This window comes from Somniosus microcephalus, unplaced genomic scaffold (assembly GCF_052327205.1).
Source record: "Somniosus microcephalus isolate GS21.2 unplaced genomic scaffold, FLI_Smic_1.0 unresolved_chr2, whole genome shotgun sequence".
Lineage (NCBI taxonomy): Eukaryota > Metazoa > Chordata > Chondrichthyes > Squaliformes > Somniosidae > Somniosus > Somniosus microcephalus.
In genome coordinates this window covers 35,581,367-35,653,455 of record NW_028225180.1, presented here as the reverse complement: position 1 = coordinate 35,653,455, position 72,089 = coordinate 35,581,367, and the positions used below count along the sequence as shown (strand labels likewise).

At 42.7% G+C, this 72,089-nt stretch overlaps 1 protein-coding gene and 1 long non-coding RNA gene across 2 annotated transcripts; one reads left to right on the top strand and one right to left on the bottom strand.

Annotated features, from left to right (window-relative positions):
• Positions 1-31,124: 31,124 nt before the first annotated feature.
• Positions 31,125-34,003, top strand: LOC147092460 (uncharacterized). The gene is made up of 2 exons (XR_015075016.1): positions 31,125-31,355; positions 31,603-34,003. It is a non-coding gene; the product is annotated as an uncharacterized LOC147092460 (long non-coding RNA).
• Positions 34,004-60,459: 26,456 nt separating this feature from the next.
• On the bottom strand, positions 60,460-63,717 carry LOC147092459 (putative G protein-coupled receptor 139). Its single transcript, XM_085975731.1, has 2 exons — positions 63,529-63,717; positions 60,460-61,447 (listed from the first exon to the last, which is right to left on the bottom strand). Exons 1-2 carry the CDS (start codon positions 63,677-63,679, stop codon positions 60,546-60,548), a joined length of 1,053 nt encoding a protein of 350 aa, XP_085831857.1. The 5' UTR covers positions 63,680-63,717; the 3' UTR covers positions 60,460-60,545.
• Positions 63,718-72,089: the final 8,372 nt, after the last annotated feature.

Here is a 72,089-nt window from a genome sequence, read left to right as displayed (position 1 = left end):
TCCTCCAAACAACTTGCTTTCCCGCCTATATTTGTATCTCAGCAAAATTGGCTACAGTACATTCGGTCCCTTCATCCAAGTCATTAATATAGTTTATTAATAGTTGAGGCCTCAGCACCAATCACTGCAACACCCCACTAGTTACAGTTTTCCAACCTGAAAATGACACAATTATCCCGACTCTCTGTTATCTGTTAGCCAATCCTGTATCCATTCTAATATAATACCCCCAACCCCGTGAGCTCTTATCTTGTGCAGTAACCTTTTACATGGCACCTTATCGAATGCCTTTTGGAAATTCAAATACACTACTCTACTGCTTTCCCTTGACCCACCCTGTTTGTTACATCCTCAAAGAACTTAGTAAATTTATCAAACATGATTTCCCTTTAATAAAACCATTTTGACTCTGTTTGATGGTATTATGATTCTCTAAATGCCCTACTACTCCTCCCTTAATAATGGATTCCAGCATTTTCCCAATGACCAATGTTCGGCTAACCGGCCTTTGTTTCCTGTTTTATGTTTCCCTCCTTTCTTGAATAGGTGCATTACATTTTATGATGAACCCTTATAAAACATTGGTTTGGACTCAACTGAAGCATTGTGTCCAATTCTGGCACCACAATTTACGAAGGATGTGAAGGCTTGAGACAGTGTGCAGAAGAGATTTAAAAGAATGGTTCCAGGAATGAGGGACTCCAGTTACATGGACAGACTGGAGAAGCCGTGGTTGTTCTCGCTAGAGCAGAGAATTTTGAGAGGAGACTTGATAGAAGTGTTCAAAATTATGACGGGTATAGACAGAGTAGATAGAGATAAATAGTTCCCATTGGTGTTAGGATCGAGAACCAGAGGACACAGATTTATGGTGATTGGCAAAAGAAACAAAAGCGACATGAGGAAAAACTTTTTTTTTCTGCAGTGAGTGATCTGGAGTGCACTGCCTGAAAGAGTGGTGGAGGCAGACGTAATCATGGCTTTCAAGCGGGAATGTGATAAGTACCTGAAGGAAAAAAATATAGAGTTGCAGGGAAAGGGCGGCGGAGTGGGACTAGCTGAAGTGCTCTAGCATAGGCTCAACGGGCCGAATTGCCTCCTTCTGTGCTGTAACCATGCCATGATTCTGTGATTTTATGATCTTATTATTTACCGCTAGGCCGCTAGGAATGGCCTGCTCAGTGAGTAAAATCTGGCCAATAGGATGGCACACTCGCAGCAGAACACTCCTTGATTTACATATACATTAATGGAAGACAAAGCGGGGATGCATTCACGCAAAACTCAAATTCGTTATATTGGCTGAGGTCCAGAAAATACTCGAACGTCTAGCTTTGTTTTTGGGTGAGCAATCGGGCAGTCTGATTTGGTTTATGTAATGATAAGGCATGATGGAGAAAGGAACATCACATAAAATGGTTGTTGTTAATTAATTTCAACACTGATCCGAATCCAAGGTTCTGAAAGCTACAATGGGGCTCTCTACTTTTGACCTTTGCAAGGGAAATACTTAGTGGGTGTAATTTTGACTGTGCGATAGTGTAAGACACGCGGAAGCAAAATAACAGCACGCTATACATCTCTTCCAAAGATGTAAATGTAAACAAAAAATCCGGAGAGATGTAAAGCGGGTCGTTGACTTGTCTTACCATCTCGCACAAAATGAAAATGCTCCCTCGATATTCCTTCAATGAATGCTGATCTAGTCCCCTTGCTGGAAAAAGCACCTCTATGAATGCTGTGCTCAACTCTGATGCCCACCACGGTCGAATGCCCGCAGATGTTTACAGAACTGGACTCACAAGGCAACAGCGTCCAGCGTGGTGACATGGTGTGGATTTGTGCTATCTAAAGGGGCGCACATTGGAGCGGCTGAGAAAATAATGCCTTTTCGATGCCTTAGCAGAATGCTTCATTTAGCTTAATTGAAACTGTTAGACAAGATCATGAAACTGAATGTCAGGTGACCAATGCACAGCTGATTTTAATCGAGAACTGCTAAAGGATCTGCTTTTGATAATGTTAAAAAAACACGATGACTGCATTATAAGCAGCTCGGAAATATATGAAAAGCTTATTGCATACACGGTAAAGGATTGGAATGCAATTTCTGAAAAATAATTCAGTGCCAATAATTAGTAAAATTGTATTGTGGCAAATATGATTCATCATAGAATCTTACAGCAGAGAAGGTGGCCATCCTGCCAATTCAGCTCTTTGAAAGAGCTATTCAATAGTCCCAATCCCCTGTCCTTTCCCCATAGCCCTGCAATTTGCTCACTTCAAGTACATATCCAATTCTCTTTTGAATGTTACTATTGAAACTGCTTCCACCACCCATTCTGGAAGTATTGATCACCTGTATGGGGAAATAAACAAACGAGTCCGTGGTCAGAGTAAGGCATTAATGGGCTAATAATTGATTTCCATTATCTAACGTCTTTTCCAGTCATATGCAGGTGACCTTTGATCAAGGTGTGTCTGAAGCTAATCTTAGACATGGTCAGGTGCGGACTTGAAACAGTGGAACAACAATGAAGAAGGCAGAGCAAGGTAAGGGATAACAAAGACAAATAGGAACAATTTTTAAACTGACAGGTTTGAAGCCAGTCAAACTCGAAAATGATTTACATAAAAATGAATGACGTTGATTCTGGCTTCTAGTCTCTTTGCTTGGTAGCAGTGAGATACAGAAAGTCTCGTAATGCTCGCTGCCTGATCGGTAAGGATATGTTCTTTGTGCAGCTGTAATCTCCAGAGATTTTGTATCAGAGTTGTTCCCCACTGTTCAGCTTTTGACTGGCCTGAACCAGGGACGAGCGGTATTTATAGAATCAATAGGCCATTTGAGCCGGTTGCTCGTTTTAACATGCCATCATCTTATTGGAACAGGACTAAGCTGCAGCTGTCAGTCATGTTGTGGCATATGTCGCTGCTCGGCCCAGAGATTTAGAGAATACTTAAGCAAGTCGAGTAGGCATAATATCTAGTGAACGACTCTTTAAGGTACATACATGAGGTAAAACAAACCATTTCTGTGCTCCTGGAATCGGGGAGAAATGATGCATTTTTGCAATTATCCACCTCTGGTGACCGCTGAGACCGCAGTAACGCAAATTGCACGGTGCCTATTTCCTTCTTCTGTAGTCCATTTCGTTAATCTCGTAACACTTGCCGAGTGTGGTATTTGATGTCTCAGCAAATATATCTTCCTCAAGTGGTTAGGTATTAAACGTGAAGGTAGGCAACCAGAGTAAAAAGGCAATTGGACCGTGGGGGGAATGGGGCATTGCAGCAGAGTCTGCTCTGTTCGAACCTTAGAATTTCCATGTACATTTTAACAGGAAATAGTTTCAAGGCCGAAGTATCAAATTAACTCAGATGTTATAACGTTTACTAAGCTTTAGAGGTAGATGTTGTAATTTTTCAAAACAAGGTGAACTGGGTATGCAGTGCAGCACAGTTTCAGCTTAACGATTACGGGGCGAAAAGGGTTACATTTTGAGAAAAGTATGCATAGACCAGGTTTGTATTCTCTCTCTTATGGAAGTTTAAAGAGATGATCTAATTGAGATCTTTAAGATGATTAAGGAGTTGATAGCGTAGAATCATAGAATAATACAGCACAGAAGGAACGCTGATACAGCACAGAAGGAGGCGATTCGGCCCATCTCGCCCGTGCCTACTCTCCGGTAGAATAATCCAATTAATTTGACTGCCCTTCTCTTTCCCCATTGCCCTAAGATTTTTTTTCGCTGCAAATAAATATGAATCCAATTCTTTTTTGAATGTAACGATTGAACCTGCTTCCAGCACCCTTTCAGGCAGCGCATTCCAGATCACAACGCGCTCTGTAAAAAATATGTATCCTGAAGTCACCCCTGGGTCTTTTGCTAATCACCAAAAATCTGTGTCCTTTTCTTCGCTGACTCTGCTGCCACTGGAAACAGTTTCTCCATAATAATTCTATCAAAATCATTCATGATTTTGAACACCTCCATCAAACCTAGTAACCTTCTTTGCTCTATGGAAAACAACCACAGCTCCTCCAGTCTCTCCAAATCATTAAAGTCCCTCAACCTGATAACACTTTAGCAAGCCTCTTCTGCACAATCTCCAAGGCCTTGACATCCTTCCTAAAATGTGCTGCCCTGAATTGAACATAATAATGCATCTGAGGCCGAAGCAGCATTTTCTAACTGTTTAGCATAACTTTCGTGTAAGTGTACTCTATTCCTCCATTAATAAAGCCAAGGTTCCCGACGGGTTTTTAATAGCCGGATATAGACAGGCCAAGTGTGCGGGCAATAAGGTGTCAGAAGGAGCATAATGTGGGGAAATGCGAGGTTATTCACATTGGTAGGAAGAATAGAAAAACAGAACATTTTTAGATGGTGAGAAACTATTAAATGTCACTGAGTCATAGCGGCACAGAAGGAGGCCATTCGGCCAATCGAATCCGTGCCAGCTCTCTATAGAGCATTCCAGTCAGCCCCATTCCCCTGCTCTATCAATGTAGCCCTGCAAGCTTATTTCCCTCAAGTGCCTATCCAGTCTCCCCTTGAAAACATTGAATGTCTCTGCTTCCACCACGTCTGTCGGCTTGGAGATCCAGGTCCTCACCACTCGCTATGTAAAAATGATGTTTCCTCACATCCCCCCTGTATCTCTTGCCGAAAACCTTAAATCTGTGAGCCCTAGTCCTTGTACCATCAATGAGAGGGAACAGCCTTTCCCTGTCTAGCCTTTCCAAAGCCGTCATAATCTTGTACACCTCTATCAAATCACCCCTAAACCTCCTTTGCTCTAATAAAAACAAACTCAGCTTCTCCAACCTGCCCTTGTAGCTACGAACCCCAGAATCATTCTGGTAAATCTCCTCTGCACCTTCTCAAGTTCCTTCACATCCTTCCGAAAGCGTGTTGACCCGAACTGGACGCAATGCTCCTGTTGTGACCTAAGCAGCACTTTATAAGTTCAGCATAACTTCTCTATTTTTGAACTCAATACCTCTATTTATGAAGCCCAAGATCCTAAATGCTTTGCTAATCACTCCCTTCAACATGTTCTGCCACCTTCGGGGCCTATGCATGTTAACTCCCAGGTCCCTCTCTCCCTGCACACTATATAAAACTGGCCCATCAAATGTATATTGCCTTTCCCTGTTCCTTCTGCCAAAATGCATCACCTCACAGTTCTCTGTATTAAATTCCATCTGACACGTGTCTACCTATTCTGCTAGTCTTTCTATGTTCTGTTGCAGTCCATTGCTATCATCATCACTGTTTGCCACACCCAAGTTTGGTGTCATTGGCAAATTTAGAATTTCTGCTCTGCATTCCAATATCCAGGTCATTTATATGTAGCAAAAAAGCAGTGGCCCCAGCACTGACCCTTCGGGAACACCACTGCCTACCATCCTCCAGTCTGAAAAATAGCCATTTACCACAACTCGCTGTTTTCTGTCCTTAAGCCAATTCCTTATCCAAGCTACCACTGACCCATGTATTCCATGAGCCACAGTATTGTTAAACAACCTTCTATGTGATACTTTGTCAAACGCCTTCCTAAAATCCATGTAGGCAACATCCATTGCTTTCCCTTCATCAATCACCCCTGTTACTTCATCCAAAAATTCAATATGATTAGTCAAAAACGATCTGCCTTTTACGAATCAGTATTGGCTCTCCTTAATTAGCAGAAACCTCTCCAAGTATCGGTTAGTTTTTTCCTTGATTATTGTTTCAAAACTTTACCCACCACTGATGTTAAAATGACTTATCTGCAGTTACCAGGATTGTTCTTGAACAATGGCGTCACATTTGCCACTTTTCAATCCTCAGGACGATTGGAAAATTATGGCTAGCCCGTCTGCTATTTCCTCCCCAATTCTCTTAGCAAACTGGGATGCAAGTCATCTGGGCCAGGCGACCTATGCACACTTAACTTACCAAATCTTTCTAGTAGATGATGTCTGTCAATTATCACCCCTTCCATTGCTTCTAACTTTTCCATTACTAATGATATTTTGTCAGCATCAACCTCCTTAGTAAACACCGATACAAAGTACCCATTGAGTATTCTAGCCCTGCCCTGTGCCTCTAAGCACGTATTACCTTCTTTGTCCCAAATAGACCCACCCCGCCTCTTACTACCCACTCACTGTTTACATGCCGGTAAAAGCTTTTTGGGTTCCCTTTTCTGTTAAACGCCATTCTACTCTCATATTCTATCTTTGCCAATCTAATTTTCATCTTCACTTCCCCTCTCCACTTATTCTATTTGTTCTGGTTGTCCCCTGAAGTAATCACCCTCTTTTTTTGTTTCATCATCTTCTCAATCTCCCTCGTCATCGAAGGAGCCCTTGCTTTGGATCCCTTACCCTTCCCTCTTGTTGGAAAATACCTCGCCTGCAGTTGGAACATCTCCTCCATAAAGATAACCATTTTTTCGTTAATGTATTTCCTGTTAATTTTTGGTTCCCTTTAACCCTGGCTAGCTCCTTTCGCATCCCATTGAAGTCAGCCCTATTACAGTTGGTGTTGATGTTCAAGATATTTAGGTGAACCCATACCGGAAACATAGAGAGCTAGCAGGCAGGTACAGCAAGAATTTAAGAAGGCAAATGGGATGTTGCCCTTCAATGCAAGGGGTTTGGAGTATAAGATTATGGAAGTTTTGCTCCAATTGTACAAGGCTTTCATGAGACCACACCTGGAGTAGTGTGCACATTTTGGATCTCCTTATCTGAGGAAGGAGATGCTTGCCTTAGAGGCGGCACAACGAAGGTTAAGTAGGTTGAATCTTGGGATGAGAGGGTTTTCCTATGAGGCGTGATTGACTAGATTGGGCCTGTACTCTCTGGAGTTTAGAAGAATGAGGGGATCTCACTAAAACATTTAAGATTCTGAGGGGGATTGAAAGGGTAGATGCTGAGAGGTTGCTTCCACTGGATGGAGAGCATAGAACTAGGGGGCATATTCACAGACTATGGGGTCGGCCACTTAAGACTGAGATGAGAAGTAATTTTTCACACAGTGGGTTCTGAATCTTTTGAATTCTCTGCCCCAGAGGGAGTTGGATGCTGAATCGTATATTCAAAGCTGATAGAGATAGATTTTTGGAATCTAGGGGAATCAACAGATATGGAGCTCGGGCGGGAAGTTGGAGTTGATTTTGATGATCAGCCATTGTCTTATAGAATAGGGGGGCAAGCTCGAGGGGCCGTATGGCCTACTTCTGCTCCTACTTCTTACGTTTTTATGAATAATGCAGTAGGTGCTCGCCTTTACTGCTGGCGCCTTAAACATCACTTTGATGGAATGCTTAGAGAAAATATCTTGGGGAAGATTCTGGTGCCCCTTGTAGAACAAGCCCGAATTTCCTTCCAATAATTTAAGTGAAAGAGAGCTCAGTTGGATTCTTTTATCGCCAAATGATCCTGCCCACAAAATGTTCCTCTCTGCACTCCGCCAAAGGGATGCTTCATAAGCTTAATCATACTGCTGATCTGCAAGGTTCGGTATATTTACATTGAGTATGCACTGTTACTGTGTTTTATTTACTCTCCCACATGTTGAATGTTTATATAGCAAGTGCACAATGAAATATATTTGTGGCCTGAAGAACCGTGCAACACCTAATTGGTGGACTGAAAAACAAGGAATGGAATTATAGAAATGTACATTACTTTTACTCATCCATGGGATGTGGAAGACGCTGGCAAGAGCAGCATTTATTACCCATCACGAATTGCCCTTGAGAAGCTGGTGATGAATTAAACTGAGCTGCTTGCTAGGCCTTTTCAGAGGGTAGTTAAGAGCCAGCCACGTTGCCGTGGGTCTGGAGTCACATGTAGGCCAGACCAGGTAAGGACGTCAGATTTCCTTCCCTAAAGGACATAAGTGAACCAGATGGCTTTTTACGACAATCCAGTAGTTTGATGGCCACCATTACTGATACTATTTTTATGGTCCAGATTTATTTAGTAAATAGAATGCCACAATTGGCGTGGTGGAATTATGAACTTATGTCTCTCGAATCATTGGTCCAGGCTTCTGGATTGTTAGTCCAGTAACAAAATAACTATTTTACCGTAACCCTAATTCACCAACTGGTTATGATATTTGAAGATGCAAGTTTTCTTGTACGCTTCATTATTTTAGTAATCATAACTCATATGCCATAGAACTGATTTACTGCAAAGACAAAGGGCAACATTCTGAATGTTGCCCTATATTTTGTGCTGACAGATAACGTAAGGCATGGGTTATGAGCATGAATTGCACCATATCAGTGCTTGCAATATAGACACCATATGCTAACTCCAAAGACCAATTTTACATCCTATGTTTTTACATGGTTTCATGTCTGGCAGCCTAACATTGGTACCTAGTAAAATACACTTTTAATACGGCACCCTGTTTGTAAGTTTAATAAGCAAAATAAAATTGAAATTTAAAAAGACACTGTGGGACATATGCAACCTGATAACGTTCAACAAAAATGTTGATAATAAATAATATTAATGATTTTGTTATTGTTGTTTTTGTTATTATTTTGCATCTACCACAGCAAAAGGTTATTTGGTTATTGTCAGGGATTGACATCTCTCAAATTATGCTGAAATTTTCTGAAATTATTCCATAACGAGACGGGGAAATAAGAATACAAAATCAATGTACTGTGGTTGTTGGAAATCTGAACAAAAAAACAGAAAATACTGGAAACAGGTCAAGCAGCATCTGTGGAGAGAAAAACAGAATTTACTTTTCAGATCGATGACCTTTTTCTTACAGGAAGTGGGATGGAAGGAAGTGTTTTTCAGGTAGCTTTGGGAGTCAGTGGGCTTATAATGGAAGTTTGTCAATAGGCTATCCCCAGAAATGGAGAGAGAGAAGTCGAGGAATGGAATGGAAGAGTCGGAAATGGACCATGTGATGGTGAGGGATGGGTGGAAATTGGAAGCAAAGTGAATTACATTTTTAAATTCAGGGCAAGAGCAGGAAACAGCAGCGATACAGTCATCAATGTACCAGAAAAAGAGCTGAGGGAGGGGACCTGATTAGGGCTGGAAAAAACAATGTTCCACATATCCCACGAAAAGGCAGACATAGCTAGGACCCATTCAGGTTCCCATAGCAACATCTTAAGAATTTTTGGAAGACTGTATATCCTTGTTTTTTCCCTTACCAGGAAATGAACTTGATTCAAAACATCAGCCTACAGCTCCTGCAGGGAGAGAAAATGATTTACCTATGAACAGGACGATAAAAAATTCAATTCTGTAGGTTTGAAAGTGGTATCAGGAGGCACAGCTTAATTTTGTAATGGGCACTCAGTGATCCTCTCATGTGATGGACTGAATCTGCAGAGAGAGGGAGGAATGATAAGAGCAAACAATATCCAGACTGCTTCCAGTCGCAACAATTCCATCTTATCAAGGAATGGCGAATAGACATCAAATCAAAGGTCAGTAGGGTGCAAAACGATGACGAGTATGGAAACAGCCAAAAACATGGACTCTACAAACTACACTGCTGAATTCAGCAGTAGACAACCGGAGCAAACTGCCACCAGAAGTGATGGAAGCTGCAGTTGCTTAAGACCATTGTTAAATTACCTATGTTGTAAATATCAGCATAAGATCTATAAAGAAAACCAGACACTTGTAGCAGTGGAATCCATCACCGGCCTGTTCTCTCGCACAAATCCTGGCGCTGCTCGATCAGACGATGCAACCTCTGACCCCCTCGGAGCAATGATGACCCCAGGGGCAGGCTGAGCACGTAGCCCAGATGTAATGAGTTTGAAATGCACCAGAGCTGAGGATGCCAATAAGGACCAAACCAAGCCAACTCTGAAAGTCAAGAGAAACACAGGTACATGTGGTGACACTTTATGGCCCGGATTTTACAGGGCCTACGAACGTGGAGGCAAAGCGTATGTGGACGTAAGTGTGCTGTAAGTTCGGGGTTTCCGCATGTGCTACACATGCAAGCATACCCAAAGCTTGCGACCTGTCAAGTTTCAACTTGACAGATCATCGCCATGTGCAGGAAATTGACATTTTCTGGCAGAGTGTTGGGCTATTTGCCCTACTGCTGCCCAGCGAATGCCCACGACTCACTTATTCCTGGGAAACGCAGGCATAGGGCTTACCTTTACAAGCGTAAGGGGGAAAATAAATATTAAAATATTTTAAAAAATCCTTTAAACCTTCAAAAATCTTTAAAATATCTTTAGGTTATTTTTGGCCCCTTTAAAAATGTTTCAATTTATTTTTCAAAAAATTACATTTTTGTTTTAAATGTTTAATTGAATTGTATCTTTATTAATTTTAAACATGTGGAAATTTATTTTTATTTAGGTTGTGCGAAAGTATGTTTTAATTTAATTCCTAATATGCTTATGCGGATTCCATAAGTAAATGGAAGCCCCATAAGCCCAATGGGATTCTCCTTTGTGAATGGTTGCACTGGCCCACGTGATCGCACCGGCACTTGCAAAAAGCGTGCGCCCCTGGGATACATTGGCATTTAAGCAGGCGTATGCCTGCAGGCCCGGGACTGCAAGAGTTGGAAGATATGGAAGGACCAGATTTGTGTGTACTTTTCTTGTGGTTTGGAGGCATACGCCCGCAGAAAGCCTCCGACTGCAATGTCTGGCCCATTATAATTTATAACAGAAGATTTGATCCATCCCAACCATTTATCTAATGAATACGCCTCCCTACAAACAAACGCGTTATGTCAATCATCCGTTGATTGACTTTCATGTCAGAATTCTTCTGGAGCTAATTATTTCCTCTAGCAACTTTGATATGCAACTCTCTGGGGCTGAAATTGGTCTTGGGCTGCAAAGCGAGATGGCCGATAGCTAACCGGCAGCCCACTTTGCAGGCCTCCGGATTTTGTTTTCTGTTGACATCAATGGCAAAGGAAATTGAGTGCCAACAGGCGGCCGATTCGCTATTGCACATTTTGTGCTACCACCCACGTACAATTTAACCCCAGATTCCTTTACCCATGTCATTAATATATGCAGTCAAAAGCTGACGTCCCAGTAAAGATCCCTGGGGAACTCCACTTGTCACACCCTGCCAATCAAGAACGCTCCATTTCCCCCTAGTCTTTCTCTCCAACCGCTGAAACCATTACCAACCTTATGTAAGATGCTTGCTTCCAATTCTGTGCACATTTATTTTTGCTTATCATATCTTGTGCAGGTCAAAGAAACATAGAAAAATAGAAGATAGGAGCATGAAATTGCCATTCGGCCCCTCGAGCCTGCTCCGCCATTCAATGAGATCATGGATGGTCATCCAAATTCAGTACCCTGTTCCTGCCTTCTCTCCATATCCCTTGATCCTCTTAGCCTTAAGAAATATATCTAACTCCTTCTTGAATATATTTAATGAATTGGCCTCTACTGCCTTCATTGGTAGAGAATTCCACAGGTTCACCACTCTCTGGGTGAAGGATTTTCTCCTCATCTCTGTCCTAAATGGCTTACCCAGTATTCTTAGACTGTGACCCCTGGTTCTGGACTCCCCGGCCACCTGGAACATTCTTCCTGCATCTAGTCTGTCTAGTCCTGTTAGAATTTTATAAATTTCAATGAGGTCCCCTCTCATTCTTTTAAACTCCAGCGAGTATAAGCCCAATCGACCCAATCTCTCCTCATATGTCATTCCTGCCATCCCAGGTATCAGCCTGGTCAATCTTCGCTGAACTCCTCCCATGGCAAGGACATCCATCATCAGATAAGGCGACCAAAACTGCACACAATACTCAAGATGTGGTCTCACTAAGGCCCTGTACAACTTCAGCAAGACATCATTGTTCCTGTACTCAAACCATGTCGCTACGAAGGCCAACATATCATTTGCCTTCTTCACCGCCTGCTGCACCTGCATGATTACCTTCAGCGACTGGTGCACAAGGACGCCCAGGTCTCGTTGCAATTCCCCTTCTCCCAATCTATTGCCATTCAGATAATAATCTGCCTTCCTGTTTTTGACAGCAAAGTGGATAACCTCGTATTTATCCACGTTATATTGCATCTGCCATGCTTCTGCCCAATCACTCAATCTGTCCAAATCATACTGGAGTTTTTCGGCATCCTCCTCACAGCATACAAAAGGCCACCCAGCTTTGTGTCATCTGCATACTTGGAGATATTCCATCTAGTTCCCTCCTCCAGATCATTAACATATATTGTTAATAGCTTGGTTCCAAGGACCGATCCCTGCGGTACCCCACTAGTCACTGCCTGCCACTTGGAAAAAGAGGCGTTTATTCCAACTCCTTGCTTTTTGTCTGCCAACCAGTTCTCTATTCAAGTCAATACCTTGCCCCCAATTTAAAACAGAAATAGATAGTTTCCTAGAAGTAAAGGGAATTAAGGGTTACGGGGAGCGGGCAGGAAATTGTACATGAGTCTAGGTTCAGAATGGTCATGGCCCTGTGGATAGTGGAGTGGGCCCAGGGGCCATGTAGCAAGGTTCTGCTCCTACTGTGTTCTAATTCTGTATTAGATTTCAGGAGATGGTTTTATTCCTGTTCCTGGCTGGGGTGGAGATCGCCTTTACAGAAGGTAAGTACTGTAGAAATTATAGGGACAGAGTGATCTCCTGGAAGAATTTCGATCGCCGAGATGGGTCGGAGAGGAATTTCCCAGATTTTTTTCTCCCAAATTGGCCAATAGTCTTTTATCTGGTTTTTCGCCTCTCCCGGGAGATCACATGGGTTCGGGTGGATGGAGAGTGATAGAAGATTTGAGGTTAGGATCAGATCAGCCATGATCTTATTGAATGGTGGAGCAGGCTCGAGGGGCCGATTGGCCTACTCATGCTCCTATTTCTTTTGTTCTTATGTTCTAATCCCATGTGCCTTAACTTTACATGCTAATCTCTAATTCGGGACCACATCGGAAGCCTTTTGAAAGTCCAAATACACCTCATCTCCTGGTTCTCCCTTATCTATTTTACCAGTTACATCCTCAAAAAATTCCAGTAGATTAGTCAAGCACGATTTACCTTTTGTAAAATAACAACAGAAAATGCTGGAAAAACTCAGCAGGTCAGGCAACATCCGTGGAGAGAAATTTGAGTTGACGTTTCGGGTTGGACACTTCTTCAAAACTGGAAAGAAAAGAAATTGGATCGGAGGCAGGGCTGCGATCGGGCAAAAGAATAAAAGAAACAAAAGAAGTAAAAGAGATTAGAAGCTAGACGAGATGGTAATAGGCTGGGATTAGGTGTAAAGTGTACTGGCAGGGCAAAAGATAGCTGCCAGGTGTGAGAGAGAAACAAAAGGAAAGGGGGGGGGAAAGGGGTGGAACAATAACAAGAGAAAATGAAATGGGGGCCGAGCTTATGATCTGAAATTGTTGAACTCGATATTAAGTCCGGAAGGCTGCAGACTGCCTAATCGGAAGATGAGGTGCTGTTCCTCGAGTTTACGTTGAGCTTCCGTGGAACAATACAAGAGGCCAAGGACGGTGAGGTCCGAGTGGGAATGGAGCGTTGAATTAAAATGACAGGCGACCGGAAGCTCGGGGTCACCCTTACAGACTGAACGGAGGTGTTCCGCAAAGCGGTCTCCCAATCTGCGTCTGGTCTCCCCAATGTAGAGGAGACCGCATCGTGAGCAGCGAATACAGTATACTAGATTGCGAGAAGTACAAGTAAATCGCTGTTTCACCTGGAAGGGGTGTTTGGGGCCCTGGACAGTGGGAAGGGGGGAGGTATAGGGGCAGGTGTTACATCTCCTCCGCTTGCATGGGAAGTTGCCAGGCGAAGAGGAAGGGCTGTTTGGGGTGATAGAAGAGTGGACTAGGGTGTCTCGGAGGGAGCGGTCCCTGCGGAATGCTGAAAGGGGAGGGGAGGGGAAGATACGTTTGGTTGCGGGATAACTTTGGAGGTAGCGGAAATGCCGGTGGATGATCCGTTGAATGTGGAGGCTGGTGGGGTGAAAGGTGAGGACAAGGGGAACCCTATCGTGGTTCCGGGAGGGAGGGGCAGGGGTGAGGGCAGAAATGCGGGAGATAGAACTGACACGGTCGAGGGCAGTGTCAACCACAGTAGAGGGGAATCCTCGGTTGCGGAAAAAGGATGACATGTCTGAAGCATTGGTGTGGAAGGTGGCGTCGTCGGAGCAGATACGGCGGAGGCGGAGAAACTGGGAGAATGGAATAGAGTCCTTACAGGAAGCAGGGTGGGAGGAAGTATAGTCCAGGTAGCTGTGGGAGTCAGTGGGCTTGTAGTAAATATTGGTCGATAACCTATCCCCAGAGATGGAGACGGAGAAGTCGAGGAAGGGAAGGGAAGAGTCTGAGATGGACCATGTGAAGGTGAGGGAAGGGTGGAAATTGGAGGCAAAGTGAATGAAATTGTCAAGTTCAGGGCGAGAGCAGGAAACGGCACCGATACAGTCATCAATGTATTGGAAAAAGAGGTGAGGGAGGGGACCCGAGTAGGACTGGAACAAAGATTGTTCCACATAGCCCACGAAAAGGCAGGCATAGCTAGGACCCATGCGGGTACCCATGGCAACACCTTTGATTTGGAGGGAATGAGTGGAGTTAAAGGAGAAGTTGTTCAATGTGAGTACAAGTTCAGCCAGGCGGAGGAGAGTCGTGGTGGATGGGGACTGGTCGGGCCTCTGTTCAAGGAAGAAGCGGAGCGCCCTCAGGCCATCCGGGTGGGGGATGGAGGTGTAGAAGGATTGTACGTCCATGGTGAAAAGGAAGCGGTTGGGGCCAGGAAACTGGAAACTGTTAAAGTGGCAGAGGGCGTCCGAAGAGTCGCGGATGTAGGTGGGAAGAGAGTGGACAAGGGGAGAAAAGATAGAGTCCTTTTGTAAATCCATGTTGACTTTTCCAATGCGGTCACTGTTTTCCAAGTGCTCTGCTATTACATCTTTTATAAAGGACCCTTGCATTTTCCCCACTACCGATGTCAGGCTTACCGGTCTGTAATTCCACGTTTTCTCTCTGCCAACATTTTTGAACAGTGGGGTAACATTAGCTACCCGCCAATCCATGGGTACTGTTCCAGAATCTATCGAATGTTGGAATCTAATCAGCAATGCATCTACTATTTCTAGGGCCTCTTCCTTAAGTACCCTAGGATGTAGATTATCGGGCCCTGGGGATTTATCGGCCTTCAATCCCGTCAATTTGCCTAACACCATTTCCCTACAAATATTGATTTCTATCAGTTCCTCCCTTTCATTAGACCCTATGTTCCCCGACATCTCTGAGAGGTTATTTGTGAAGACAGAACCAAAATATTTATTTAATTGGCCTGACATTTCTTTGTTCTCCAGTATAAATTCCCCTGATTCTGACTGCAAGGGACCTACTCTTGACTCCACCAATCTTTTTCCATTCACATATCTATAAAAGCTTTTACTGTCAGTTTTTATGTTCCCTGAAAGCTTACTCTCATACTCTATTTCCCCCCTCTTAATTAATCCCTTTGTCCTCCTTTGTTGAATCCTAAACTGCTCCTAATCCTCAGGTTTACTGCGTTTTCTGGCCAATTTATATGTCCTCTCCTTGGATATTTTGCTATCCCTAATTTCCCTTGTTAGCCACGGTTGTGTCACCTTTTTTGTTTTATTTTTATGCCAAACTGGGATGATCAAGTTCTGTAGTTCACCCATGCGATCTTTGAATGTTTGCCATTGCCTATCCACCGTCAACCCTTTGAGTGACTTTCCCGAATCAATCCTACCCAACGCGCGCCTCATACCATCATAATTTCCTTTATTTAAATTCAGGACCCTAGTCTCTGAGTCAACTACTTCACTCTCCAACTTAATGAAGAATTATATCATATTATGATTGCTCCGACTCAAGGGGCCTCGCACAACAAGATTGCTAATTTATCCTTTCCAGTCTAAGATGGCCTGATCTCTAGTTGATTCCATGACATATTGATCCAGGAAACCACCCCGTATATACTCCAGGAATTCCTCCTCCACGGTATTATTACTAATTTGGTTAGCCCAATCAATATGTGGATTAAAGTCACCCATGATAACTGCTGTGTCCTTATTGCACGCTTCTCTAATTTCCCTTTTAATGACATCCCCGACCTCTGCATTACTGTTTGGAGGTCTATGTACCACTCGTACTAACATTTTCTGCCCTTTGGTATTTCTCAGTTCTACACATACAGATTCCACATAATCAGAGCTAATATCCTTGCTTACAATTGTGTTAACCCCCTCTTTACCCAGCAATGCTACCCCACCTCCTTTTCCTTTTTGCCTGTCTTTCCGGAATAATGAATACCCCTGGATGTTGAATTGCCAGCCTTGGGCACCCTGGAGCCATGTTTCCGTAATCCCAATCATAACATATTTGTTTACCTCTATTTGTGCAGCTATTTCATGCACCTTATTACGACTGCTCCTCGCATTAAGACACAAAGCATTCAGGCTGGTTTTTATAACGCTCTTAAATTTTTTAGAATTATTATTTACTGTAGCCATGTTTGCTTCAAACCCTTGATTTCTCTGTCTGCCACTTTCGTTGTTCTCCTTCCTGTCTTTTGCTTTTATCCTTGTTTCTCTTTACTCTGTCTCCCCACTCATGTTGCCAACCCCCTGCCATTTTAGTTTAAACCCTCTCCCAGAGCACTAGCAAACACTCCCCCTAAGACATCTGTCCCGTCCTGCCCAGGTGCAAACCATACGTTTTGTACTAGTCCCAGGTCCCCCCGAACCGGTTCCAATGTCCCAGGAATTTGAATCCCTCCCCCTTGCACCATTCATCTAGCCACGTATTCATCTGAAATATCCTTCTATTTCTAATCTGATTAGCACGTGGCACTGGTAGCAATCCTGAGATTCCTACCTTTGAGGTCCTATTTTTTAATTTACCTCCTAACTCCCCATATTCAGCTTTTTGGACCTCATCCCAGTTTTTACCTATATTGTTGGTATCTATATGCACCACGACAACTGGCTGTTCACCCTCGCCTTCCAAAATGTTCTGCAGCCGCTCTGAGACATCCAGGGAGGCAACACACCATCCTGGAGTCACGTTTGCGGCCGCAGAAACGCCTATCTATTCCCCTTACAATAGAATCCCCTATTACTATAGCTCTACCTCTCTCTTTCGTCCCGTCCTGTGCAGCAGAACCAACCCTGGTGCCAGGAAGTTGCCTGCTCCTACTACTCTGCCTGTTGGTCATGCATTCCCTTTCTGTCTGTGCAACCTTTACCTGTGGTGTGACCAACTGATCAAACGTGATATCCACGATGTCCTCAGCATCACGGGTGGTCCAGTATGTATCCAATCGCTGCTCCAGCGCCACAATGTGGTCTGTCAGTAGCTGCAGCTGGATACACTTCCTGCACACATGGTCGTCAGGGACACAGGAATTATCTCTGAGTTCCCACATAGCGCATGAGGAGCATTCCAAGGGGCCGAGCTGTCCTGCAACGACTTACCCTTTAAGTAATTCAAATTAAATAAAACAAATCAATCCTACCTATTACACTACAGTGAAATGATATACTTAAGGGCCCTGGTTTACCAACAGTCCCCGCTATACCACGGAGACCCTAGAACCTATAAACCACAGAGTTTAAATTTAAAAAAGAGAGAAATACTCACCAACCAATCACTTACCTGCTTTCTGGTGATGTCACACTGCGATTACTTTTTATTTCTCTCCCTCCCTCTGAGCTCGGAGATTGGAGATTGGTAAACCTACCTGAGCCTCGCCGCCGCTTTTATAGTCGCACCTCTGCCGCCGCCGCCTCACCCAGGTCCGCCGCCACTGTGGGGCCTACCTGAGCCTTGCTGCCACTTTTATAGTCGCTCCTCTGCCGCCGCCGCCTCACCGAGTTCCGCCGCAGCTGTCCTATGAAATGCCTTTCCAGAAGTCCATATAGACAGCATCCATAGACACTCCCCTAGCCTCCATTCGCCTCATCCTCACAAAATTCAGACATGACCTACCCTTCAAAGATTTTAGTTACTCTTATTGATCAGCTCGCATTGGCAAAGTGCTCAGTTTCTCTGTCACTGCTGATAGCTTCCAATAGTTTCTCACTACTGTTGTTCAACTGGCCAGTGAGTAGTTTCTGTTTGCACCCTTCACCCCTTCTTAAATAATGGAGTGATATTTGTAATTTTCAAATCTAAAGGCACAATGTAGAATCGAGACATCTTTGGGAAATTATGAGTAATGAATCTACAATTAACTCACCAATATGTTTTAATAATCAAGTCCTGGAGATTTGTGTATTTTAAAATCCCATTATTTTCTCCATTACTATTTTAATTATTAAATCCAACAAATTTTTCGGCTTGAATTATGTTAAGGTCCACTTGTACCGCTGGGACTTGGTTTTCTTCATCTACTGTGAAATAGGATGGAAAGTACTCATTTAAAAAGTCTGCCATTTCCTTATTGTCCATTCTAGTCTCGCATGCATCTGGCTTTAATTACCCCATATTCCCACATACCGCTGTATTTCTCTTCATCTATTTACAAAAAAGTTTGATCTTAGCTTTGGTACCCCATGCAATTTTTTCCATCTTCATTTTTACACATCTTCTTACTTTCTTTGGACCCTTTTTGCTCTTTCTACTTTTTCCAGTTGGGCTGGATTTAAATTGTTCTTGCATTTTTATAAGCTTTTACTTGATTTGAAGACCATTGTTGCTTAACTACTCAAGCGGGGAATTTACGATTTAGGGGCATGTACTGATTTTGTTACATACCAAAATGTTATTTAACTATGACTCACTGTGAGTCCGTACGTTTGCACGTTAACAGTTCAGCCCAGTTTACTCTGTTCAATTCATTTCTCATGCCGTCGAAGCTTTCCATGCGTAAATTTAAAATATTTTCTTGAGAATGTCTCTTTTCCCGTTCTAACATAGACACACAGCGAGTAATATTCAAAGAAATGTTTGGTATGCAACAAAATCAGTGCATGCCCCATGGAGGTAAATTCCACACTTGATTAGATAAGCAACCATAGTTCAATCATATTATTGTCACTAGTTGCAAGACGTCCCCTTAACGTACTGCATTGATCATCACTAAATATAGCATGACCCTTCCTGAACCATTTCTAGTAAATTTCCCCAACGATACTGACCTGAATGCATTCCAGATATTCGTTGTCATGGCTACTTGAGCTGCTGTGCTTCTCCTAGACTATGTGAACATTGATGTCCCTCATTAGAAGCATAGGCCTAGAAATTCGCTATCACCGTGCCAGGTCTTTAGCGCCCGAAATTTAGCACTCGCCCGGATTCCCGTAGCGCCCGCCTGAAATTCAGTTGCACCGCCCCAAGACGGAGGCGGGCGCTATTGCAGGGTTTGGCCGCCTCGCTTGGGGTGATGAAAGTCAGTTTCAGGCGTCCAGCTGCCGCTGCGGCACCCAATGCGGTGCGGCAGGCTGGGGTACTGCAGGCCTCCTCCTTCTCTTAAGGAGGAGCTGCCTGCAGCCGTGAGATCGCCGCTGGATTCCCCCGGCAGATGAGCCCGGCACCACGGAGAAGTGCCGGGCTCGCGGGAGTCAGACATCAATGCCGCGGGGGGGTGGTGCAGGAGTCTGGGGAGGGAGGTGCGGCCAGGCGGCCGCTGGGAAAGCGTCCCGCCGCCCCTCCACCTTTATGCGCCAGCCTCTCGGAGCTGCAAGGCCCCGTTTTTCAAATGCTGTTTGCGGCCACCATGGGCGAGGCGGCCGCAACTGAATTTGGCGGTCGGCACGGAATCGCATTGGAACCGGGGCACTGCGCACACCGATGACGTCATCGGTGCCGGCACAGCGCTACCGGCTAACGCCGATGTTAGGGACCAACTGAATTTCGGGCGCTAAAAAACTTCCGGCGCAAACCACTCTATAGCCAATAAGTGGGCGCAAACGCGACTGAATTTCTAGGCCATAGTGTTCTAAGCTTTATGGTTCCCTGAGCTGCGAACTTATACATGTGATGCAGGAAACGTTAAGGCAAAGTAAAGTATATAATTGTATTATTATTTAAACAGATTCATCCCTTTGTGTGTTTTATATTGATACCATTTGAGGATACAGAAGCTGCTTGTGTTTATTTCCTTCAGTGCCTGATTGAATACAATCAGCTGCCAATTGCCCAAATAAGTTCCTAATCTTGCCTGTTAGAATCATGGAAATTACTGGTACAGAACGAGTCCAATCGAACCATCGTGTCTGTGCTGGCTGATATATAAAGCTATCGAGTCGAATCCCACTTTCCAGCTCTTGGCCTGTAGCCTTGTAGGTTATGGCACTTCAAGTGCATTTCCAAGTAGAAATTAAATGTGATGAGCGATTCTGCCTTTACCACCCATTCAGGCAGTGAGTTCCAGACCCCTACCACCCTTTCAGGAAGTGACTTCCAGACCCCCACCACCCTCTGGCTGAAAAAAGTTCTCCTCAATTCCCTCTAATCTTTCTACCAATTTCTTCAAAACTATGCCCCTCGTTATTGAACTCTCTGCTTTGGGAAATAGGTCCTTCCTATCCACTCTATCTAGGCCTTCCATAATTTAATACACTTCAATTAAGTCTCCCATCAGCCACCAGTTTTCTAAAGAAAACAAACCAGCCTATCCAGTCTTTCCTCAAAGCTAACATTCTCCAGTCCTGGCAATATCCTCGTAAATTATCTATGTACCCTCTCCAGTGACCTCAAGTCTTTCCTCTAATGTGGTGACCAGAACTGCACGCAGTATTCTACCTGTGGTGTAACTAGTGTTTCATACATTTCAAGCATAACCTCTCTGCTCTTATATTCTATGCCTCGGCTAATAAAGTAAAGTATCCGGTTTGCCTTTTGACCCGCCTTATCTACCTGTCCAGCTACCTTTAGGGTTCTGTGGATATGCACTCCAATGTCCCTCTGTTCCTCTACACTTCCCAGAATCCTACCATTTAATTGCATTCCCTTGCATTGTTAGCCTTCCCCAAATACATTACCTCACACTTCTCCGGACTGAATTCCATTAGCCACTTTCTGCCGACCTGACCAGTCCATTGATATCTTCCTGAAGTCTTACAGTTTCCTCCTCACTATCAAGCACACGGCCAATTTGTGTGATCTGCAAACTTCTTAATCATGCAGCCTATAGAAAAGAAAGTAAAGTAACAACAATACATAGTTTATATTACTTGGTAATATGTACTTCAATATTTAACCAGTTATCGCTGCCTCCAGTGATGCTAGCCAATATTTAAATTTGGACACCCATTGTATACATCTAAGTGAAAGAAATACACACAAGTGAAAGTGAAGGCTATTTTACAATTCAGAATTTGGGGCTTATTTTCAAGCTATGATTGTTTAATAAAATGTTCGTTAATCATGCTAGCAATTGCAAGTGAACATTTTGACTTGCCAAGGCATCACTTTAGAAATCAATATTACTGAAATATTTGTTTAGTAAACTCCATAATTGAGAAACACTTAATTAAAGATTAGATAACATTTCCTTTAGATGCCAACCAACCATTGAAAGCAATCCAGAATTCTCTGGCTCGAGAAAAACCGGATCATGCACAGGGTAAGTGGGATTTTCGAGCAATAGTGTAACAGTTGCCCAATTCGCAATGTTTAAAAAGAAAACTATTCCAAAGTAAGAATTTTCAAAATGTCTGTAAAATTAGCAAAAGAAAGAAATTATAGCATCCAAGTCGATTCAATTCTGTAGGCTGAAAAAGAAGATTGCAAACATCATATAAAAATCAGCAGAAATTGCAATAGAGGCATAAATACTGTGGCAACAAGAGCAGGTCAGAGGCTAGGTATTCTGCAGCGAGTATCTCACCACCTGACTCCCCAACGCCTTTTCACCATCTACAAGGCACAAGTCAGGAGTGTGATGGAATACTCTCCACTTGCCTGGATGAGTGCAGCTCCAACAATACTCAAGAAGCTTGACACCATCCAGGACCAAGCAGCCTGCTTGATTGGCACCCCATTCACCTCCTTAAACATTCACTCCCTCCAACACCCGTGTACCGTGGCTGCAGTGTGTACCATCTACAAGATGCACTGTAGCAACTCACCAAGGCTTCTTCAAAAGCACCTCCCAAACCCGCAGCCTCTTCCACCTAGAAGGACATTGGCAGCAGGCGCATGGGAACACCACCCCCTCCAAGTTCCCCTCCAAGTCACATACCATCCTGGTTTAACGATTCATCATCGTCGCTGGATCAAAATCCTGGAACTACCTCCCTAACAGAACTGTGGGAGTACCTTCACCACACAGATTGCAGCGGTTCAAGAAGGTGGCTCACCACCACCTTCTCAATAGCAATTCGGGATGGGCAATAAATGCTGGTCTTGTCAGCGACGCCCACATCCCATAAAAAAAACTATTTTTTTTTAATTTTAAGCGTCTGGCGAGGCGCTCATTTGGATATTGACCAATATTCCTTTTGAATTCCAATTTCTAAATTGTTACTTATTACCGTTCTCAAAGAAGTAAAATCAAAGCTAAAACTTAATGCAGGGAGAGAGAAACGATTGTAACAATGATCTAAATGTTTTCTTTTAAGTTTTACATTTAGACTTGGAACAGCTGCATGAAAAACCGTCTCGCTTTCAGAATGAGAGCCCGGATGTTCTTTCCACTTTTGAGAATGACAACAGAACAGAGGGACTTTCTGGCCTCGAGAAAAAAGAATATTTTAGCAAGTATTTTGGAAATGAAAAAAATGCAGCCGAAGCATTCAGGCAGGTGGAGCAGAATGCTATCTTATCCAGCCTCTGTGCAAATCCCTCCTACTGTGCAATCGTCTGTGCATCTTTGGCGCCATTCTTTACACACCAACGTGGATGTGTGGGAAAACTTCCGGTGACCATCACCCACCTGCTTTCAAATTACCTTGGCAACATGATAAAAACTCATTCCGATCAAATCAAAGACCCACGTCAGTTACTGCTGAAAATCGGTGAACTGGCCTACGAGGGAATCTGTAATGAGAGCTCCGTTTTCGATGACTGTGTCTGTCACCAGAAATTCCAGAAAACAGAATTGCGGTCCTCGTTTCTGGTGGAGATCCTGGAGCACGATCATTCTGCTGCCCGACTTAGATACAAATTCCTCCATCCACCAGTTCAACATTTTTGAGCCGCAGTTGGACAGTTTCTGACCACAGACCCCGAAGATCTAATCAGAATCCTAGAAAAACTTTACAGGAAGGCGGAACGCAAGTCCGTGACATTTCTACGCTTTCTGTTCGGTCTTTGCTCACCGATTTCAGCTCATTTGCTTGAGGAATTCTCGGGTCCGTTTCCAGGCGAGACCACTCGCCAATTAATTTGGTTCCTCAAATCGCGGGTCAAATTAGTTCTTCAAAATATGAACAATGAGCAGAGCAGAACAGACCTCCTGAATACTTTCTACCACCTGTATGAATATCAGAATGAAGAGCCAGCCTGGATTGCAGTTGGTTCTGTAAAACGACTTGCATTCGGAGGATGGAGCCCTCGAAAATTGAACCCCATGGATTGTATTGCGGTCGCAGTTGGATTAGAATTATGTGGCATGGTGCAGGAGCTGAATCTCAACAGGTGTTATATTGAAGATGGAGGATTGCGTCACTTAACACCTGTGCTGCATAAATGTAAAGTTCTGAGGTATGGTCACCAGTTGTTAAGTAATATATATAGCTATATATTTAATATGGTACACGTCACTCCTTGTTACACATTTTACCAAGAGAGATATTCGTGCAAGAAATGTTTTGAAATGGGGAATTGTAGGGACAGACACCATTGCGCCTGTAAAGCGAATCTGGCTTATCATTAGAAGCAGATGAAGACACGGAGCTATAGAAGGATAAAGAAAGACTTGCATTTATATAGCGCCTTTCACGATCACCGGACGTCTCAAAGAGCTTTACAGTCAATTAAGTACCTTTGGAGTGTAGTCACTGTTGTTGTAGTGTCCGTGTGTTGATAAGGACACTGAAGACAGGAGTTGTTTCACAGGTATTTACTAAGCAAAGTCTGGGGGTGTGTTCTAACGGATATACACAATATACAGGCTTATATAGCCCGAGTGGCAATTACCGGCATTACAGCACACCTGGGGCTCTTAAAGGCACATACACCACAATTCCTCCCCTTTTAGCTAACCAGTACATCATATTTTAAGTAATTATTAATTACATGTTATAAGCAAAATAATATACATTGCTGCAGTTAATTAATTATAAGTTAGTCTCTCAGGAGGCTTCCTGACTCAGTCCGGATAACGCCTCGGGGGTGCAGTAGTTTCTGGTGGTGTAGTAGGTTCTTCTGGCAAGGCTGATTCGGCTTGAATGCCAGTGTTGGGTTCATCGGGTTCCAGTATCACCGGATCGGAGGTAGGTATGGGTATCTCTACTTCATCGTTAGATGTATAGAGTTGTGGTGTAGGTTGTCCCTTTTTGGATGACTTTATGATTTGGTCAGCATGGCGCCTTATTATGCTTTCTCCGATGTCCATGGTATACATCAGTGGTCCTAGTCGTGTGCAGATAGTTCCAGGCTGCCATTTCTCGGTATGGTAGTCCCGGGCCAAAACTTGTTGACCTATCTGGAAGGTTCTAGTTGGCCTTTCATTCTTGCCTTGAAACTGCCGGTTCTCCACGTCCCTTCTGATGTTGGGCTTGACCAAATCCAGCCGGCATCTTAGGTTTCTATTGAAGAACATCATGGTTGGAGTTTGCTGGTAACCATATGTGTTGCCTTCCTGTATGCGAATAAGGAGTTATCCACCTTGTGCTGAAGTTTTATGTCTTCATTACCCATGGCCTTTATGGCCTTCTTGAAGGTCTGGACAAACCTTTCAGCCAATCCATTGGTAGCGGGATGGTATGGGGCGGACGTGTAGTGCTTAACCCCATTGTTTTTTAAGATCTTTCTGAATTCTTCAGACACAAATTGCGGTCCATTATCAGAACATATCTGTTCCAGCAGCCCATTCCTGGCAAATATGGTCCTTAATACTGTGATGGCTTTTTCCGTGGTGGTGGAGGACATCTTTATTACCTCCAGCCACTTGGAGTGTGCATCAACCGCGATTAAGAACATTGAGTCCATAAATGGACCAGCAAAGTCGATGTGCACCCTTTGCCAGGGAGATGAGGGCCACTCCCATGGATGTAGAGGGGCTTGTTGTGGAGCGTTTTGGACCTTCTGGCATCCTAGGCCGCTCTTGGTCATTTCTTCGATGTCTCCATCGATACCTGGCCACCATACAAACGCCCCAGCTAGGTTCTTCATTTTCACTCCACCCAGATGCCCCTCGTGAAGCTCCTTTAGCACTTTATCCTGGAGTTTGGGTGGAATCACCACTCTGGATCCACACATCAAGGTTCCTCGGCACACTGACAGCTGTTCTCCTCTTTGCGAGAATGCTGGCAACAGTGGTTCGCCATGTGCTGGCCATCCTTTCACTGTTAAATCGTAGACCCGTGAGAGAGTCGGGTCATTTCTCGTCTCCCTTTCAATGGCAGAATTTGTCACTGGTAGACATTCCACTATGGTAGAGTGGAACATCTCTACTGGGTCTACTGTAGGTGCCTCTTCTACCATTGGCAATGGTAGGCGCGGTAAACCATCAGCATTCCCATGCTGTTTTGACCCTTTGTATTCTATGTTGTATTGGTGTGCCCCAAGAAAAAGGGACCACCTCTTTTGCCTTCGCGCTGTCATAATGGGAACACATTTTTTTAGGGTTGAATATGGAGATGAGGGGTTGATGGTCAGTCAACAAGGTAAATTTTTGTCCGTCTAGGCAATGGTTGAATTTCTTCACTCCCCATACCAGGCTGAGTGCTACCCTGTCGATTTGGGCATAGTTACGCTCAGCTGAGTTTAATGAGCGTGACGCAAAAGCTATCGGCCGTTCTGAGCCATCCGGGAATTTATGGGATAATACTGCTCCTATGCCGTAAGGGGGTGTATCGCACGCCAGTCTGATTGGCAGTGATGGGTTGTAATGAGACAAAACTTCTTCGGATGTGATTAAGTCTTTGCATTTATGGAAGGCACGTTTACAGTCTTCGTTCCATTTCCAAATCACTCCCGTTTGTAGAAGTTCATTATGAGGGTGTAGAAGAGTTGATAAGTTCGGTAAAAATTTATGATTGTAATTTATTAATCCCAGGAACGACCTTAATTCTGAAACATTTTCAGGTGCTGGGGCTTTTATAACCACTTCAATTTTTTCAGGTGACTTATGCAACCCTTCATTATTAATTATGTGGCCACAATATGATATCTGATTTTGGAAAAATTCGCACTTGGGGCGATTCACTCGTAGGCCCCGTTCTTTCAGCCTAGTGAGCACCTGCTCCAAATTGGCAAGGTGCTCGTTGTTGTTTTCTCCTGTTACAAGGATGTCGTCTAGGTAGCATTGAGTCCCCGGAATGCCTTGCAGGACTTGCTCCATAGCTCTTTGCCAGATAGCTGGAGCTGATGCTACTCCAAAAACCAGTCGATTTTACTGGTACAGGCCTTTGTGTGTGTTTATCGTGAGATACTTTTTAGAGGCCTCCTCAACCTCCATCTGTAGATATGCCTGTGCCAAGTCAATTTTGGTGAAACGTTTCCCTCCGGATAGAGAGGCGAAAATATCTTCTAGCCTCGGAAGAGGATACTGTACTGTGTGAAGGACCGGGTTTACAGTCACCTTGAAGTCACCACAGATGCGAATTTTTCTCTGTTCTTCAGATTTATCTTTATTCAATGCTTTTTTCATGACTGGAACGATGGGTGTTGCCCATTGTCTCCAATCTATTTTGGATAATACGCCTGCTTTTTCCAAATTCTCCAGCTCTGCCTCGACTGCTGGATGTATTGCGTATGGCAGTGGTCTTGCCTTAAAAAATTTGGGAATTGCTGCATCTTCCACTTTTATTGAGGCGGTGATGCCTTTCAAGTTTCCTAGTTTCTCTTGAAACACTTCTTTGGCGTTGGCCAAGATGTCTTTTAATCGTTCAGGTGTGATGTAATCATTGTTTTTTTCCTTACTGGTCACCGTCAGTGCCTGAATGGAGTGCCAGTCTAAACGTATCTTACTGATCCATTCACGTCCCAACAGCGGTGGACCACCATCTTGTAGAATGTATAAATACAACTTTTGTATTTCTTTGCCGTTGTATACAACAGGCACCCTTATTTTTCCTTTGGGGTATACTTACTGCCCTGTATATGTTTTTAAGATAATGGATGTGTCTTTTAGAGGTATATGCGAAAATAGCCTCTCGTAATGCCGTCGATTTATTACGGTTGGAGCTGATCCTGTATCTAGCTCCATTTTAACTGGAGACCCTGCTATTGTGAGGGTAACCCAAATGGTTTGGTAATCATCTTTGGCAAGTACATTATGTAATTTGAGACAGCTTAGTCTCTTGTTTTCGAAGTCGCTATCGCTCTTCTGGTCTTCGGAGCTACTGTCCGTCATCATTTTTACCTTCCTGTACTTTTCTTTATTGATTTTTTTTTTTCTGTCAGTGGATTTATTTTGTCCAGATCGGCATACCCATGCAATGTGTCCAATCTTTCCGCATTGCCTGCAGGCTTTGTCCTTGAACCAGCAGTCCCTCTGGTTATGGGTGGATCTGCCGCAGTGATAACATCTTTCGAAACCCTGTGTCATTTCATGGGTGCCGAAGTCCTGTGTCTTTTGTTGTATCTCTGCAGCTCCTTTTGCTGCTGCTTCGTATGATATAGCCATACTGAAAGCTTTGTCCAATGTTAAATCTTTTTTAGAAAGCAGTCTTTTTTGTGTTCCTTCACTTAAGAGACCGCAAACGAATTTGTCTCGAAGATAATCTGATAGTCCTGCCCTGAATTGGCAGTACTTTGATAGCTTTCTTAATTCGGTTAGGTAATCAGCGTTACTTTCATTCTTGTGTTGATTTCTCTTCAAGAACTTGAATCGTTCCGCTATCAGCAGCGGTGTTGGGATTAAGTGCTCCTCCAGGGTATCAACAATTTCTTTAAAATTCTTGTCCTTTGGTTTGGCTGGAGTGATTAAATTTCGTAACAGCCCATATGTCTTTGCGCCCATTAAGTTCAGAAGTAGTGAAGATTATTTTTCATCTTCTATTCCATTTGCAGTGCAATATACCTCTACTCTTTCCACGTATGTGGTCCAATCCTCTATTTCGCTATCAAAAGCATCAAAATTGCCAGATTTAGGCATTTCAGAAAAGATATGGCACTTCCCGCGCTTTTTTTTCTTTTCTGTAGCAAAGATATGGTGCTTCCCGCACTTTCCCGCCGCTGCTGACGATAACAACGCTGTTTACTGCGGTTTCCATTCTCTTTTTTTTAATTTACTGTTGGAGACTCGTTCCCGCCGGAGGTCTGAACGCTGACCTGCTTGCCGCGCCGGCCGTCTCCCGAGTGCTCCCTCCCAGTCCGTTATTGCTTGCCTCCAATTTCGCTGCCTTTCTCAGCTGTAGAGCCAGCCGCTGGAGCCCCAGCCTGATGCCCTGGAAGGATTAGCACAGTACCTGCCACCAGCTTGGCCAGCTGGTGAAACCACAGCTTCTCTCACATCCTTGAGTCTTCTGGACGCCCGAGGAATCGATGTCCTTGAGGTGCTGCCGAATTGCAGGTAAGTCCGTTTCCACTTCGTCGCCACTGTAGTGTCCGTGGGCTGATAAAGACACTGAAGATAGGGGTTGGTTCATAGGTATTTACTAAGCAAAGTCTCGGGGGGGTTCTAACTGATATACACAAAATACAGGCTTATATAACCCGAGTGGCAATTACTGGCATTACAGCACACCTGGGGCTCTTAAAGGCACATACACCACAGTTGTAATGTAGGAAACGTGCAGCCAATTTGCGCACAGCAAGATCCCAGAAACAGGAATGTGATAATTATCAGCTAATCTGTTTTTTTGTTATGTTGGTTGAGGGATTAATAGGAGAGAGAAGGAGGCAATTGATTTAGCTTTTGGATTATTTTATCAAAGAGCTGACACAAACAGATTGGCCAAATAGCCTTATTCTGTGGTGAAAAACCATACGAGTCCATGTCATGTGCAAAACATTTTCAAAGTGCTGGATGCTCCTGAACTGCAACCTGAAACTACCAAGCACGTTCCAATTTCCTGAGGGTCGAATTAAGACATGCCAGTGGTAGTCATAGAAATGCTGATTTTTATTAGCAAGCAAAGTTCACTCGACAAAGAAGTTAGTCATCACTTCATTGGTCTCCAGCCACACTTGCCTTCCTTCTCACGATCGCCCGAGAAACCGTTAATTACCAGAAACAAATTAGGTGCATAATTGAATTCATTAATATCGTCTACTTCAAAGATATTCCATTAGAATGTTGTCAGAGCTGTAGTGCCTTCTGTGTGAAAAAAGGTTATACTCAACATTCGTTCTGACTCCAAACTTCTTCCTGCTCCAAAGGTGCTGCATTACGCTTGAAGCTTTCGCCAGAGTGAATAATTTGCTTGTGTCACTTTAGTAGAATATTTTCATGATCCTGGTGTACTGCAAATAATCCACACCAATTCAAAATAATCAAACCCCCATCTAGACAAAACACTCATACAGGAAATTGCATTATTTTCTTTAAATTGGAGTAATAACTGTATCGATTGCCTGTTGAATGATATGGTTCAATCATCGCCACGTCCCAGGCAGTTTCTGTACAATGTAGGGCAGGCTACCATGAATCAGGTTATGATTTGCAAACATGCTCCAAAATCACGTTTAGCAAAGGCAATCATAAATAATCTTGCATTGGATCTCTATGTGGTCAGTGTTGTGATTCAAACCCAAATCAGCATGTTCTAGTCATCGACTGAGTACTTATTCTGAAGTTGGATTTTCTTTTGTCTATTGAGGTATGAAACAAATCAGTAATGTTTGACGGTGGGATTTAATTATTCAACAATCTCTTTCCAGGCTAAACGAGAACAAATTGAGCGATTCGGCATCTGAAGGATTTTTTGCTGCATTGACTCGAGCAGACTGCAAAATACAGACGCTGGAGTAAGGAGAACACTTTGTAACTTGCTTAAAAGAGATTTATTTTCCCGGGCATTTACCTGTTTGCTTAATTGTTTGCGTAAATTGGCAACATTCTCGCCTCTCATCCAAAAGACACTGGAATAGTCCGAAACTGCAGCACTCCCTCAATACTGCACTGTAGTGTCAGCCAAGATTATGGTCTCAATTCTCGGGGGGGTGACTTGTATCCACAACCTTTTGACTTAGAGACAAAAAGAAGGACTTGCATTTTTGTGGAGGATTTCACGATATCCAGACATCCAAAAGTACATTACAGTAAATGAAGTGCTTGTTTTTGAAGTGTAGTCACTTGTCATGTAGGAAACGCGGCAGCCAATCTGCGCACAGCAAGCCCCCACAAACAGCAATTTGATAATGACCAGATGATCTGTTTTTAGTGATGTTGATTAAGAGATAATTATTGGCTAGCTCATCGGGGACAGCTCCATTGGCTCATCTTCGAAATAGTGTAATGGGATATTTCACGTGAATCTGAGAGAGCAGACGAGGCCTCGGTTTAACGTCTCATCTGTAAAATGGCACCGCCGACAGTGCAGCACTCCCTCTGACTTTCACTGGAGTGTCAGCCAAAGTTTTCGTGCTCAGTTCTCGGGAGTGCTGCTAAGAACCCACAACTTTCAGAGCTAGAGGCGAGAGAACTACTAACGGAGCCGAGGCTGATCTTTCGTGGAGGCCAGAGGATATGAAACTGGCTCTATCAACGAACATTTGTTTATTTTTTAAAAGTTAGCATTGTATGTTTTGAGATGAGCCTTGGAACAAAACGTTGTAACGTTGTATCTCTGTGATCAATGCAGGTTGTGGGATAACCAACTTACCGATGTTTGTGCTGAACAGCTCGCCTCTGCTCTAAGTGTAAACCGGACTCTCGAAATATTGGTCTTGAGCCACAACAGTCTGGGCGAGTCAGGAGCCAAACGAATGCGTGCTGCACTGAGGGATCCCAACTGCAAAATCACAATATTGAGGCAGGTGAAACACACTAAATTCGTAGAAGTATCGGTTGATAATGATTGTATAAAGACATAGAGTTAATACGCTTGAAATTATTGTAAAGAGCACGATTACATAAATTACGTGTCCAGAATAGCAATCCCTGAAGTTAAACTTTGGCTCTCTCACATGTATAGATTGGATTACAATGGCCTCACAGATGCATGCACAGTAGACATGGCCTCTGCTGTTGGTGCAAATTGGTCCTTGATGGGTTTGGATTTGGACAGAAATTGTTTCAGTGATAAATCCATTGTCACCTTCACACGCCTCATAAAAACCTGCACAGGACTGAAGTGGATCAGGTGAGTGTGCCGCTAGTTTCTCTTGACTTTTCTGCGCCATCTTTATTTCTAAACTCGTATCATACTGATGGAATATACATCCCGCAATGCTATAACTGTGCTTTACAATACTCACAGACAATTAATTGAAGGACATTCCATGCGTAGGTTTATTAATAAGTCCGTGCTATTAAAGCATTATTGTACCGTTTACAACACGATTAATTGGTTTGATATTATTTATATTAATTGCTGAATGCTCTTTCAGGTTGGTTGGCAGCAACTTCAGCGTATTTGGAAAAAAGCAACTGAGGTCATTGCAAGTACCCAGAGCTGGACTGGAAGTGTGGGAAATAACAACAGAAAATGCTGGAAAAATTCAGCAGGTCAGGCAACATCCGTGGAGAGAAATTTGAGTTGACGTTTCGGGTTGGGCCCTTCTTCAAAACTGGAAAGAAAAGAAACTAGATCGGAGGCAGGGCTGCGATCGGACAAAATAATAAAAGAAACAAAAGAAGTAAAAGAGATTAGAAGCTAGACGAGATGGTAATAGGCTGGGATTAGGTGTAAAGTGTACTGGCAGGGCAAAAGATAGCTGCCAGGTGTGAGAGAGAAACAAAAGGGGTGGAAAAGGAGTGGAACAATTACAAGAGAAAATGAAATGGGGGCCGAGCTTATGATCTGAAATTGTTGAACTCGATATTGAGTCCGGAAGGCTGCAGACTGCCTAATCGGAAGATGAGGTGCTGTTCCTCGAGTTTACGTTGAGCTTCCGTGGAACAATACAAGAGGCCAAGGACGGTGAGGTTCGAGTGGGAATGGAGCGGTGAATTAAAATGACAGGCGACCGGAAGCTCGGGGTCACCCTTACGGACTGAACGGAGGTGCTCCGCAAAGCGGTCACCCAATCTGCATTTGGTCTCCCCAATGTAGAGGAGACCGCATCGTGAGCAGCGAATACAGTATACTAGATTGCGAGAAGTACAAATAAATCGCTGTTTCACCTGGAAGGGGTGTTTGGGGCCCTGGACAGTGGGAAGGGGGGAGGTATAGGGGCAGGTGTTACATCTCCTCCGCTTGCACAGGAAGGTGCCAGGCGAAGAGGAAGGGTTGTTTGGGGTGATAGAGGAGTGGACTAGAGTGTCTCGGAGGGAGCGGTCCCTGCAGAATGCTGAAAGGGGAGGGGAGGGGAAGATACGTTTGGTGGTGGGATCACTTTGGAGGTAGCAGAAATGCCGGAGGATGATCCGTTGAATGTGGAGGCTGGTGGGGTGAAGGTGAGGACAAGGGGAACCCTATCGTGGTTCCGGGAGGGAGGGGCAGGGGTGAGGGCAGAAGTGCGGGAGATAGAACTGACACGGTCGAGGGCAGTGTCAACCACAGTAGAGGGGAATCCTCGGTTGCGGAAAAAGGAAGACATGTCTGAAGCACTGGTGTGGAAGGTGGCGTCATCGGAGCAGATACGGCGGAGGCAGAGAAACTGGGAGAATGGAATGGAGTCCTTACAGGAAGCGTGGTGGGAGGAAGTGTAGTCCAGGTAGCTGTGGGAGTCAGTGGGCCTGTAATAAATATTGGTCGATAACCTATCCCCAGAGATGGAGACGGAGAAGTCGAGGAAGGGAAGGGAAGAGTCCGAGATGGACCATGTGAAGGTGAGGGAAGGGTGGAAATTGGCGGCAAAGTGAATGAAATTGTCAAGTTCGGGGCGAGAGCAGGAAACGGCACCGATACAGTCATCAATGTATCGGAAAAAGAGGTGAGGGAGGGGACCCGAGTAGGACTGGAACAAAGATTGTTCCACATAGCCCACGAAAAGGCAGGCATAGCTAGGACCCATGCGGGTACCCATGGCAACACCTTTGATTTGGAGGAAATGAGTGGAGTTAAAGGAGAGGTTGTTCAATGTGAGAACAAGTTCAGCCAGGTGGAGGAGGGTCGTGGTGGATGGGGATTGGTCGGGCCTCTGTTCAAGGAAGAAGCGGAGCGCCCTCAGGCCATCCAGGTGGGGGATGGAGGTGTAGAGGGATTGTACGTCGATGGTGAAAAGGAAACGGTTGGGGCCAGGAAACTGGAAACTGTTAAAGTGGCGGAGGGTGTCCGAAGAGTCGTGGATGTAGGTGGGAAGAGACTGGACAAGGGGAGAAAAGATAGAGTCAAGATAGGAAGAGATAAGTTCTGTAGGGCAAGAACAGGCTGAAACGATGGGTCTACCAGGGCTGTCCTGTTTGTGGATCTTGGGAAGTAGGTAGAAGCGGGCTGTGCGGTGTTGGGGAACTATGAGGTTGGTGGCAGCAGGGGGAAGATCTCCAGAGGAGATGAGGTCAGTGACAGTCTTGGAAACGGTGGTTTGATGTTCGGTAGTGGGGTCATGGTCCAGGTGGAGGTAGGAGGAGGTGTCGGAGAGTTAGCGTTCAGCTTCCGCTAGGTGTGACTTTGGTACAAACTGCAAGTAAAGTATCTGCAGGGACAAAAAAAGTATTGATAAACGTTTGTGTAAACTCATTGTAATATATGTATATGTTTTATGTAAATCTGTATATTAATATAATCTCAGTACTCTGTTGTAAATATATTTCCACTAAATGCACGTTTGTGTAATGATTGTACTGTTCCATATTGCCCCCTAACCTGATGTGAATCAAAAGTAGGAATTAAAAATATTAAGCGGCCTGATTCTTAAATGTGAACTGATATATTTTCTTATAATCACTGACTCCATGGATGTTCACAGATTTACAGTGGCACTAATTAAAATGTTTACACTATTACTTTGCACCATCAACACGAAGAGACAGTACATGAATATTGCAGGGAGTCAATTTAAAGGCGATCATGGTGATTCGCAATGGAAAAGATGGGATAAACTGTCGAGAGAAAATGAAGTACTAATTGAATCCTTGACACAAGTGAGTGCCCATACTGCAATTAAAAAAAGCATTATATCACAAAACAATCCCCACATATCTGATATGAAATTAGAGATCACATAAGAACGTAAGAAATAGGAGCAGGAGTAGGCCATTTGGCCCTTCGAGCCTGGTCCGACGTTCAGTAAGATCATGGCTGATCGCCTACATCATCTCCACTTTCCTGCACTATCTCCATATCCATTGATTCCCTTAACATTAAAACATCTGTCGAACTCTGTCTTGCATATACTCAACGACTGATCCCCCACAGCCGTCTGGGATAGAGAAATCCAAAGATTCACCACCCTCTGAATGAAGACATTCCTCCTCATCTCAATCATAAATGGTCAACCCCTTATTCTGAGGCTGCGGCAACTGGTTCTACACTCCCCAGCCAGGGTAAACATCCTCCCTGCATCTACCCGGTCAAGCCCTGTAAGAATTTGTATGTTTCGATGAGATCACCTCCCATTCCTCCAAACTCCGGAGAATATCAGCCTAGACTACACAAGCTCTCCACATATGACAATGCCCCCATCCCAGGAAGCAGTCTGGTGAACTTTGGTGCACTCCCTCTGTGGTATCATTAACCTTACTTTATCAAAAAGGAGGGCACCACATTCTGAACACAAGTCAGAGAAAATATTCTAATCACCAATCACAGTCCACATTCTGATCTCAAATCACAGTCAACAGTTGATCACAGATCATAGCCAACATTCTGATCTCAACTCTTAACCCAAATTCTGATCTGAATCACAGCCCACGTTCTGATCAAAGAGAACAGCCCAAATTCAGATCACAAATCACAGCACATATTATTATCACAAATCACAGCCCACATTCTGAGCACAAATCATTGCCCTGAATCTGATCACAAATTACTGTCCACATTCTGATCACAAATCACAGCAAGCATTCTGATGACAAATCATAGCCCATATTCTCATCACTATTAATACCCTGACCAGAAATCAGGTTAGACATTCTGATCCCAATCACGGTGCACATTCTAATCACAAATCAAAACACATAATCTGATCACGTATAAGTGCCCACATTTTCATCGCAAATGACAATCTACGTTCTGATCAGAAATCACATCCCACAATCTGATCACAAACCACATCCAAAATTCTAATCATAAATCAACGTCAACATTCGGATCACAAATCAGAGTTCACACTCTGATCACAAACGACCGTCCACATTCTGATCACAGATCACAGACCACATTCTGATCACAAATCACAATGCAAATTCTGATCAGAAATCATGGTACACTTTCTGATTACAAATCACAGCCCACATTTTGCTCACAAAACACAGCCCACATTTTGATCAAACATCTGAGTCCACATTCTGATTACAAAAGGCAGTTCACATTCTGAGTACAAATCACAGCCCACATACTGGGCACACATCACAGCCACATTTTGACCACAGATCGCAGTCCACATTTTGATTATAAATCGCAAACAAAATTCTGAACACAAATCATAGTCTACTTCCTGATCACAAATCACATTTCACATTCTGATCACAAATCACAGCCCACATTCTGATCCCTAATTAAAGTCCACATACTAATCACAAATCACAGTCCACATTCTGATCTCAAATTAGCCAAAATTCTGACCTCAAATCAGACTCACTCTACATTGAGATTACAAATCACAACCAACATTCTGATAAAAGCCTCAGTCCACATTCTGATCACAAATCATTGTCCTCATTCTGATCACAAATCACAGCAAACATTCAGATCAAAAATCGCAGTCCACATTCTGTTCACAGGTGACAGTTCACATTCTGGTCACAAATCATTGCCCTCATTCTGATCACAAATCACAGCAAACATTCTGATCACAAATCATAGCTCTTATTCACATCACTAATAAGAGACAACACCCTGACTAGAAGTAAGTTTCCACATTCTGATCCCAATCACCATACACATTCTAATCACAAATCAAAGAACATAATCTGATCACATATCAGAGCCCACATTTTCATTGCAAATGGCAATCTACATTCTGATCACAAATCACATTCAAAATTACAATCACAAATCGATGTCAACATTCGGATCGAAAAGCACAGTTAAGACTATGATCACAAAGGACAGTCCACATTCTGGTCATAAATCACAGCCCACATTTTGATCATAGATCACAGTTCACAGTCTGATCGAAAATCACAGCCCACATCTGATCACACATCAGAGTCAATGTTCTGATCACATATCAAAGCCCACACTCTGATCAAGAAACGCAGCCCACATTCTGATCACAAATCACAGTGAACATTTTGTTCAGAAATCAAGGCCAACATTCTGACCACAAATCTAACTCCACATTGAGATCGCAGATCACAGCCCTCATTCTGATCGCAAATCACAGCCCACATTCTGAACTCAAATCACAGTCCACATTCTGATCACAAATCATGGCCAACATTCTGATCACAAATCCCAAAACACATTCTGATCACAAATCACTGTCAAAGTTCTGATCAGAAATCACAGTCCACATTCTGATTACAAATGATAGCCAACATTCCGATCACAAATCACAGTCAACATTGTGATCACAAATCATATTCCACATTCCGATCACAAATCACAGTATACATTCTGATCACAAATCACAGCCTACATTCTGATCACAAATCACAGTCAAAATTCTGATCACAAATCGCAATGCACGTTCTGATCACAAATCACAGCCCACATTCTGAACACAAATCATGATCCATATTCTGATCACAAATCATAGTCCACATTCATATCTCAAATCACATCCAACATTCTGATCTCAAATCACAGCCCACATTCTGATCACAAATCACGTCCATATTCTGATGAATAATCACAATCCAAATTCAGATCACAAATCATATTCCACTTTCTGATCACAAATCACAGCCCACATTCTTATCACAACTCAGTGTCCACATTCAGACCACAAGCGACAATTCACATTCTGATCACAAATAATAGTCCACATTCTGGACACAATTCACAACCCACATTTTGATGACAGGTCACAGTCCACATTCTGAAGACAAATCGCAACCCAAATTCTGATCACAAATCATATTCTACTTTGTGTTCACAAATCACAGTCCACATTCTGATCACAAGTCACAGCCCACATTCTGACCAGAAATCTCAGCCCACATTCTGATCACAAATCGCAGGTCACATTCTGATCACAAATAGTCACCAAAATTCTATTCACAAACCACATTCCATGCTCTGATCGCAAATCACAGTCCACATTCTGATCACAGATCACAGTCCACATTCTAGTCACAAATCACAGTCTACATCCTGATCACAAATCACAGTCTTCATTCTCATCACAAACCACAGCCCACATTCTGAACACAAATCACAGCCCACAGTCTCAACCAAAATTACAGTCCACTACAAATCGGAAATCACAACCCACATTCTTACCCCAAATTACGTCGCACATTCTGATCACAAATCAGACTCCACATTGAGATTTCAAATCACATCTGTCATGAATCTTACCATTCATGTAGAAATGACTCATGAGATAACACTGGGTGGCCAGCTGGTGGCGCCATCCAAGGAAATTATAAATACCCGGGCGTGGGCCCAGCTTGCTCAGGACGTTTTGCAACCAGGAACCAGTGATGTAACAAGAACTCATGAGTCATAGAGTCATAGAGTCATAGAGTTATACAGCACAGAAAGAGGCCCTTTGGCCCATCGCATCTGCGCTGGCCATCAAGCCCTATCTAATCTGATCCCATTTTCCAGCATTTGGTCCGTAGCCTTGTATGCTATGGCATTTCAAGTGCTCATCCAAATGCTTCTTGAATGTTGTGAGGGTTCCTGCCTCTACCATCCTTTCAGGCAGTGAGTTCCAGATTCCAACCACCCTCTGGGTGAAAATGTTTTTCCTCAAATCCCCTCTAAACGTCCTGCCCCTTACCTTGAAACTATGCCCCCTTGTTACTGACCCCTCTACTAAGGGGAAAAGCTCCTTTCTATCCACCCTATCTATGCCCCTCATAATTTTGTATACCTCAATCTGGTCCCCCCTCAGCCTTCTCTGCTCCAAGGAAAACAACCCCAGCCTGTCCAGTCTTTCTTCATAGCTGAAGCGCTCCAGCCCAGGTAACATCCTGGTAAATCTCCTCTGCACCCTCTCCAAAGCAATCATATCCTTCCTATAGTGTGGCGACCAGAACTGCACACAGCACTCCAGCTGTGGCCTTACCAGCGTTTTGTACAGCTCCATCATAGCCTCCCTGCTCTTATATTCTATTCCTCAGCTAATGAAGGCAAGTACCCCATATGCCTTTTTAACCACCTTATCCACCTGTTCTGCTGCTTTCAGGGATCTATGTACATGCACACCAAGGTCCCTCTGATCCTCTGTCTTTCCTAGGGTCTTACCATTCATTGTGTATTCCCTTGCCTTATTAGTCCGTCCAAAATGCATCACCTCACACTTTTCAGGGTTTAAATCCATTTGCCACTGTTCCGCCCATCTGACCAACCCATCTATATCATCCTGTAGCCTGAGGCTTCCCGCCTCGCTCTTTACCACCCCACAAATTTTCGTGTCTTCTGCGAACTTACTGATCATACCTTTTACATTCACATCCAAATCATTAATGTAGACCACAAACAGCAAGGGACCCAGCACCGATCCCTGCTGTACCCCACTGGACACAGGCTTCCAGGCATAAAAACAACCTTCCACCATCACCCTCTGACTTCTGCCACTAAGCCAGTTTTGGATCCAATGAGCCAAGGCACCCTGGTTGTGAAACATTTGATTAAAGCCTGGCTTTATACTCAGACCAAGTGCTTAGTAGTTTTCTTATGTCAACAGCCATCATTTGGAACGCAAATCACAGTCCACATTCTGATCACATATCGCAGTCCACATTCTGATCAAAAATCACAGCCCACATCTGATCACAAACCACAGTCCACATTCGGATCACAGATCATATTACACATTCTGATCACAAATCTCAGTCCACATTCTGATGACAAATCTTGGCCTACATCTGATCACAAACGACAGTCCACATTCTGATCACAAATCACAGACCACATTCTGATGACAAATCTTGGCCTACATCTGATCACAAACGACAGTCTACATTCTGATCACAAATCACAGAACAGATTCTGATGGCAAATCATAGCCACATCTGTTTACAAACCACAGTCCGCATTCTGATCACAAAGAGTAACCCATATTCCGGTCACAAATCACAGCCCACATCTGATCACAAATCACAACCCACATTCTGATCACAGATAACAGTCCACATTCTGATCGCAAATCACCTTCCACGTTCTAATGACAAATCATAGTAACATCTGATCACAAACCACAGTCCACTTTCTGATCTCAAATAGCAACCCAAATTCTGGTCACAATTCACAGCCTACATTCTGATCACAGGTCACAGCCTACATCCTGATCCCAAATTAGAGACCACATATTAAACACAAATCACAGCCCATATTCTGATCTCAAAACATAGCCCACATTCTAACACAGAAACATAGAAGATAGGAGCAGGATTAGGCCATTCGGCCACTCGAGCCTGTTCCACCATATAATGAGATCATGGCTGATCCTCCAAATTCAGTACCCTGTCCCTGCTTTCTCCCCATATGCCTTGATCCCTTTAGCCATAAGGAATATATCTATCACCTTCTTGAATATATTTATAGAAACATTCTGACCCCAAATCAAGTCCCACATTCTGATCACAAATCAGACTCCATGTTGACATTACAAATCATATCAACCTTTCTGATCACAAATTGCAGCCCCCATTCTCGGTACATAGGAACAGGAGTAGATCATTTAGCCTCTCGAGCCTGTTCTGCCATTCAGTGAGATCATGGCTGATCTGCTGCCTAACTGCATAATGCCGAATTTGGTCCATTTCACTTGAATTAACAAAAACCTTTCAATCACAGATTTAAAATTAACAATTGATCTAGAATAAATTGCCGTTTGTGGAAGAGAGTTTCAAACTTCTACCTTTCCCTCCATCTACCCTATCTGTTTAATATCGTGAAAACTTCAATCAAATCACCCCTTAACCTTCTAAATATTAAGAATTACAACCCTACTTTCTGTAATCGTAATTTAACCCTTGGATTCCGTGTATCATTCTTGTAAACCTATGCTGGACTCCGTCAAAGGCCAATATATCCTTCCTAAGGTATGCTACTCAGAAATATTCACAGTACTCCAAGTGTGGTTTTATCAGTGTTTTGTAAAGGTGCAGCATAACGTCTGCCCCCTTGTATTCTACATCTCTATTTAGAAAGGCCAGTGTTCCAATAGCCTTTTTGATTACATCCTTTACCTGGAGTACAGATTTGGCAGAAATTTATACTGGTGCCTGTTTCCCGAAGACAACAACAGGGGAACTAAAGCTGCGTTGTCTTCCAATAGATCCAACATCCACAGATGATGACTATATTTACACATGCCTATTTGTGGGGAAAAACACAGGCACGGACAATAGCTGACTGATTTCCACGAGCAGTATAAAGAGCGAGTAACACTTTGCTGCTGTAAGTGGGTACAATTAGCACACCTGAAGTGTAGTCTGACCTTCATTCACCAATAATAGAACAATTAAAATTGACCAATAAATGGCCATTTTAAATGTTTCACTTTTAGGTGTTTGCAATGGATCGGTGGTACCACTGAGTCAAATGGTGCTGAGTTCAGGCCCCGCTCCAGAGACCTGAGCTCATAATCTTGGCTGACACTGATAGATTGCAACTCTACCAGAACTGCATCTTACTGAAGGCATGTTATACCGAGGTCCAGGCTGATTTTTCTAGATAATATCCAAAAGTCCCACGGTATTATTGAAAGACAACAGGGAAGTTGGCCGTGTGCTGGAGAGGAACAAATTGGTCAAAATAAAAGAGACAAGGAGAGGGAGGAAACGAGAGACTGGGAGAAATTAAACAAGAGACATAGGGGAGAACATGACTGAAAGGAGGGAAGAGGAATAAAAAGGAAGTGGGGACAGGAGGAAAGGGATAAAAGTAAATGAGGAAGGCCAAATCAATGAACGAAAAAGGGAATGGGAAAGTGCAAGATTCTGAAGTAGAAAAGGGAAACAGTGAGGACGTGCGAGGGAGAGCATGAGAAAATAAAACATATAATGTGAACGAGAGAGTGAGGGGACTAGACACAAGCAAAGTGTGAATAGCTTGTGTACATCTGACAGACAGAAGGAAACGTGAATAAAGAGAGTCGATCAGAGGCAGAAGACAAAAATGTGAACGAACGAGGGGAAACGTGAAAGAGAGAGGGCATAGCCGTGTGCAGCATGAGCGAATCTAAGAGTGATGGCAGGCAATCGAATTCAAGAAAGAAAGTTAGAAAATTAAAGAGAGACAGCGCAAGAGGTAACGAGAGAGAAACATGATTGAGAAGGAGCGAGTGATTTGGAGATAGTGAGAGGCATTGGATTAGATCTAGACCTTGTGCACACGTGTCAGCTGTGGTTCAATGGCTAGCACTGTCGCCTCTGAGTCAGAAGGTCATGGGTTTAAGCACAAAAACCGATGCTGCCATTACAGTGCAGTGCTGAGGGAGTGCTGCGCTGTCGGAAGGGCTGTCTTTCGGATGAGACATTAAACCGAGGCCCCATCTGCTCTCTCAGTTTGATGAAAGAGATCCCATGGCACTATTTCGAAGAAAAGCAGGGGACTCATCCCTTGTGTCCTTGCCAGTATTTATCCCTCAATTAACATATCAAAAACAGATTACTTGGTGATCCTCACATTGCTGTTTGTAGGAGCTTGCTGTGCGCAAATTGGCTGACACGTTGGATACATTACAACAGTGACTACACTTTAAATAGTACTTCATTGGCTGCCACAGCCTTAAGGGCCCTTCCACTTCATATCAGTAAACACAGTATATCCTGTTCCCAGAAAATGTAATATAAATAATTTTCATGCTTTCAGAAACGACTGAGCACAGGCTTGGTCGTTAATTGTTCCTGATTTTTTTTTTAAACAAAGTTATTAAATCAAAATAGACCATACAGATCATGCTCTCCTGATAACACAAGCTGCAGTTAATGTATAATTACAGGGCATGCCAATACAGCAGACTCCATGGCAACCGGGTCAAGGTCAGACTAACATTACCTAGCTGTAAGATTTGAAGCGGGTTTTGAAATACAAAGTTCAGATATCGAATCAACGTTAGCTATTAGAGCACCAAAAGTATAAAAGTATTATTAATACATGATCCACAGAAGGGATTTCAACGGAAACTACAACCGTTTTGTGTAAGGATCGAGCTGCACCCTGTTTAAGTCTCGCAGCTCCTTGAGTAAACAAGCTGTGGACTTTGTGCTTTATGAATGTTTACACAGTACTGGATAGATTAAGTCTTGGAATTTACAAGCTGACTTCTGAAAAGTTATTTCTGTGGTAAACAGCTTTGTTATCTGGGAACTTCCAGATATTGAAAATTGCCAACTTTACTCGCCCTGTTTAATGCCATTTTGTCAAGATTATACAAGTGCTTAAATACACCGGTGTCAAAGCTGTGCCAATATAAATGGGAGCATATCTGAACTTGATAGAAGTATCCATATCGAATTGTAGGTTATGTATTTTACAATCGATTTTATCTCCTCTTCAATACCTGTCAATTTCTCACATTATGTCCCTCGTCCCGTCCCTAATGCGTTGATTCCTTTCTGGGTTTTCAGAGGCAGCCTGAAATATTATTTTACAATATATTCTACAAACTCAGCGTTTCTGCGAAATTCCATTGCTGTTAATTGTAACACAGTAATTTGCGGAATCCCATGCTTAACTCCTCGCTCAGAGGTCCTTCAATCGCTATCTGTAGCTCCATCATAAATGTCCTCCTGAACACCCTAGTTATTTTTACCTGCATTGTTCCACCACACAGAGGACTGATTAACAAAATTGAGGCTCATGGAATAGGTGGGGCAGTGGCAGCTTGGGTAAGGAATTGGCTTAAGGACGGAAAACAATGAGTTGTGGTAAATGGCTGTTTTTCAAACTGGAGGATGGTAGACAGTGGTGTTCCCTAAGGGTCAATGCTGGGGCCACTGCCTTTTTGATATATGTAAATGACATGGATATTGGAATAAAAGGTAGAATTTCGAAATTTGCCGATAACATCAAACTTGGGGGTGTGGCAAGCAGTGAGGATCATACCAATCGACTCCAACAGGACATTGAAAGGCTAGAAGAATGGGCAGACAAGTGGCAGATGGAATTTAATACAGAGAAGTGTGAGATGATGTACTTTGCCAGAAGGAACAGGGAGAGGCAATATACACTTAATGACACAGTTTTAAAGAGTGTGCATGGAGAGAGGGACCTGGGAGTTAATATGCATAGGTCCCTGAATGTGGATAGAATGGTTAACAAAGCATATAGGATCGTGGGCTCCATCAATAGAGGTATTGAGTACAAGAGTACAAAAGTAGGGAAGTTAAGCTGAATCTTTATAAAGCGCTGGTTAGGCCACAACTGGAGTATTGCCTCCTGTTCTGGTCACCACACTTTAGGAAGGATCTGAAGGCCCTTGAGAGGGTGCAGAGTGTTATGTTCATTAATAACTAGACATTCTTATTATGAACACAGCTAGCTTCTAGCTAGTCATTTATTCAGTACACGTTCTCGAGGTACAGTATCTGTAGAGATGCAGCATGTGTGCTCCTGTGTGCAGGCTGCCATCTTGACTGTTGCCTTGTGGGTAGCCTAGTGCCTCATGGGTAATGTAGTCTTAATATATATACAGCTGGGTAGTGTAGTCTTATACATACAGCTATATACAGCTCCACGGCTCCATCTAGTGTCCACTATAGAATGACATGTTATTGATCGTTACATCCCCCTTTCTTTGAGGTTTAACAAAATCAATATCAATCAACTTTCAAGAAAACAATAAAGATAATATCAGTAACACTTTTGTTAGTGCTCTATAAACATAAACATTTTCAAAACGGTCAACACATTTTCAAAGCTTTACATTGTACTCAAAGATTAAGTCTATCAGGCTCTTTTACTTCACGTGTGGATCTTCTCAACATGGGTAAGTCTGATGTGTCTTCATGAGATTGTTCTGGCGGTGAATGACAAGATGCAGTTGCGGCATTGTCATCAATCTGCTTTGTATAGATCGAGGTCTCCTTGCGATCTTTGCTTGGAGAGGGTTTCAGTGTTTCCTTCACTCTTCGTGCCATAACTCTCAATGTAGTCAATGCACTCTCGAAAAACTGCTGGCAGCTGGATCCCATCATACAGCATAGTCCTCTCAGGAGCCTCGGCTAATGGAACACCAAAGATTGGCCTGAGGGAAGAAGGAGTATCCACCGGAACTGCTTCCTGCTCTGGTGCAGGCTTCTTCTTATTCTTTTTCTCTTTCCACTGCTTAACAACATCTGCTGCGGTTATATCTTTGGACTTTTTCTCCTTGTGTTTTTCCTCTTTGTGCTTTTCTTCCATTGGCTTCTCTTCGACCTTAAAGTCTTTTTCTTTCTTCTTGGAGAAACTAGGCTTTCTGAAGGCATGGATACCCTTTGGCCTTTGCATCCTTGATGGGCTCTCTGCTTCATCACCTGATTCATCTGGTCTGCTTATGGCACAGTTTATATGGTAGACTCTTTTGACCAGTTCTAAGTCCTCACAAGCTTTCTCACCTAGTATCGAATCAAGTCTTTCAGCCACAACAGAAAACATGAGATGATGCACTTTGTCTTTGACTGTCACTTTAAGTCTGCATACACCTAAGCTATCTATTTTCTGTCCATTATAGTCCTTCAGTAGTACTGACTTTTTCTGTGTTGTGGGCTTTTCTTTCATATTTTTTATGTCACTCATACTGATTAAGTTTGCTTTTGCCCCAGTGTCCAGTTTCAATGTAACTAATGCTCCATTTATCTGCAGTGGGATCTTCCATTTGTCCACTTTTACTGCATTGACTTTATGTTCAGCATTGCCCATTTCTGTATCTTTTTTGATATCGTCACATGACACCATTCCTACAAAAAATGTCTCACTTAAATCAGTATCCTCAATCACATTAACTTGTTGCCCCTTCGTTGTTTTTACTTCTGAAAAGCATTGTTTGGTAAAGTGATTCTTTCCATTACACTTTGTGCACATTTTTGCAAACGCTGGGCATTGTCTTAACTGGTGTTTGTAACCACAGCGTTTACAATTTAAAATGTCATCCTCCGATTGCTTTTCATTTCTGTTCTGCCCACGTTTCTTCCCCTTGTAGGACACAGCACCGACAGCAGCATTTTCACTCATTGCAATCGCATCATTATTGATTTCACTGAAAGTCTTCGCGTGCTTTCGAGCTAGCTCACTGGCTTGGCATATTTTCACTGCATTTTCCAAATTTAGTTCGGTTTCTCTCAACAGACGTTCCCTGACTTTTTTTAATCATGAATACCAAACACAATCTGGTCACGAATCATGGATGATTTCAGCTCAGAGAAATTACATGTCTGTGCTTTCAGTTTCAGATCAGTTATAAAGCTATCAAAAGTCTCATTTTGTTGCTGTGTCCGAGAATGGAAGATATATCTTTCATACGTCTCATTCTTTTTGGGAGAGCAACGTGCATCAATTTTTTTTAGCACATCTTCTAATTTTTCTCTGTTCTCCGCTGGATTAAATACAAATGTATTAAATACCTCTATCGCCTGTGGGCCTGCAACCGTAAGCAGCAATGCTATCTTCCTTGCGTCTGGCTTCATACCAAATCTGATGGCTGCAATGTAGAGTTCGAATTGCTGTTTAAAAGTCTGCCAATTGTAGTCGATTTTTTCTGTGAGATTCAAACGCTCTGGTGGCTTCAAATACTCCATGTCGCTTTTCACAATTTTCAGCAGATCTTCACCAGCCTGGTACCATGTTATGTTCATTAATAACTTGACATTCTTATTATGAACACAGCTAGCTTCTAGCTGGTTGTTTATTCAGTACACGTTCTCTAGGTACAGTGTCTGTAGAGATGCAGCATGTGTGCTCCTGTGTGCAGGCTGCCATCTTGACTGTTGCCTTGTGGGTAGCCTAGTGCCTCATGGGTAATGTAGTCTTAATATATATACAGCTGGGTAGTGTGTGTAGTCTTATATATACAGCTATATACAGCTCTACGGAAGGATCTGAAGGCCCTTGAGAGGGTGCAGAGATTTACCAGAGTAGTTCCGGGGATGGGGGATCTTAGCGACAAGGACAGGTTGGAGAAGCTGGATTTGTTTTCATTAGAGCAAAGGAGTTTGACGGGTGATTTGGTAGTGGTGTACAAGATTATGGTGGTGTTGAAAGGCTAGACGGGGAAAACTGTTCCCACTAGTTGATGGTACAAGGACAAGGGACACCGATTTAAGGTTTTGGGCAAGAGATGCGGGGTGGATGTGAAGGAAATGTCTTTTTACCCAGCAAGTGGTGAGGAACTGGAACTCACTCCCGACAGAAGTTGTGGCAGCAGACACACTCAATGATTTATTTGGGAGACTGGATAAGCACTGGAGGGGAAAAAAATGCAGGGGTACGGGGGCAGAGTGGGGGAATGTGACTGACTACATTGCACTGCAGAGAGCCGGCACGGACTCGATGGGCCGAATTGCCTCCTTCTGTGCCGTTATTACTCTATGACTATGAATAACAACTTGGCTGCAGCTGGTTTTATGGAAATGGTGAGAATGCTGAAGCTGCATCTGCATCTAAATATATATTTTGGTTCTGTCTTCACAAAGGAGTACACAAATAACCTCCCAGAGATGCCAGGGAGCATAGGGTCTGATGAAAGGGAGGAACTGAAAGAAATCAGTATTTGTAGTGAAATGGTGTTAGGGAAATTGATGGGATTGAAGGCCGATAAATCCCCAGGGCCTGATGATCTACATCCTAGGGTACTTAAGGAAGTTGCCCCAGAAATAGTAGATGCATTGCTGATCATCTTCCAACATTCGATGGAATCTGGAACAGTACCCATGGATTGGAGGTTAGCTAATGTTACCCCACTATTCAAAAAAGTTGGTAGAGAGAAAACGGGGAACTACCGACTGGTAAGCCTGACATCGGTAGTGGGGAAAATGCTAGAGTCCGTTATAAAAGATGTGAAATAAAGAATAGATTTGCCTTTCTAATCTAGGCTTTATTAACTTTAAAAATCCAGTAGCACATCTTTCAACACCAGTCTCCAACCATGACTGGAGAGAACTGAATTTAAGATGGCCACCACAAATCACCTGACATCCACTACCAATGAGTTTACAGCATATATCTCAAGGTAGAAACAAACAACCAATTACAATACTTCTTACTAACACAGAGAACAACCACCCCATTCACCAATCACAATACTTCTTATTAAACATAGGAAATAATCACCACATTCACCCCTCCTTTTAAAACATGCTCCAACCTAAAACAACCTTTACAATTTATAATTAATTTATTTACAACTAAAATACAAATATAATATTTCAACAATTTTAAAACATTACTATCAATTTAAAAGTCCATTTTCAATTGGTCAACCAGATATCTTGTTCGTGTCGACCTTCTTAACCTTGGTGAAATTCCTTGCCCTCCCACACCCGGAGACACCGAATTATCTTCTGCAGGAAGGCTATCCATATCCCGATTATCAATGGTTTCTGGATTGGAAATCCCATCAGGAAGTAAACTAGGACGGTCATGAACATCCATCAAAGGCTGACTAATAGAAGTATAATTATCTGCAGTAGGATTGGAAATATTCGTAGTATCTATAACAACATCCACATTATCTGAATCGTGACTATTATTAGTATCCTCAGAAGAGGGCTGGACACCACAAGGAGCCAAATCTTTAATTGAAACAGTACTTTCTTTCCCATCTTGGAATCGAATATGAGCATATTGGGAATTTGCCTCCAACAGCTCCACCTCTTCCACTAAAGGATCATATTTTGACAATCTAACATGGTGTCGAAGCAGCACAGGTCCCTGCATAGTAAGCCATGAAGGTACCGAATATCCCGTAGTAGATCTCTGTGGGTAATTAAAGAGCCTTTCATGGGGGGTCACATTAGTAGCCGTTGAAAGCAATGATCTAATGGAATGCAGGGCATCAGGCAGTACCATTTCCCACTGTGTATTCTTAAGGTTCCGGCATGTCAAAGCCAACATAACTGCCTTCCAGATCACCCCATTGTATCGTTCGCACTGTCCATTACCCTGGGGGTTATACGGGGTAGTTCTACTAGTAGAAATTCCCCGACTCTGAAGGTATTCCTTCAACTGGGAAGACATAAAAGAACTTCCCTGATCCGAATGGATATACGCAGGCATCCCAAAGATGACAAAAAGTTGAGTCAGACATTTGATAACTGTAGCAGCTGATACATCTGCGCAAGGAAAAGCAAAAGGAAACCTTGAAAACTCATCCACAACAGTAAATATGTATCGATTTTGAGTCGTTGAAGGAAGAGGCCCCTTAAAATCAACGCTCAGACGTTCAAAAGGAGAAGTAGCCTTTATAAGCATGAGCTCGTTGAGGCTTAAATAAATTCGTTTTACACCGAGCACAGATAGAACATGATGAAGTCATCCGCTTGACGTCTTCAACTGAAAAGGGCAAATTCTTACTGCGTACGAAGTGTATCATCCTCGTAACCCCAGGATGACATAAGGCATTGTGAAGATTAATAAGCGTATCTCCGTGAATCACAGAACAATAAGCCCTCGACAGTGCATCAGCAGCAACATTATACTTCCCCGGACGATAAACTATATCAAAATGGTAACATGCCAACTCAATCCTCCACCTCATTATTTTATCATTTTTGATCTTTCCAAAATGTTTAACATCAAACATAAAGGACACAGATTTTTGATCGGTTACCAACGTGAAATGTCACCCCGATAAATAATGTCTCCATTTACGCAGTGCTTCTACTATTGCATATGCCTCTTTTTCTATTGAAGTGTGTCTTTTTTCACTATTGTTCAAGGTACGTGACAAAAAGGCCACAGGTCTTCCATTCTGGTTCAGAGTAGCCCCAATTGCAAAATCAGAAGCATCCATCTCAATCACAAAGGGAACCTGCTCGTCAATAGAATGCACAACTGCTCCTAAGATATCCTTTTTAAAATTATCAAAACATGTCCTGGCCTCCCATGATAGAGGATATGTCGTAACCCGAATAAGGGGCTGGATCTTCTGTGAAAAGTTTGCAATCCAATTAGAGTAGTAAGAAAACAGTCCAACAACTTGTTGCAAAGCCTTAGAATTAGTAGGATAAGGTAAATCGATCAATGGTCGCAAACGTTCTGGATCTGGTTTAATCTTATTTCCCATGATAATATACCCCAGTAGATTTACCTCAGTAGTCGAAAAGATACACTTCTCTTTATTAAAAGTTAAACCAACTTTTTCCGCAGCTTGAAGGAATCTTTCTAAATTAGAATCATGCTCCACCCTTGATTTACCACACACCGTGCTATCATCTAAATATGAAAAGGTGTCAGAGAGAGAGTTATCACTTATAAAAGCATCCATTGCCCATTGAAAACAAGCAACACCATTAGTAACACCAAATGGTATTAGGCAAAACTGATACAGCTTTCCACCAGCCTCAAAGGCTGTATATAGTTGACCCCTCTTAACAATAGGAATCTGATGATAAGCACTCTTTAAATCAATAGTGCTAAAAAACTTATACTGAGATACTTTGTTGATAAGCTCATCAATCTTAGGCAAAGGGTACGCATCTAATTGAGTATACCTATTAATAGTTTGAGAGTAGTCTATCACCATTCGTTTCTTATGTCTCTCATTAGTGGTGACAACTACCTGAGCCCGCCAAGGTGAACAACTAGGTTCAATGATTCCTTCCAATAAAAGACGTTGGACTTCAGAATTAATAAATTCGCTATCCTGACTGCTATACCTTCTTGACTTGGTAGCAATTGGCTTACAATCCGGCATCAAATTGGAAAAAAGTGATAATGGAGAAATGGATAAAAAAGTTAATCCACAAATGGATAAGGGTGGCTTAGTCCCTCCAAATGAAAGACTGAGAGACTCGTGTAATTTAAGCACATCATGACCAATCAAAATATCCGCACAAAGATTAGGCAAAACAGATAGGCGTATATCAGTATACGTATTACCTAGAAGAATCATTTTCACAAGGCAACAACCAGCTACTTGTGAAGTAAGGGTCGTCTGAGCCATACACACCTGATAAGTAACAGGCAAGATTTTCAAACACTTTTCCTTCGCAAACTGAAGACTTATAAAACTCTCGGTACTGCCCGTATCTATGAGAACCTTCACTTCTAACCCATTAACTTGGGCCATAACTATAGATTTGTTTAGGCCATGAGCAAATGCAGCAGAAATTGATGCAATAAACGCCCTCTCTACAGGTTGAATAGTCACAGCAGAGGAGGTAATTGAGCCTAATGATTTACAAACACGTGCATAATGACCTCTCTTTCCACATTTACTGCACACAGCCTCCCGGGCAGGACACTTCAAACGAGGATGCCGGACGTTCCCACAAAAATAACACTTCTGAATCCTAGAGGCAACAACGCCGAAGTAGAAACTGTTTCAGAATCTAGTAAACCACTCCCATTAAGTCCACCTAATTCTTTTTCGTCTGGAACTGCCGAAACCACAGTCGCAGGTCGATTAGGAAGGGCATAAGAATCCGAACTTCTCTGAGCCATATCCAATGTAGAAGCTTGCTCAAAAGCACTCTTGAGATCCAAAGTCTTATTTTCTAACAACCGCTGACGAATTGATCTAGACAGTAGTCCATTAATAAAAGCATCCTGTACCGATTCTTCCTTATATTCTTCGGCCGTCATGGCTTTATAATTACAGTTAGCACTAAGGTGCCGAAGTGCTTGTAAATAAGTATCCAAAGATTCTCCCACCTGCTGCCTATGGGCAGATAGAAGATAACGTGCAAATACCTCATTCTTTGGTTTAACAAAAATCTTCTCCACTGTAGAAATAGCAAATTCGTAAGTTTTACAGTCCAAAATATACTTATACACATCCGGAGCAATGTAGTTGATCAGCATATTCATCTTATTCAGAGACTCTTGTTCCAACACACCCAAAAAGTTTGTAAATGTACAATACCAATGTTTCCATTTATCATCCACTCCTGCAGAATTAGGGTCAGCATTGAATCGTTCTGGTTAACGATATCGCTCCATTCTGATAAAAAGTTAATAAATTGAAATAAAGAATAGATTTGCCTTTCTAATCTAGGCTTTATTAACTTTAAAAATCCAGTAGCACATCTTTCAACACCAGTCTCCAACCATGACTGGAGAGAACTGAATTTAAGATGGCCACCACAAATCACCTGACATCCACTACCAATGAGTTTACAGCATATATATCAAGGTAGAAACAAACAACCAATTACAATACTTCTTACTAACACAGAGAACAACCACCCCATTCACCAATCACAATACTTCTTATTAAACATAGGAAGTAATCACCACAAGATATAATAGCCGAGCACTTGGAAAACAGTGACAGGATCGGACAAAGTCAACATGGATTTACAAAAGGTAAATCGTGCTTGACTAATCTACTGGAATTTTTTGAGGATGTAACTTGTAAAACAGATAAGGGAGAACGAGTGGATATGGTGCATTTGTACTTTCAGAAGGCTTTCGATAAGGTCCCACATAAGAGATTAGCGTGTAAAGTTAAGGCACATGGGATTAGGGGCAAGGTATTGACTTGGATAGAGGACTGGTTGGCAGACAGAAAGCAAAGAGTTGGAATAAACGGGTCTTTTTCCGAGTGGAAGGCAGTGAATCGTGGGGTACTGCAGGGAGTGGTCCTTGGACCCCAGCTATTAACAATATATATTAATGATCTAGACAAGGGAAGTAGATGTAATATTTCCAAATTTGCAGACAACACAAAGCTGGGTGGGCGTGTGAGCTGTGAGGAGGATGCTGAGAAACTCCAGGATGATTTGGACAGGTTGGGTGATTGGGCAAAAGCATGCCGGATGCAATATAATGTGGATAAATGTGAGGTAATCCACTTTGGTGGCAAAAACAGGAAGGCAGATTATTATCTGAATGGCAACTGATTGGGAGAAGGGGAAGTGCAGCGAGACCTGGTTGTGTTTGTGCACCAGTCGCTAAAGGTAAGCATGCAGGTGCAGCAGGCGGTTAAGAAGGCAAATGGGATGTTGGCCTTCGTAGCGAGAGGTTTTGAGTACAGGAACAAGGATGTCTTGCTGAAGGTATACAGGGCCTTGTTGAGACCACATCTTGAGTATTGTGTGCAGTTTTGCTCGCCTTATCTGAGGAAGGATGTTCTTGCCATGGAAGGAGTTCAGCGAAGATCCACCAGGCTGATACCTGGGATGGCAAGAAGGACGGATGAGGAGAGATTGGGTCGATTGGGCTTGTACTCGCTGGAGTTTAGAAGCATGAGAGGGGATCTCATTGAAATTTATAAAATTCTGACAGGACTGGACAGACTAGATGCAGGAACTTTGTTCCCGATGGTCGGGGATTCCAGAACCAGGGATCACAGTCTAAGGTTAAGGGTAGGCCATTTAGGACAGAAATGAGGAGGAATTACTTCACCCAGAGAGTGGTGAACCTATGGAATTCTCTACCACAGAAGGCAGTAGAGGCCAATACATTAAATATATTCAAGAAGGAGTTGGATATATTCCTTAAGTCTAAAGGGATCAGCGATATGGGGAGAAAGCAAGGACCGGGTACTGAATTTGGATGATCAGCCATGATCGCATTGAATGGTGGAGCAGGCTCGAGGGGCCGAATGGCCTACTCCTGCTCCTATCTTCTATGTTACCATGTTTCTATGCCCTGGTCAAGTCACATTTTAAGTAGAGTTCTATTAACTGCAACCGAAATTGTTGATTTTCAGTGCAAAAGAGTGTAAGACTTGATAGTACATCCCTGGGAATAAAGCCATGGGCGAGGAATTCATAAGATAAGACACGACAAACTCAAAAATGGCTCTCAGTGTGAACACGATAAAACGATATGAAATGATTAGCTCAATAGAGATATGTGTCTTAGATGGCTATGGAAATACAACAGGAGACCACAGACAGCGGTTCTGCAGACTAAGTTTAGGGAAGGAAATAATTCTAACACAGCGGGTGGTCAACAACAAAAACAACAGCAACTTGTATTTATATAGCGCTTTTAGTGCAGTTAAACGTCCCACTGCGCTTCAGAGGAGTAATATAAGACAGAATTTTACACCGAGCCAAATTAGGCCAGGTGCCCAAAAGCTTGGTCAAAGAGGTAGGTTTTAAGGAGCGTCTTAAAGGAGGAAAGAGAGGCAGAGAGTTTTAGAGGGGTAATTGCAGATGTTAGGGCCGAGGCACCAGAAGGCACAGCTACCAATGGTTGAGCAATTGTATTTAGGGATTCTCAAAAGGGCTGAATTTGAGTCGTGCAGTTATCTCGAGGAGTTGTGGGACTGGAGGAGATTACAGAGATAGAAATCGGCCAGGCCATGGAGGGATTTGAAAAAAAGGAAGAGAATTTTGTAATCGGGGTGTCACTTAACCGGGAACCAATGTAGGTCAGCGAGCACAGGGGTGATGGGTGAACGGGATTTGGGAATTGGTGTGAGTTAGGACACGGGCATTCGCGATAAGAATGACCTCAACTTTACATAGGGAGAACGTGGATGGCCAGCCAGGAGTGCACTGGAATAGTCAAGTCTAGATGTTACAAAGGCATGATGAGGGTTTCAGCAGCAGATGAGCTGCAGCAAGGGCGGAGACGGGCGCTGTTACAGAGGTGGAAATAGGTGGTCTGTAGCTTATTTCGGTGTGAAATATGGCACCAAGGTTGCCCTTGATAGAAGGGAGACAACGACACTTAATTCATTAAAAGTGTTGTAATTCTGAAGAAGGCAGGCATATCCTTCCAGCCTTGTTCATTCCAACCTATCAAGGAACATTTTGAGCATTATTATTGTCCAACTGTTAGAGATTAAGATTCAGAAATAGTTAAGCAATTCATTTAACTTTAAACCATCAATTATATTAAGCTCACTTTATATTAAATCCGGTAGTTAAACCTCAGAATTAAAGGCTGCAAAGGAATATATGTACAAAATTTTACTACAGCTTTCCCTGAGAATAGCTGCCGGTTGCATTTAGATTCACTTAAGTATCTCCATTGGAAACCCAGTTATCTTAATACTATCTAACCCATGTTTTCTTTGCAAATTTGGGAACATAGTGGGCCGCAACATGCGACCCCTACAGGTGTGTACGAGGTGTGTACGCGCCAACATGGGCCATGCAAGTTCCGGGTTTAGGCATGTGAAGCACATGTGCAAAAACCTGGAACTTGTGATCTGCCAAGAATTCTGTTGAGAGATGATCCACATCCCTGAGAAAAGGTCTCCGTGGGCAGAACCTTGCGTTATTTGCCAAACCTCCGCCCACTGAATGCCCGTGAATTTCTTACACCTGGTAAAAGCAGATATAAGGCCTGGTTTTAAGCACATAAGAACATAAGAAAGAAGAGGAGCAGTAGGCCATTTGGCCGTTCGAGCCTGCTCCGTCAGTCAATAAGATCATGGCTGATCATTTACCTGATCTGCACTTGCCTGCACTATCCTCATATCCCTTGACTCCCTTAATATTCAAAAAGCTCTCAATTTCTGTCTTGACTCTACTCAACGGCTGATCCTACAGAGCCCTCTGGGGTAGAGAATTCCAAAGATTGACCATCCTCTGAGTACAGAAATTGCTCCTCATCTCAGTCCTAAATGGCCGACCCATTATTCTGGGACTGTGAATCCTGGTTCTAGAAAGCCCAGCCAGGGGAAGCATCCTTTCTGTATCTAACCTATCAAGCCCTGTAAGAATTTTGTTTGTTTCAATGAGATCACCTCTCATTCTTCTAAATTCTAGAGAATATAGGCCTGGTCTACTCAATCTCTCCTCACAGGACAATCCCTCCATCCGAGCAACCAGTCTGGTGAACCTTCGTTATACTCCTTCTATGGCAAATATATCCTTTCCTAAGGTAATGAGACCAAAACTGTACCCAATACTCCAGGTGTGGTCTCAACAGGGCCCGATATAATTGAAGGAAGTCGTCTTTACCCTTATAAGCAAATCGTCCTGTAGTAAAGACCAAAATACCATATGCTTTCCTAATTGTTTGCTGCACCTGCATGTTAACTTTCAGTGATTCGTGTACAAGGGCACCTAGGTCCCTCTGAACAGCAACATTTCCCAATTGCACACCATTTAAAAAATAATCTATTTTTCTATTTTTGCTACCAAAGTAGACAACTTCACATTTCTCCACATTATATTGCATCTGAATAAGAATGCGGAATAAGAAAAGTTTGTAGCTTGATCGTTGCCTCTCTCTGATCTTTAGCATCCTCCTGGAAATTTTCGCTGCCTCCCCATAGATGAACAATACTGGTATTGTCTGAACTTTCCTCCACAGTTTTCCCTTATAACACGAGTGTACGATTTCCTATATGCCGTTTGACATTCTCCATCCTTCCTGTGTTAAAATCAACATTATTAGGCCAACCTCACCTCCAACTCTTTCGTTTCCAGGCCATTAGAGTATCTGGTCTTTACTGAACATGCCATTTAAAATATTCAGGCCTTTAAAATCGAACCATGTCAATATTTCTCCAGTGTACCCTCACATCGATATCTCGACAATTTAGAAAGGGGATACATTCCCTCAAAATACTCCTTGATCATTTTTATATCGAATAATCAGGAAAAGAACTTCTTAATTTAACACTTCTTCGTTCCAAAGTTACATCTTGGGAGGCCCTGCTTTAAAGGACTTTTTAAAAATCGTTTTATCTTTAATAGTACTAAAACAGGCACTTCAGTTTAGCACTACAAAAACACGTTGCTTTTATATGGCGCCTTGAATGTGATAAAACGTCCCATTGTGTTTCACAGTAGCATTATAAAACAAAATTTAACACCGGGCCGCAAAAGGATATATTTGGAGATGCAGAGGTAGGTTTTAAGGAGCGTCTTAAATGAGGGAAGAGAGGTCGAGAGGTGGCGAGGTTTAGGGATGGAATTACAGAGTCTTGGGCTGAGCTAGCTGAAGTCACTGCCACCAAATGTGTAGTGTTTAAATTGGGGAGATGCAAGAGGTCAGAATTCATGTTCAGGGATCTAGGCGGGTTGTAGGGCTGGAGGATGTTACATAGATAGGGAGGGGCGAGGTCATAGGGGATTAAACACAAGAACATAAGAACATAAGAATTCGGAGCAGCAGTAGGCCGTACGCTCTTTCGAGGCTGCTCCACCATTCAAATACGATCATGGATGATCTTCGAACTCAACTCCATTTTTCCACCCGAACCTCTTTTCCCTTGATTCACCTAGAGTGCAAAAATCTGTTTCAGCCTTGAATATACTCAATGACTCAACATCCACAGCCCTTTGGGTGGAGAATTCCAAAGATTCACAACGCTCTGAGTGAAGAAATACCTCTTCATATCAGTCTTCAATGGCCGACACCTTATCCTGAGTCTATGCCCCCTAGTTCTATACTCTCCAGCCAGGGGAAACAACCTCTCAGCGTCTACCCTGTCAATCCCCCACAGAATCTTATATGTTTCAATTAGATCACATCGCATTGTTTTAATCTCCATAGAGTATAGGCTCAATCTACTCAATTGCTCCTTATCAGAGAACTCTCTCATCACAGGGATCAATCTAGTGAATCTTCGTTGCATCGCCTCTAAGGAATTAATGTTCATTTGCAGATAAGGAGACCAAAACTGTGCACAGTACTCCAGGTGCAGTCTCACCAAGGCAATGTGCAATTGTAGTAAGACAGCCTTACTCTTGTATGCCAAACCCCTTGCAATAAATGCCAACACGCCATTTGACTTCCCAATTGCTTGCTGCACTTGCATGCTAAATTTCTCTGTTCCCTGCATGTGGACACTTTAGTCTCTCAGAACACCAACATATATTCTGTTTTTCTATTCTACCTACCAAAGTGAATAACCTCAAATTTCATCACATTACACACCATCTGCAAACATATTGCCCACTCACTTATCCTGTCTATAACCTTTTGCAGGCTTTTTGCGTCCTCCTCGCAGCTTACTTTCCCACCTAGCTTTGGATCATCAGAAAATGTGGATACATTGCACACTGTCTCTTAATATAGATTGTAAATAGCTGAGGCCAAAGCAGTGATCCTTGCTGCACCCCACTACTTAGAGCCTGCCAACAGCAAAATGACCCATTTATCCCTACTCTCTGTCCGTTAACCAATCATCTATCCATGTGAATATATTGCCCCCAATCCCATTAGCCGTTATCTTGTATAGCAAGCTTTAACATGGCACCTTATCGAATGCCTTTTGGAAATCCAAATAAACAACTTCCACTGGTTCCACTTTATCAACTTTGCGAGTTAGAGCCTCAGCAATCTCAAATATATTTATCGAACAGGATATCCCTTTCATAAAACCATGTTGACTCTGCTTAATCATGTTATGATTTTCTAAGTGACCTGTTACCACTTCCTTAATTTTGGACTGCAGCATTTTCCAGACTACTGATGTCAGGCTAATTGGCCTGCATTCCCTGTTTTCTGTGTCCCTCATTTCTTGAATTGTGGGGTTACATTTGCTGCCATCGAATCTACTGGGGACATTCCAGAATATAGGGAACATTGGAAGATCACAACCAACGTATCTACTATCTCTGCAGCCATCTCTTTCAGAACACTAGCATGTAGGCTATCAGGTCCAGGGGACATAGCGGCTTTTAGTCCCGTTAATTTTTCCATTAATTTTTCTTTGCTAATATTAATTATTTTAAGTTCCTCCCTCTCATTAGACCCGTGGCTCTGCACTATTATTGGTATGTATTTGTGTCTTCTACTGTGAAGCTGGATAAAAAATATTTGTTTAACGTCTCTGCTATTTCCTTATTTCTCGTTATATTTCTCGTGTCTCAGCCTATACAGCTCCCACGTTTACTTTTGCTACTCTCTCACTTTTGACATGCTTGTAGAAGCTCTTAAAATCTGTTGTTATATTTCTTGCTAAATTACTCTCATGTTCTATTTTCTCCCTCTTTACCAATTTTTTGCCATGCTTTGCTGGTTTCCAAATCTCTCCCAATCCTCAGGCTTACTACTTTTCTTGACAAAATTAAAAGCCTCTTCTTTCAACCTATTACTATCCTTAACCTCTTGAGTTAGCCATGGATGGATCACTTTTCCCGTGGAGTTTATATTTTACAATGGAATGTATAATCTTTCAGAATTAAGAAATATTTCTTTAAAGTTTCATGATTGCTTATCTACCATCATACATTTTAATCTAATTTACCAAACTAGCTTAGCCAACTCACCCCTCATACCTATGTAAATAGCTCTATTTAAGTTTAATACTCCAATTACGGAATTAAGTAAGTCACTCACAAACTCAACGTGAAATTCTAACATATTAAGATCAATCTTCCCCAGAGGATCCCTTACTGTGAGATTACTAATTACCCCTGTCTCTGTACACAAGGCAAAATCTAAAATAGATTCTTTCCTGTCTGCTTCCATGACGACTTGTTCTTCGAAACTACCTTGAATTCATTCCAGAACTCGTCCTCCAAACAACATTTGCCAACTTGATTTGTCCAGTCTGTAGGAAGATTAAAGTTTCTCATGATTATTGCATTACCGTTGTTACAATCACCTCCTATTTCTTCATTAATACAGAATAGCTGCTACACCCACCTGTTATTTCTGCCCCTTGTTATTTCTTATCTCCAGCGATACTGAATCTACTTTCTCTTCTTCCGAGCCATGCTCCTTCCTCAATGATGTCCTTATACCATCCTTTATTATCAGGACATCTCACCCACATTTTCCATTTTTTCGGCCCTTTATGCTAAGGGTCAGCATGGAGTGCTCCCAGGGCAGGCACAATACAGAGCTCCCTGCACATTATCTTTAGATTTCCACAGTTACTCCCTCCCTATTCCAGCTCCCCACCATATCTGCTCCTGACCCAGCTCTGGCACGGGTTCACCCAGCCACAGTTTCTCTGCAGTCTGTTCCAGGTACTCCTGGGCCCACTTTGCTCGGAATGTCACAGCGGGGTCTGGGAAGAGGAAGTTTCAGAGCTCAAACGGCAATTAAAATCAATCACCTACAGGAGGCTATAATCATCCTCTGGACATAAAACCACAATAAATTGACGGCCCAGTCTGCAGCCCTGTGTCAGTTAAACTTCAGCCACAATGCCAAGGGTCAATGACCTTACCCACTATGACCAGGTCCAGTGACCATTTATATCCAATGTCAGCACTGAAAACGTCTCGGGCAGGTACAATACAAAATACGCACTATATTGCCCTGAGATTGTACTCCCACTTTATAAACAGAGTCACTTTTATATATGTACCCACAATGCCCAGTGCCACTGACCTAACCCACAAATCCCAGGGCCAGCGACCCTGTACCACAATGCCCAGGGTCAGTGACACTGTATTCACAATATCCAGGGTCATGGATCGTGCAACAACTATGTCCAGAGGTAGAGACATCGTACCCACAATACACAGAGTCAGTGATTGTCAACCAGTTCGATACTCGCGTCTGGTGGGAGTGGGCCCCCAAACCATTCATTCTTTATTGTTGCGGAGGCCCACACAATGCTCCCACAGCATAGAACTGAGCATCCCTATCGACTGGCATAAAACAGTTAGAGTCATGGAAAGAGAGCTCACCTCATGTTGTATCAGACTGCGATTCCTTCCACAACTTCACACCATTCTACGGGGGAGGAGTCTGAGAACAACGACTCTTCAGTCTTTGAACCCCCAATTCATTTTCGCTTCTTGAGCTTAGAGAGGTTCGCTATTGTCAGCTAAAGGAACCTGATGTATTGTTGTGAAATGTCTCTGCATTAATCAGAACTCTATAGCTTTGTAATTTTAACTCGGTGATACCCACTAAACTGCTAGTTAGAGCCAATGCATGAAGTGCAGCTCCATTTATATGCTAGCAGTAATACGGATGTTCTTTTTCTTGTTTAAATTGGGACAGTACATTATTGCAATATTCGTATGACAGAAAATGATGTATCTTGAAGTAACTTGAACAAGCTTGTTTATTGTTGAATACACCGAATTGTTAAATTTGATATTACCCAAATCCGCACGTCATATAAAGGCTGGTGTCTGAGCTTTAATTATGATAAGGCAGCCCGGTCCGTTGGTCAGTTTTATTCTTTAATATACCAATTGCAGTGAACGCGAATTTCGCCGCATTTCTCACCTCCTCTCGGAATTTCGTCTGAGTCAATGCATAAATACAGGTATTTGTACAACAGCTGAAAAGCTGGAGCATCTGAGAAATTTCTTTCAAGATAAAAAGTAAGTATTTCAAAGTGTATTGTTTCCGTGAAAAGAATATCACTATATGCGGCGCCCACAGCAGTATAAAATTTGCTGAAATAGCGAAGAGCAGGATCATCGACTTACGTCGCCTTGCCATCTCTGGATCATTGCCCGTGGCACCATTACCTTGAGAGCGGAGTCCTTTGCGCCCTCTACTGGCCACTGCAATGTATCTGACAGTCGCCGCATTTAGCAACAGAATCAGCGCAAAGGGAATTATTGGGTTTATAAAACTGTCAACCCAGTCAAACATTTTCCATCTGTTTACAGCGGCAAAACATCGTTTCGGCAAACACTGACTGTAACCAACACCATGTGAAAAATAAAGCCGAACATTTTTGAAAGACAACAGCATGTACAATGTCGAAATGACAGCAGCCGCGATTTTCTCGGTGCAATATTTCCTTTTGAACCGCTGGCAACATATGGAAACAAACCGATCAAAGGTGAAAGCGACAGTGAACCAAACGGAGCAATCCAGGGCCGCACAGCACAAGACCAAATGGATTGCACACTGCGGACTGTACAACAAGGGAGTAAAGAAGAAGTAAATACGATTAGTTTGCCACATTATTACATAAAGGATAACGATGGTCAGATCTGCTATTCCCATGGCCACCAGGTAGCGAGTGACGCATTTAGATAGACCACACTTTCCTCTCCATAAGATGACAATCGCCAGCAGGGTAACTGTGAGAATGATAGAGAGAAAATAATCCAGAAAATGTTGATTAAATTCACACAGACAGGGGGGAATAATCACAGTAATTTACAACTTGATCACATCATCCTTCCTTGAACACAGAGGTCTAGGCATTAAACAAGCTGAATGACACTGGCATTGAGGAACCTGGGGGTATTTTTAGCTTTGGACGATGCCACGCCCGATTTCCTGTACCATTTGCTTCACTGTAAAAGGAAATTGGGGCATGGTGCAAAAGGGTCAGCTAATCCCATATTGATCATTTAGCACCGCCGCCGTGAGTTTATGATACCCCAGCCCCTGTATTAACCAGCTCCTTTCAGATTTGGTTGTTCCATGATGAATAATGACAAAGCGCATACCTAGTGATGAAGCCTGCTTTTCCTCCCTTTACTTTCATTATATGGTAAAGTTAAATATATGGCAATATTCCCACCACTTGCAGTGGTCTGCAGCGTTAAATCATCTGCTGGGGTTATGACAATTAGCGTACCGCAATGTGCTTCGAGAAGCTACATGATGTTCCATAAAATGATCAGCCTAGTCCCCATCATCATATAGTTCAGAAATAACTCACGTTGTAATCACCTGCAATTTCAACAACGTACAGTAGGAGGTGATGGAGAAAGCGCCTGATTCTTGCAGCCTTGCTTCGCTTAGTGTCCGAAAAAATATTTCAAAGTGCCTTTTAGAGCAATATCATGCTACCATGAATTTAATTATGGCCAGAATTCGGTATGGTATTGTAGTAGTTATGTTGCTAAACTAGCAATGCAGGGGTTTTGAGTGATAATGCAGCTAAGGTTTGTTCAAATCTCAGCATTGCAGGTTGACAATTTGAAATAAGTTTCAATCTGGAAATAATCAAAGCTATCAGTAAAAGTGAACATGAAGCTGGTGGAAGTGGAGTAAACTTGTCGTCCTTACCCGTTCTGGCCTATATGTGACTCCAGTCCTACATCAAAGTGGTTGACTGTTAAAAGACCACTGAAGTGGCCGACAAAGCCATTCAGTTGTTTCAGAGCAATCAGCGATGGGCAATCAATTGTGACCTTGCCAGCGACGCCCATATACCGAGAATAAATTTAATGAACTCTAGCCTAGAAATTCATTTGACCTGTGGTGAAATAGGAGCGGTATCGAATTGACCGTCCGTTATTCGCTGCGCCTGATATTCAGTTCCATTTTCAAAACTGGAAAATGCTGGAAATACTCAACATGTCAGGCAGCATCGCGTAGAGAGAAACAGAGTTAATGTTTCAGGTTGTTGACCCTTGGTCAGAACTGGAAAACTTTTGAGAATTGACAGATTTTTAAGCAAATATGGGTCAGGGAAAGGGAGGAGGGTGGAAAGATCAAAGGGAAGTTCTGTGATAGGATAGGAGGCAGGAAAAGTTAAAAGACAAAAAGGATGATGGTGCAAAAGAGATGGTAATGGGATAAATTAAGAAATAAAAAGTTGATTCTAGATGAGGTGTAAATGGCAATGGCAGAATCATCAACAGCTGTCATGTGAGAGAAAGAAAAGGGTACAGTCTGAAATTGTTGAACTCGATGCTGAGTCCAGAAGGTTGTAAAATGCCGAATCGAAAGATGAGGTGCTGATCCTTGATCTTACGTTGAGCTTCGTTGGAACAGTGTCAGTGACTGAGGACGGAAAAGGCAGAGTGGGAGTGAAACGGAGAATTAAAGTGAGAGGCAATCAGAATCCCGGGGTCACACTTACGGACTGAACGGTGGTGTTCTGAAAATATTCCGCCTAATATTCAGTCTCGCTGAATGCAATAGAAGTAAATATGGAGCGTCGGGTACAACAGGCGGCCCATGCTCTAACGCCCATTCTGTGTTGCCTCTCAAAAATGAATTTCTACCCCAAATTTAATTGCTGCTGATGTTCTGAGGGGGTACTCTTAAATAACTTTCTGATAAAGGCGGGTTATAATTGTTAACAGTGATTTCTAGTCTTAGATAATGGAGACATACAGGTAAAAATGTTTCATTATCACACAAGCAGCAGGGTTACAGTTGGGCAAGATCTAATGCAAAGGCAAATGTTGTAATGACTTACCAGGGGTTCCGACGGCTGAAAGGATGGGATAATAAATACTTTGCGCAAATAGAAATGTCTGCAATCTCATTTTATGTACGACGAGATGATTTTTGTTTTGTACACGATGTCTCACGGCTGTGCTGATACAATGCTTTCCAAGATAACACATATATATACATCATGGTATGCTCCAATGGGACAGGCATGTTGCATAACCCCAATTAGTCCCTGTCATTTCAGCCTTAACATAATCTGCTGTTTTCAGTTTCCACTGAGCGACAACAACATTTTATAGAGGTAATTCACAGTTTGAAACATAAAAGCTACAAAGACACATGCGTTAGGTGATAAGTGTCAGTCTGTAAATGTACAAAAACAAATTAAAGAGGCATTACTTTCATGCGCCATTGAGGATCTCAGGCCAACCCAAATGGTGTAATGCCAACCAAGTACTTTTTGAAGTTAGTCACTGTTGTCATACTGTTGTCATACGGCAAAGAGATAACTGATCAGATAATCTGTTTTCAGTGATTTTGGTTGAGGGATATGTGGTGATATGGACACGAGAAGAGCACCCCAGGTCCTGCACTGAGTACCATGTGGTATTTACATTCACCTAAGAGGATGAATGGGACCTCGGATCGAATCTCATTCCAGATCTTGTGATGACATGTTCCATATGAAGGAGTAACGCTGCTTACATTGGATTGTAAATCAGGTCCACCCTCCGCCTCATAATGTCAACGGGGATCAGATAATTTGATTTAACGTTTGACCCCAGAAAGGTCAGATTGCTCAATGTTCTGCTTTCCTTTCAGATGTTCTGTATGGGTTGGCCATTCAATAAAATCTGGTGTCCACCAATACCGATTATCATATTGTTGGTTCAAGTCCACTAGGTTACCTCAACCCAAAAAGTATATTCAAAAACCTTTAAAATCAGATGGAATCGGAAGCCCAACGAGCTATCTGAAATGCTCCTAAAAATCCGTTGCTAGCCAACTTCTTTCTGCCATGTAAATAGGTGTCAAAACCACAAAATTATGATCAATATCGTATTCAAATATACACGAGCAGTCCTGAAATATCAACATAACATGTTGTGAAGTCAAAACACACCAGACAACTTCAAAGGGAGATGACGTTAAGTGGGGGTAATGTTTAACTATGTCGCCAGAGGAGAGACTGAGGGGATCGGTAGGAAAGTTAGTTTTACACATCGCCCAATATTACTGTCGATTGACTAAAATCGGCTGGTCAGTTTCCCGTCTGGTGACTTGCTGCTGTCAGAGGTAGAGGCAGTTAAGCTGCAGATGGCAGCCTTAGATGGGCGTGATTGAACTTTGACCTGGGTGGCAGATCCTCAGCTGTCCGTGTCTGAGTGCAGACCTTAATCGGCCGTGATGTCTTCAACAGTTGGATTGCTCCCCTACATGCACTGCCGAGGCTCACACCTGCACTGCCGCTTCAGTAATAATAAATCAATACAAATAAAATATCTGAAGTATCTGGCCGCCATTTAGCAGCGCTCAATAACATATGATTCACCTCCACTACATGGAAAACACACTCAGTGGCGTAGATTTTTCTCTCTACAGCCCGAATGTTAATCATTGACACTTATTTGGAAGATTACATAAAAACAGGTGGAAGCCAATCAAGCCTTCGAGCCTGCTCCCCCATTCAAATAGATCATGGCTGATGTGCATCTCAACTTCAGTTATCTGCCTTAGCACCATGTCTCTTCATAATGTTAGCCACCAAAAATCTATAGATTTCCGTCGTGAAAGCTTCAATTGACCCGACGAGCCAAAAACTTTTTGGAGAGCGACCTACAGATTGTTACTCCAATTCTAGAATCATATTCTAATTCCAGGTTGATACTACAGTTCCAGATTTCTACTACAATTCCAGGTTTTTACCAGCTGGGCAGCCTCTGTTCATTATTTCTTCACCCTTCTTTCTTCAACCAACCATCTAACTTATTCTTAAATATTGATTTCAATGGGATTGAAAATTGTGCGGGTGCATAAGGGGCCGCTGGCCCATTACAGTACAATTTGATCCCCTGCAGAAGAACGCGGAAGGGGGGAAATGCAAACAATGTGTCAAAAGCAACCTGCGCGAAAATGGTAAAAGAGCATAAGAAACATAAGAAATAGGAGCAGGAGTAGGCCATAAGGCCCCACGACCCTGCTCCGCCACTCAATAAGGTCATGGCTGATCTATGGCCTCAGTTCCACTTTCACGCTGGATCCCCATAACCCATAATTCCCCTAGTGCACAAAAATGTATCTATCACAGCCTTGAATATACTCAGCGAATGAGCATCCACAGCCCTTTGGGGGAGAGAATGTCAAGGATGCAAGATCCATCTATATTTGGACTCTAGGGGAATCTATGGATGTGGAGTCGGGCGGGAAAGTAGAGTTGAGGTCGATGATCAGCCATGAATTTATTCAATGGCAGAGCAGGCTCGAGGGGCCGTATGGCCTACTCCTACTCTTATTTCTTATCTTCTTATGTAAATGGCCGAGCCTTTATCCTGAGACTTTTCCCCATAGTTCTGGACACTCCAGCCAGGGGAAAGAGCCCTTATCCAGTCAAGGCATCTCAGAAGCTTGTATGTTTCAACGAGATCAACCCTCATTATCTAAATTTCAGGGAGTATAGGACCAATCAAGTCAATCTCTCCTCATAGTTTTGGTCTGCTTATTTAAGGAAAGATATATTTGCTTTAGAGACGTTGCACCAAAGTTTCACTAGATTGATCCCTGGGATGAGGGGGCTGTCCTATGAGGAGAAATTGAGTAGATTGTGCATATGCTCGCTGGAGTTTAGAAGATTGGGAGGTGCTCTGATTGAAACATATAAGATTATGAAGGGGATTGACAGGATAAATCCTGTGAGATTGTTTCCCTTGGTTGGAGTCTAGAGCGAGGAGGCAAAGTCTCAGGACAAAGGACCGGCCTTTTAATACTGAGATGAGGAGGAATCTCTTCAGTCAGAAGATTGTGAATCTTTGGAATTCTCTGCCCCAAAATGCTGTGGATGCTCAGTCGTTGAGTATATTCAAGGCTGCATACATTTTAGAACTCCAGAGGAATCAAGTGATATGGGGATAGGGCAGGAAAGAATAGTTCAGGTCTAAAATCAGCCATGATCTAACGAATGGCGGAGGAGACTCAAGGGGCCATATAGCCTATTCCTGCTCCTAATTCTTCTATTCTTATGGTTCAGAAGCGTCCCGGGAAGCACGTGGGCCATGTCCTACTACCAGAAAAGAAGATTCCTAATATGCTTATTAGAATTCCATTTATCAACTGAATCCCCATAAATATATTAGGAACCCCCAAATAATTAAATAATTTATACAACTGGAATAAAAATAAATGTTCCTATTTTCAAATATAATTAAAAGTCCCTTCAATAAAGCATATGCAATAAAGCAAAATATTTTTTGAAAAGTAATTTTCAATATTTTAATCCTGGCCAAAATATTCAGAAACGAATTCTAAATGTTTGTGCATGTTTATATTTCATTTTTAATTTCAGGTTTATGTTAACCCTTATGCTGATGAAATTAGGCCCTATGCTGGCTTTTACCTGGCGTTAGGGATTTGTGGGCTTTTTCTGGCCAGTACTTGGGCAAACAGTCCAACTCTGCACCAGCGAAAAAGATTTTACTGTCGGTGCAGGTGGTCTGTCCAGGTGAAGCATGACAGATCACAAGTTCCAGGGTTTCGGGCATGCGCAAACCTGGAATTTGCGTGGCCTTTCTGGAGGCTTATGACGGCATCATCAGAATCATAGCATTTTAACGCATAAAAGGAGGCCATACGACCCATCTTGTCCCCGCCGTCCGACAAAGAGCTATCCACTTTCCAGCACTTGGTTCATAGCCTTTTAGGTTTTGGCACTTCTAGTGCATATCCAAGTACTTTTTAAATGTGCTGAGGTTCTCTGCCTGCACCACCCCTTCAGACAGTGAGTTCCAGATCACCACCACACTCTGGGTGAAAAGATTTCTCCTCAAATCACCTCTAAACCTCCGACCAGTTACTTTAAATCTATGCCCTCTGGTTATTGACCCTTCTGCTGAGGGAAATAGGTCCTTCCTATCCACATATGTACGCCCCTCATAATTTTATACACTCAATTTTGTCTCCCCTCAACCTCCTCTGTTCCAAAGAAAACAACGCCTGCCTATCCAATCTTTAAAAATAGATAAAATTCCCCAGCCCAGGCAACATCCTCGTAATTCTCCTCTCCTCCCCCTCTAGTGTGGTCACATCCTTCCTGTAATGTGCTGACCAGAATTGCACACAGTAATCTAGTTGCGGCCTACCTAGTGTTTTACACAGTTCAAGCATAACCTCCCGCTCTTGTGTTCTACATCTTGGTTAATAAAGGCTACTGTCCCGTATGCCTTCTTAACCACCTTATCTACCTGGCCTGCTACCAGCAGGGATCTCTGGACATGCACTCCAAGGTCCCTCTGATCCTTTGCACTTTTCAGTGTACTACCATTTATAATGTATTCCCCTGCCTTGTTAGCCCTCCACAAATGCATTACCTCACACTTCTCCAGATTGAATTCCATTTGCCACTGTTCGTCCCAGCTGACTAGTCCATTGATATCATCCTGCAGTCTACAGATGTCATCTTCATTATCAACCACATGGCCAATTTTTGTATCATCTGCAAACTTCTTAATCATACTTGCTACATTCAAGTTCAAAACATTGATATATACCACTATAAGAAAGTGGTACAGTATTGAGCTCTGTGGAACCCCACTTAAAACAGCCTTCAAGGCACAAACACATCATTCTGCCATTACACTTTGTTTCCTGCCTCTGAGCCAATTTTGGATCCAACTTGCCACTTTTCCTTTGATCCAATGGGCTTTTACTTTCATGACCAGTCTGCCATGCGGGACCATCTGAAAAGCCTTGCTAAAATGCATATAGACTTCATCAAATGCACTACCCTCATCGACCATCCTTGTTAACTCCTCAAAAAAATCAATGAAGTTAATCAGACAAACCTTCCCTTAACAAATCCATGCTGACTGTCGCTGATTAATCCGTGTCTTTCTAAATGAATGGCCCAGAAATTTAGGTCGGGGGCGTCCCGCGGATGTAAGCCCCCGATATGCACTTACCTTGTGCGCTGGCCATTGAGCTGTGGGCCCACATGGAATTCTGATCCGGGGCCTGCTCCAGCTGCCAGCGTGCAGTGCTTGCATATCCCAGGGGCGATCCCAGTTCGATGCATCCCCTGGGATCACGTGGGTCATGGGGAGCCAATCGTAGCAGGGAATGCTCCAGTCATATGCTTGATAGGAAGTGCTGTCAACAGTTAGAAATACTCCGGCCCCAAAACATCAATACATCTTCAAATAAATTTAAAAAAAGACATCACATTTTTTAAATAAACTATAAATTACATGAAATAACTATTTTAAACAATAATTTAAATTTTTGAACAAAATAATTTTATTTTCTCACGGGGCTATAAATAAACTGATCTTTCTTTAAAATATTTAAAAATAATAAACCTGTGGAAAAAATGTTTTAATTTGAGTTAATTCACCGCTTACCTTGTAAAAAGCAGGCCTTATGCCTGCTTTTTAAATGTGTAACTTCTGCAGACTTACCCTCCCGGGCAAACCTGTGGAAAAAACGCAACTTCGATGCACACGCGCAACCTCTTCCGCGCAGGCATTCGACCTCTGTACCCCTGCTTTCAGTGGAACGGAAGTGCCGGTTTCCTGTGCAAGCGCAGTGCATTCAGGAAACCGGCACTTCCATTGAGCCTATGGGTGAGTACCCCATGTGTTCGCATCCGTGAAGACCCGAATTTGTGCCCCAATATTTATCCCGTCCCTCAGAATTTTTCCCAATACTTTTCCCAATGCCAAGTTTGGCTGACTGGCCTGTAATTACTCAGTCTATCCTTTTCTCCCTTTTTAAACAAGGATATCACATTAGCAGTCCTCCAGCCCTCCGCCACCAGACCTGAAGCCAGGGAGGATTGAAAAATGAAAGCCAGGGCCTCGCTTAACAGCCTGGGATTCATTTCATCTGGGCCTGTGTATGTGTGGACTTTTAAAGCTGCTAAACCCCTTAATACTTTCTCTCTCACTATGTTTATTTCATCTAATATTTCACATTCCTCACCCTGTTAGCAATGCCTGCTTCGCTCCTCTCCTTTGTGATGAATCTACACTATCATTACTAGTGGTGACTCTAATCTAACATTACTGGTGGTGATCCTGCTGTATCATTACTGCTGGTGACTCTACTCTGACATTACTGGTGGTGATCCAACTCAGACATTACTGGTTGTGAATAAACTCTAACATTACTGGTGGTGACTCAACTTTCTCATTACCGGTGGTGAACCTACTCGAAAAATACTGGTGATGACCCTACTCTAACATTACTGGTGGTTAAACTACTCTAACATTACTGGTAATGACCCTCTTCTAACATTACTGGTGGTGACCCTGGTCTAACTTTAGTGGTGGTGACGTTACCCTAACATTACTGGTGATGACCCTGCTCTAACATTTCTATTGCTGACACTAATCTAACGTTACTGCAGATATCACTACAATCTCATTGCTGTTGATAACCCTTCTTATTCCAAGCTTACTGGTGCAGATATTTCTCTAACTTTATTGTATGTGACTCTACTTTTATTGTTTTCTGGAGATGATCCTACTCTAACATTACTGGAGTTGACACTATTCTAACAACATTTGTGTTGACATTACTCTATAATCATGGCTGCTGATCACAGTCTACCGTTGTTGATAGTGATGCTACACTAACATTGCTTTGGTCGAGGTTTGACTGGCTTACTCGTGTTCCTATTTCTATATTCCTAATCTATCGCTTCATCCCTGCTCAGCTCAGAATTAAACCATCTATAAATGTGTTAGCTGTTTCTGACATATTTGTACAGCCTAAGTTTACCTGTGTAAAAGCTTTATGACTTTATCAACTTGAGTTGTACCATATATTCAAAATTAATTCCTTATCCCTAGTTCTCTTTAATACATTGTTCCATATCGTCCTCTAATACGGATTGGTTCTCAGTTCCACCATCATTTGTATAAAAATTCCAAAGGAAATATTATTTATTCTGTAAACCAAAACTTTATCTTTCTCCATTATATCGGCACGATCACTGCTCAGCATTCCTACCCTTTCTCTCATGGTATGTGGAGCAGGACTTCCAAATTCGGCGGTGGCATAAAAGTGATGATACTGGAACAGACACCCATTGGCCACCTCGTTCGATTTTGCATTGCGATCGTGCAATGCCCGTTTCAGATTCTACCGCATTTGAAAGGTATGAAAACACCCACTGGGTATAATTTTAGCTTGATCGCTTATGTAATTGGCCAATATCAAAATGGTCTCCTATTGTACGCCCCGCCAAGTTTTCCCACTCCATTGAATTCAAAGGGAAGGAAAAGCGACCCTAGTGCAAAACAAGTGGCTAATTCGATATTGAGAATGTTTACCACAGCTTAAAGTTAAAATCACTCCACTATTTAAATCAACATTTATAACAACACCAGTGATGCAAATGAATGTTACACATGAATAAATTCCCCAAATATTTAGTCCCATTACACCTTCACCTTGCACACATTTACCAAGTGCATCATTGCTCCCAAATTGACACAATACGCTGCATGGATTGGGCGTTTTTCAGATTTTCAGAGACTGATTTTTAGATCAAAATGTATTGGAAAGAAACTATTCACTGTTACTTGTATAATCTAACTTTCAGTTTTGGAAGACAACATGATTAATTATATTAAAATAAAACACCACCGTTTTATGATGGAATGCATTGCCTGCCTGGCAGTATAAGAAAATTCATTCATTTGATGATATGCCTAGTATTTCTAATGGGTTATTAATAAAATTGCAAACCTCGTGAGTTGCAATAGGATCAAAAAAGAAAAAAATGCTGCTGTTATTAATCGGAAGCGAAACCAGAAAATGTTGTAAAAATTCAGCATCTGTGGATAAAACAGACACAACAACAATAACAAATTAAATTTCTACATCGACCATAACATAGTAAAATGTCCCAAGGCACTTTACAGGAGAGTTTTCAGCCAAAGGTTTGAGACCGAGCCACATAAGGTCCTATTATCAAAAGCTTGGTCAAAAAGCTCTGCCTGCTGCTTTCTGGAGTGGGACTTGAACTCACAAACTGCTAACTCAAATGCGGGCATGTTACCAACTGAAACTAAACCTCCCTTGTCCCCTCTCTAAGGCCTTGACATCTTTGCTAAAGTGAGGTGTGCAGCAGTGAACTGAATATAACAGTTCAGGCCTAACCAGTGTTTTATGTAGGTTTGGCATTCTCCTCAATAGTCTCTCATCAGAGAGAAGAGATCTTCAACCCTTGTGTCTGTGCAGCATTAAGCCCAAGTCCCAGTTTTGAAAAATATATTTTGCTATTTTTGAGATTGAGTGCTTGTAAAAATGCTAAAACAAATATTCTCGTTGCAACTTTATGGAGTGCTTTCTGCACAGCCTAGTAAC

Excerpts from the sequence above, each read along its gene's own strand:
- LOC147092459 (XM_085975731.1), bottom strand. The coding sequence starts at position 63,679 with ATGTGTTATCTTGGAAAGCATTGTATCAGCACAGCCGTGAGACATCGT. Across the intron at positions 61,448-63,528 it reads TTCAGCCGTCGGAACCCCTG|TTACCCTGCTGGCGATTGTC; the intron begins GTAAGTCATTAC and ends TCATTCTCACAG.